This window comes from Cygnus atratus, chromosome 9 (assembly GCF_013377495.2).
Source record: "Cygnus atratus isolate AKBS03 ecotype Queensland, Australia chromosome 9, CAtr_DNAZoo_HiC_assembly, whole genome shotgun sequence".
Taxonomy (NCBI): domain Eukaryota; kingdom Metazoa; phylum Chordata; class Aves; order Anseriformes; family Anatidae; genus Cygnus; species Cygnus atratus.
In genome coordinates, this window is record NC_066370.1 from 21,851,636 (window position 1) to 21,921,316 (window position 69,681).

The 69,681-nt window shown below is 43.8% G+C and overlaps 4 protein-coding genes and 1 non-coding gene across 7 annotated transcripts; 2 read left to right on the forward strand and 3 right to left on the reverse strand.

Annotated features, from left to right (window-relative positions):
* Positions 1-3,295: 3,295 nt before the first annotated feature.
* Positions 3,296-15,433, forward strand: LRRC31 (leucine rich repeat containing 31). 3 transcript variants are annotated; one of them, XM_035557192.2, is made up of 10 exons: positions 3,296-3,654; positions 5,040-5,297; positions 6,536-6,685; positions 7,084-7,251; positions 9,734-9,901; positions 10,778-10,945; positions 11,705-11,872; positions 12,408-12,575; positions 13,544-13,711; positions 14,913-15,433. In XM_035557192.2, exons 1-10 carry the CDS (start codon positions 3,642-3,644, stop codon positions 15,230-15,232), a joined length of 1,749 nt encoding a protein of 582 aa, XP_035413085.1. In that variant the 5' UTR covers positions 3,296-3,641; the 3' UTR covers positions 15,233-15,433. The 3 variants fall into 3 exon arrangements, with proteins under 3 accessions (XP_035413085.1, XP_035413086.1, XP_035413090.1); XM_035557197.2 differs by lacking the exon at positions 3,296-3,654 and adding an exon at positions 5,473-5,555 and having other exon boundaries at positions 5,167-5,297; XM_035557193.2 differs by lacking the exon at positions 13,544-13,711 and having other exon boundaries at positions 3,344-3,654.
* Positions 15,434-15,851: 418 nt separating this feature from the next.
* LRRC34 (leucine rich repeat containing 34) lies at positions 15,852-35,339 on the forward strand. The gene is made up of 11 exons (XM_035557190.2): positions 15,852-15,886; positions 25,666-25,788; positions 26,676-26,800; positions 27,002-27,066; positions 27,823-27,906; positions 29,428-29,556; positions 31,210-31,305; positions 32,929-33,083; positions 33,179-33,334; positions 34,741-34,867; positions 35,136-35,339. Exons 1-11 carry the CDS (start codon positions 15,852-15,854, stop codon positions 35,337-35,339), a joined length of 1,299 nt encoding a protein of 432 aa, XP_035413083.2.
* Positions 19,557-23,610, reverse strand: LRRIQ4 (leucine rich repeats and IQ motif containing 4). The gene is made up of 5 exons (XM_050712476.1): positions 22,489-23,610; positions 21,471-21,644; positions 21,001-21,139; positions 20,119-20,315; positions 19,557-19,616 (listed from the first exon to the last, which is right to left on the reverse strand). Exons 1-5 carry the CDS (start codon positions 23,608-23,610, stop codon positions 19,557-19,559), a joined length of 1,692 nt encoding a protein of 563 aa, XP_050568433.1.
* Positions 35,340-36,256: 917 nt separating the features above from the next.
* MYNN (myoneurin) lies at positions 36,257-51,443 on the reverse strand. The gene is made up of 8 exons (XM_035557191.2): positions 51,230-51,443; positions 50,521-50,817; positions 47,994-48,796; positions 45,988-46,147; positions 45,103-45,281; positions 44,810-44,893; positions 44,297-44,383; positions 36,257-42,523 (listed from the first exon to the last, which is right to left on the reverse strand). The coding sequence occupies exons 2-8, from the start codon at positions 50,784-50,786 to the stop codon at positions 42,255-42,257; spliced, it is 1,848 nt and encodes a 615-aa protein (XP_035413084.1). The 5' UTR covers positions 50,787-50,817; positions 51,230-51,443; the 3' UTR covers positions 36,257-42,254.
* A 261-nt stretch (positions 51,444-51,704) lies between these two features.
* TRNAV-AAC (transfer RNA valine (anticodon AAC)) lies at positions 51,705-51,777 on the reverse strand. The gene has a single exon. It is a non-coding gene; the product is annotated as a tRNA-Val (tRNA).
* Positions 51,778-69,681: the final 17,904 nt, after the last annotated feature.

Genomic DNA, 69,681 nt, shown 5'->3' on the forward strand with positions numbered 1-69,681 from the left:
CTTCACTGAGTTTAGGGGACTGTTTTAAGGTCATTCAGAGGAATATGCATTTCTGAACCCAAAGTTTTCTCTGGTTTAGCATATTCTCAGTGCCTTTTCAAACATCTCCTGTGATCAGCCTATGGCTGTACATAAATACTGAATGAGGCGATTGGCTTTAGTTTTCATAACCCAGTGACATCTATTTTAAACAGCTGCCTCAGGACCTGCTGTAGGCTGATATTCTGTTGGAAGGTCAAATATTTATTTTGTGCGAAACGATGAGAATACTCAGATACTTTGGACTAGATTTAATCCTCAGGCACGCACACTGATCTCAGTGGGGGGAAGTCTGGAATGGGTTTGCTCCAGGGAACTGTCAGCATTGCACAATGTTTGTGATGGTGTGAGACACAGAATCATCCGGGTGTAGACAGTCCGCATCCAGTTAGTGGGTGACACGGATATTGTGGGGCTGGCAACATACTGTCAGCGCCAGCTGAAAGCTTCGCAGCTATGGGGACAAGTTATAAGGGGTCAGAGCTGAGGAAAGGTGGAGGATGAAGAAAGGGAAGAGACAGAGCAGGAGAGGGAGCTGTGGGGAGTACGGTGTGGTCTGCCAGGCTGGGAAAGGTGAACCAGGTACTGGAGCAGGCCCAGCACCAGCAAACCTGGCACTGGCCGAGTCAGCAATGCCAGTAAGCATTTTTCCATCCAATTTCTTGGCCCATGCGATGCCTACTTCACCTAGGCAGCCTACAGCAAATTGAGCCAAGCAGAAGCACACCACGGAAGCTGCTGCAGGCAGTGACATTCGTGCAGAAGATGGGAACAGAGCAGCAGAGGTGCGTGCTAGGGGAAGGGAGGAAGAAATAGCATCGTAGTGACTCAGTCCCCTCCTACAGAGAGTGCTGGCTGTGCTGGGCGTGAGTAAAACTGGGAAAGGGAGCTGCCTTAGGGGGAAGTAAACAAGGCTGGCTGTGTTACTGCGTGCTACAGGACTCAACATTAAAAATCCCTAACAGACAAATACCCAAAGACATTACATTCTATGTAAATATTGAGCCAAATGGCTCCCTGGTATAACCGCAGTGATCGCACTACAGCAAGCATTCTGCGTTATTGTAACCAGGTGCTTGGGGTTTTCATTTTCTTTAATGGATAAAAAGGGCCATTGAAAACAGAGTTGCTACCTTGCTTGAGTTTCATTGAAAGACCCACTACTAAAGGGAGAGGAAATCCCCAAAATGATACTCGGTGATTAAGTACATAGAATATAGGATTTCAGTGTTTGCAAATCCTTTTTTTCAAATGAACTTGTGGCACTAATCCTCTAATGGCATTATTTCTTTGGAATATATGCCGGATTAAGGAGTCACAATGAGGCAAAGTACAAAAATCCACATTAATCTCTCACCAGTGGATGCTGTGTGGGATGCAACTTTAACTGTTTTGTTCCAAAATCGGTTCTGTTCCTATCTTTGCCCCAGGTCCACCCAGAGGGAGGTACAGATATAAACAAATGTGACACTGAGCACTTGGCAGATGGTCACAAACCATATCGCTGGATACAAAGGGGGAGGCGTTTATTATTTTTAAACTGCAAAAGCTGAGCCTGCCCATGACGGACTGCGGGAAGTAGATGCACGGCTCCGTGGGGCAGGAGCAGGACAACTCTTCAGCAGCACACCATGGAGGAGACAACAACTGATGTGGCACAGCCTGGTCTGCCAGCTAGCAGGGGCCTGGCTGGGACTGCCATCGTGTGTGTTGCATGTTCTGGGCACAACCTGGCCTGTTGCAAAGTAATGCTCGTGTTTTCAGCCCTTGCTCTAGTCATCCTGCCGTGCTTTGGGGTAACCCTGCTGTCCCCTCATCCTGCACGTCTCTTGTAAAGAAAGGTAAAGATTTGCTTTCTAGGAAGCAGAAACTAGGTCGCTGCGAAACTGCGTGTCCCTTCTCAGCGGATTGCAGGGATGCTGTCATGGTGCCACGAGGTATTTTTACTATCGTTCAACAGCCTGAAGTGGTGAAAGAACTTCTGAATGGGCAACGCATCGCCTAACGCACTGCTGTCAGAGCACTGAAGGTAGCCCAGCCTAACCGCTGTAACGGCTTAGGATTTAACACACTTAAGGATCTCCCCGGTCCCAGGGAGCAGAGCTTATCAGATATTCCCGTGCCACCTCCCTGTCGAGCCGCGGTGGGCATCGAGCGCCGCAGGCCAGCACATGGGCACGGACAGGGGTTGCCTTGCCTCCGCCTCATCCCTGTCCATTCCTTTCTCAAGCACAGCGTGGAAAGGGGACAGCCAACACTACAGCCGACTTGGAGATCCTTCCTGGTTGGGAATGGAAGCGTGCCCCCCGTTCCTGCGGGAAAAGACTGCCCGTCGCAGTGTTTTGTGCATCTTTTTCTACCGTAATCGTTTCCCCATGTAGTACTTCTCACGGGCAGGAGGATTTTCCTGCTGTGCACTTTAAGTTTCTCTTCTTTAAGTCTTATCCTGTTGGCTCCTGGCAGCGCCCGTGCCTCGTTCAGCCGGGTCTGAATCATTCCTAGGTTGACACACTGAGTCAAGCTGTCCTCAGGCCGGTGTCTGCCTGGCTGCTTTCCCAGAAGCGCTGGGTTTATTGACCAGCGTTATCACTCCCCACCAAAGCACTCCACTTTGCATATGTCTCCTGTGTGTACATAGCAGAGGAAGGCCCAAAGCATTTAAGGAAGTATAAGTGGTGTTGGAACAGGTGCAGACCCGGGAGAGCAGGAAATGGAGAGTCTGCCCCGTAAGGGGAGACGAGAAGTATTTGGGTGGCTTAGGCTATGTAAGTGAAGACACTGTAGGTTAGAAAAAATCACCAAAGCCAAACAGACTCAGGATAAGTGACCACGAGCATATTTAAGCTAGAAAATATAACGCTTATTGTTACGGAACTCAGATTCTATGGCAGACAGACAAAAATGGGATAGGGCAGTTTATACATATGACGTGTTACGTGATTACCCCATAAAGCCATGTCATGCTGCTGCCTACAAGCAGACTGCACGGGACGGCACAGCAGGACCTCTCCCCTCCTGTCTCGTTGCCCTACGGTGCCAGGAGCGAGCTGCGCGGGTGCCTTTCTCCTACAGAGCTGTGCAACGCCCGGTGGCACGGCGCGCAGGGCTTTGCTCAGCCTCCAGCAGCCCTTCTGGCCGGTATGGACAAAAGGGGTGGGAAAACAAAGAGCTTTTCTTCAGGTGCACTGCAACCTGATCTGTGAGGTGGCTCGGCCCCTTCCAGCAGCAGCTGTCAGGGCCAGGCAGTGGTTAGGGTGCAGCATCGAGGGCTGTGCTGCCGCTTCCTGACTTCTCCCCCATCGGTGGCCCGAGCTGGGGCATGGTCCGGGCGTTCAGGTGGCTTCTCGGCTGTCCCCCCAGCAAGGAGAGGCCGTCTGATTTCTTCAGGAGACCGTGCGGGGGAACAGAGGCAGCAGGAAGGAGCCCGCAGACCTGTCGTGCAGAACTGCTGCTGCCGGGCTGGTGAAGACAGAAACTCTTGAAAGAAAAGTATGTGGAAAGTCCTGTTAGGGGAAGGAGCGAGGTTTTGTTTGCATGTCATGGCTCTCTTCTGCAAGCCCTGAGAGTGCTGCAAGAGGTGAAACAAATCCTCAAGTGTACCAATGGAAAAAACAGGTATGTTTTTGTGTCTGTTTAGAATAATACTGTTCTACAGCATGAAAAGCAGCAGGCACGAAAACCAGCACTGTTTTGCAGCCCAGGAAATGTGCCTGTACATCTATGTACGTGGCTTTGTACAATGTCTGTGCTTTATTTGAGAAATACAGCTGCGATAGGCTGTTAAGAGCTAGCTTAAAACAATGCATCAGGTTTTTGTATGTGTAAGTGCTCTGCCCTTGAACACTTGTATCAAAGCAGATAACTTCCAGCATGAGAAAAAACACGTACGTGTATGCTGCTGCTGCCAGTGACGTTGCATTTAACAGTTATTAAAGTGATTGAGTTCGTGTGCTCTGGGGATGACAGCGGATGGTGCGAGGGGTTCAGTGTGCAGGTCTGTACGGGGGGCTGTGTGCACAGGAATCTGCTCGCGAGCCCTGACCCAGGTCCTTCCCCTGCAGTCCCTGGCACACAGCAGGACTCAGTACGTCCCCCTTCCACCCAGGCTTCACACAGCAAAATCAATGATTGCCTGCTTGGTTTGTGTGAGTCACTGCCCGGTTAAAAGCATGTGTGTGCAGGTAAGTGCTAGAATTAGGCCTGGAGAAAGAGTGTCATATTAATGTTTAGAGAAAAACAAAGCAGCTCAGAGTCAGCAGGTGATGATAGAGCTTGTGTAGCATAAATAGAAATAAGGAAATAATATATATAAACTATTATAAAGTTAAACTTTAATTTACCAGTCAATTAGTCACTGAAATTGAGGACATCACAACACTGAACTTTTTCAAACAAATTGTCTGGGGGGGCTTGATTTTTTCCAGCATTGGCACGCTCCCAGTGTTCAGAGCTGCAATATCTGGTTGTTTTCTGCGCTATCACTGCAGCTTTGCTCTAAGGTTAATGGGGTTTCATTTGCTTTTTCCACCCTGAGCTGGGAGAGCGTGACATTTTTTGGGCAAAGAAGTCCTTGTGCTCCCTGCCGCACACCTCCTCCTCTCACCTTCCTGACCGCTGGACTGGCATTTGGCATGGGTTACTTCGGTGCCAAACTTACTTAGCATCGCCTCAGAACAGGGATGTCTTTCATTTGGCTGTAGGGGAAGCAGCAGGTTTATCCCTTCAGCACCCAGTGGCCAGTGGGGTGGCCTCAGGAGCAGTGCGCATTAACAGGGCAGCAGGGAGTGATAGCACTGAGTCTGCTGTGCAGATGCCGAGCCTCAGCAGGTCCTTTGGAAGGAGGGGAAATGAGTTCAGAGACTGGTCCGCTAAACAGTGATACTGATATTGGTATGGAGGGAATGGCAGGAAATTCTCAGTGCACCCCCTTTTGAAAGAGGGTAGGCAAGAGTGAACGTTACTAAAGCTAATTCCTTCTCTGTCTGCTGATCCCCCAAAAGGAGACACCCAGGGCTGCCAGACCAAGAATGAAGAGGACATCCCGAAGAGTTCCCCATTTGACTTTGTTATAAAACAGTTCCAAGGGAAGAGATCCTCTTCTGGGAAAAGAAAAGAGCAGCCTTCAGCCATCAAAAAATTCTTCAGTGGCTTTGACTTTGGGAAATCTGAAGGCAAGGACGGAGGGGAAACTGAAGAAACAGAAAAAAACAACTGCAGTGCTGATGATCAGAGTGAGAAGCGAGATCTCTCTTTAGACGGTAATGTTGGTACAGTAAAGAAATCCGTGTGCATGTGTGTACGTTTTAATTTCGCAGAGAATCATTTGCTTTTCTTGCTACCCCAATTGTTGTATTTGCTGCCTATAATTTATTCTTTAGCCAGAATTTGCTTCTGATTGAAACATTATGAAGGATGTGCCGTCTAATTTAATAGGTGCCATGCAAGGAGTGGGACCCATGTTGCTGAGGAGGGATAAAGCTTTGGGGTGACCTCCCTCTTGATTTCCAATGTGAGAGGTCAGTGCTGGAGTCAGCTCATTAGCTGCAGAGCTTATTTGGTTTCAAAGCCAAGCTTTGAGCAGTAGCTTGGCTTATTGTATTTAGGATTGGTCTCTGTCCACCCTGCTGCTAAAGCAATCTGAAGACAACAAGAGCAGATGTCTCCTACCCTTGGCACTTGTGGGGGGGAGGGGAAGGCAATGGAGGTTTGTTATGAGTCTCATTTTGTGCACACTTTGCATCCACACCAGAGAAAATGAGGGTGTTTTTAAAAAGATGCTGGAAGGTGAGGTTTAAAATCCCATCCTTTGTCCTGAGAGTTGTGGGTAGCTTGGGAAAAACAAGGAGAGCACAGCTATTGTAAGTGGGGTCACTATTTTGTGTAGTTTGGGGCTGTTTGTTTGTTTGTTGCTTTTCCAGCTATGGACATTAGATGAAATTACCGATTTATTAAAGGATTTAGTATAGAATGCAAATGCAATTTTCCTTTCTGTACAAACTGTGCGGGGGAAGAATGTAAGGAAAGCAGGAACTGCCGTAAGCAGACAATGTATGAAAATGAACACAAGCTGTTCCAAGGCAGGAGAAGATCACTACGCAACTGCAGGGCGACTTGGTTCTCACTGTCCAAGTGCAGACTGTACTCCAGCAACATGGCACGCAGAGGTGGTTGTATGACGTGCATCCAGAATAGCTGCAGCCCTGAGTTTTGCAAGAATTTCATGTGCTTGAACTAGTGGTCCAAACACCCACTGGCATAAGGTGGCACGGAGATGTGCAAGGAAGATTTTTCCTCATTGTGCATCAGGAGCTTTGTATTGATCTGACCTACAGTGATCCTATCGCTCAGGTTGTTGGTCCATATTGATCAAAAATAGACCCCAGTTTACTGGCGGGTTTAGTTCATTTTGTAAAGTCTTCACCTGGCAGCCACAGACAGGTTTTACATGTTGGGTTAGTTGCAGGGTTAACCAGGACCCTATTTCTTTGTTACTCAGATGAACCTTCACATCCCGTTTCGGAAGCGGAGTCACCATCTGGTGAGCAGAGATTTAACCAGCTCATGCAGAAACTGGGAAAGAAACCCAACAGCAAGAATCTGGATCTAAACAATTGTGCATTAAGTGCAGCAGATGTAACAGAGCTGGGTAAATATGCATTTTACCCAACTAGACACTTCATATATTTCTTTAATTCTTATTTGCCTGTTCAGTTATTCACTCTCCTCTTTTCCTTTCCCTTTCTTTTATATCAGGCCTGGCTTTATTTAACATTCCATCTGGTGGTCCCAGCTCCCTGAGAAATGTTAATTAATGAATTATATTAATTATGTAATATATATAAATATTAAAACCACGCAAGTCCGTGAAGCAGGAGAATGTCCTTATGCTCAAACTACTGATAAGAAAATACAGAATGTCATGATTTTATAGTGATGTACTGGTTTTAGAAAGCATCTCTGTATTAAGATGTATTCACACAGAGGATTTGCAGATAACATGCAAACAGAATGCATTTTTAATTTTCTTTTCTCTTTCTTCTTCAGCTTCTTTACTGCCATTTCTCCCAGAGCTGGAGGAGATCAGTCTGTCCTGGAATGGTTGCGTTGGGGGGGCTCTGAAAGCCCTCACTGTGCAGCTCCATCATGTGAGCCTGTTACGAGTCCTTCGACTTAACAACTGCAGGCTGACAGCTGAGGATGTCACCTCCTTAGGTACAGGATGGCATTTGCATTTCCTTCCAGACAGCTTGGGTGTAATGTAATCCACCTTGTCTCTTGCCATATCCTACCTCAGCTGCTTCCACACTGGACAAAATAAACTCCCGCTGTGGAAGGTTAGAAAGAAGTTGGGTTTATGTGTAACCTCACACATTTGAGTGGCTCTGCCGAGTTCATTGCTCAGATTGTGAAGCCGTCTCATTAAGAAGGGAACAGAATCCAGTCCCATTGGGAGAAAAGCATGTTTTCCATCTGGATTAGTATTTTTTTTGGCTACTTTTGATATCTAATGGTAGACAGAAGGACTGAAACAAACTGTCAGTCATAATAGGGTCAGCTTAGGACTTCATGCTGCAGGACAGATGCAGTGCTCATCACAAAATATTTGATGGTCTTTTGGAGAAGACTTCAAACCAGAAGTGCTGCCTTGGAGCTTTATGACTTGTTTTTGTGAGTCTGGGAGAAACTTATTCTTCTCTTACTTCTTTGCTTGGAGTGCCTGCAGCCCTGCTTTTGCAAAGCATGAGATTTAAAGGTTTTAACAGTGGTGTTACGCACTCAGGTCCTGATGCTGAGTCACTTACCTCTGGGCCTGGAGTTTACTACTGGGGTGGGTCTGTGATACTTATCTGAAAGAAGGGCAAACTCAACCAACTAAGTTATTCTAGAAACCTACTGTTTATTTTGCAAGTTCTGAAAACTGGTCGGAGTTTAAAGGCTGGTTTTTTCTGTCATTCAAATCCAGGCTTTTTTCAGGAAATATTCAGAAATAAAACAACATACATGGTAATAGCACAAAAGTGGGTCATGATATCTGTTGGGGAGGAAAAATCCATCTTTGCAAAAGCTGGTGAAAATAATTGGTCTGTTTCTGATGAGGGCAAAAGCTGTGTTTCATTTTCGATTGGATTTTTTCAAACATTTCTTTCTTTTTCAGCTCCCTTTCTCATACTTTCTTTTCTCTTTGAGTTTAATTGCTTATATTTTCAACTAATTTATTCTGTCTGGTTCTTCCGTGCTGTTTCCTTCCCCCTTGGCTTGGTCTCTGCTGAGACAGACACAAAACTGATCATAGGATTTGAATTTCCAGTCAAAATTTGATTCCCTTGAGATGTGGAATGACAACAGTCTGTTTGCATTGATCTGCCTGCGATTTTAAAAATAACATGCGTGTTTAGGCCAATGCTGCCTGTTTGACCTTGTCCATCCATCTGTGGAAATGCAGCCATCTGTGGAATCTGTGTATTCTGCTTGGAAATAAATGCCTCAAATATAACCATAATATCAACCTCTCCTATCTGATTGCTCTGAGCCGTGACTGTAAGAGGTGGTAGGAAGCCATTCCTGAAGTTGTAGTCCGTTATTTATCTTCTGGGTGGAAAATGTGTCTGGAATGCTAGTTCCCACATCAAACAGAAACAGGCTGTGCTACAGCCATTTCTCAGCTGTAGAGCATTGCTTGGTATTCAAGATTGAGGCAATCATTTAAAAAAAAATGAAAGAAAAAAAGATAAAAATTAAAGTGTATTTTTCTCTCAGACCTGGATGTTCACTTAAAACAACAGAAATTATTTTTGTATCAAAAATCTTTTGTGAGGAATTAGTTATGAAAACACACAGACAAGAAAAGGTCTTATTATTAAAATTAATTTCTCGGTTTTTAGGTTGATGACGAGACTTTAGATCAATTATTTATATATGACACTTTGAAATTGTATTTGCATATGGTTTGATTAATTGAAATGGGGTTAGGAGAATGTACATCTGCCTCTCCCGTCTGCAAAGCAATTTAGGAAGTTGGGTTTTGCAGTGGGATATTAGCGTTGCAAAGAAGCACTTACACAGTTCCAGTTGGCTGGTGTCAACTCTGGGAAAGGGTAATTTTTCTGAATAGATTCAAAATTGGTGCTGTCTGCCTTGAAATCCTGGGAAAGTTAGTTTGGGTCAATACAATGCTTATCTTGATTCCTTATGAAGTGAGTTGGAAATTCCTGCCAGAACCAAACCTTTCGAGTTTCAGAAATAGCTATGAGAGGACTTCTTTCATCCCATCCAAAATGACCTGTGGACGCAGTACAGAGGATGCTGGAAGTTTGCCAAATAAAATAAGGAAAAACTACACAGGACAGTAAATTCAGACTTGTCGCTTCCCTGTAGACTAGACTTTCTGGGTTGTGGCACAGGTCTGCAATGATAGGCAAGCAGTCTGATGAGTATTTGGGAACCTGGATAAATATCAGGTCTGCGTGTGCTGTGACAGTAACTTGTGGTCTATTTTGCTCCTTAGACAAGGTGAGAATTTATACAACATTGTTGCAGTAGCACGGCATACACCGATTTTCCTATCAAACCATATAAAATATAATAAATTGAGAATTAAATGGCTATCTTTCCCCTTTTATGTATTCAAAAACTGTATTTTTGTCTTTCACTGAAATTGATTTTTACAATAAATCATCTTGGACTTCTGTTATAGGAGAGGCATTTGAAATTGTCCCTCAGCTTGAAGAACTGGATTTATCATGGAACAGTAATATAGGTGGAAAACTATCACTCCTAACAAAAAAACTCCCAAAAGGATGCAAGATAAAACTTCTGAAAATTACAGATTGTAACCTGACAGCAAAGGATGGAGAATCCCTTGGTAAGTGTATCCACATAGCTAGACTGAATGACTGGCTTCACAGAAACGTAACTCATTTGAGTTAGATGATGGCTGTATTCAGGTCAATATTAGTCGAGAGCTATTTATTTCATGCTTTGCATTATAACAGTATTTACCACAAAGTATCGATATTTAATGCACTTCTTTCCAAAGAGGAATGTTTTTCTTCCTAATCACGTGAGGGAGGATTGAGCGGAAGAATAGCTGGATCTAAACCACAGGCTGGCTGGCCCAGTGGTCCGTGATTGCTGCATCCTTTGAGACCCCGAGCAAGTCTTGTACACCAACACTTCCAACACTGATTACTTGAAGTTAAACAGCTGAATATGTAGTTAGCCGTGGGATGGAAAAGAAGGACTGAGGGGTAGGAGTTTAGGCTGAGCTGGCATTCAGTTGCCATTCCTTCTCTCTTTCTTTTTACCGAAGCTTAATCCTTTGTGGTCTTTTGATCCAATTCTGTGTTTTAAAAGATTTCCTCCCTAAAAAGAATTCCCTGTGCTCTGTTCTGATCTCCAGTGCAAGAGATGGCTCATATGCAACATATAGTTCTATACCTTTTCATTATAAATTTTTCTTTCTCTTTGTATTCCTGCCTTTTATTCCCCTGTATTTTTTCTTACTGTCTTGTATTTTTTTCACAGTTTTTTTAATAAAGTTTTTTCAGTGATTTTCTTGATTCCTATCCAATTCCTGTTTTGCTGTATTTTTTGGTAGAACAGAAACTGAATAAGTCTAAACCACACATATAGGCAAACACAGCCTGCCTCTTCCTGTTTGTCAGGGTGTTATTTTTTTCTAGGGTTCATCTGTATATTCCAGAAAATTACCGGTTCTGTTTTTGTTTTTGTTTTCCAGCTGAAATGCTAAATGTGATCCCAAACCTTGAAGTATTGGATCTCTCTATCAACAAACACATTGGCTGCAGCATGAAGGTCATTGCTCAGGATCTGAAAAATGTGCCAGGCCTCAAAGAGTTAAACTTGCACATGTGTGGATTAAAGCAAGACAGCCTCCAGGGCTTAGGTTAGACTTTACATTCAGAAAGACTTTCATTCTGAATAAACTGTACATCTGAAACCCATTTAAGAAAGGCAATGAGGTGGGGTTTTGCCGAAGGTTTGGCAGTATTAATGGGCAATGGTTATTTGCTGCTTGAGGATTGATAAAAGACTGCAGAGACTTTCAGCAGGAGTAGCATTTATCTTCCCTGAGCTCAAGCTTGCAAAAGTCAGTGGGGAGGGTCACCTTCCATGCCATTTATCTGAGACACATCTTAGGGTGGATTAATGGCCCTCTGGACATGCGTCCTCTCTCTCCAGACAGAACGTAGGCAAGGGCACAGACAGGCTAGCTAACTTTTAAAGAACTAATCCTGCTCTCAGAGGGGAATCCAAATTTACCATTTTCATTTAATGAGTGTCCAGTGAAGCCATATGAAATGGGCTTATTATCTGTGGCTCTCCCTAGTGGAGGTCTTGTCCGTAAGACAAAACAGCTGGCACCAATTAGCACTTCCAGTCATCATTTCAGCAAAATGTTTACTGAATGGATCTGGGGGATGAATTAGCCTCACCTTCACCTGCTCTTTTAGAGAAGAAATGAGTTGCATGGATGCTTTGCAGTATTACTGTATGTCTGCTGTGTTTATACATTGAAGCTTAGTGTAAGAGCTTTGACTTCAATAGCTTGTGCAAACTTTGACATTAAAGTAAATAAATGCTAAAGCTGTGATCTGTGCTATTGCAGCAGCCAGTGACCAGCATGCTGCCTTTTCCATTTCAGATGCTGCCTTACAGCACCTTGCAGAGCTAAGAAAATTAGACATATCATGTAACAAAGAGATTGGTGGTAGCTTCAAAGACGCAGCAGCTCATTTGGCCAACTTGAAAAATCTTGAAGTCCTTGATCTCCACCAGTGCTGTGTAACAGAAGAAGACGTGACTGTTTTGTGTAAGGACATTTTAAGGAAATTCTTTACAAGTGTATGGTTCTGACTTCTGAAAATACCTCAAAGACATAAGAGATTCTGCCTAACCTAGTCTAACAGATCTCGGTACAGTTTTTGTTAGGCAGTTCTGGAAGTGCTTTATTTTTAAGTTATTGTACACTCGCTAAAACAAATACAGAATAATCATATTAATATAGTTTCAGTTAGCAGTGACGACTTTTGGAAATAACCCCCATCTCATTTAATGTTAAATTCTCTACTTTTCCGTCTAGGATTTCAACCAGCGAAATTTCAACAGGAAGCTGTGTCCTGACAACCTTCCATACACTGTGTAATACCTAATTTCTTACACATTCCTACTGAAAATGTCAAGGCTGTTCGTGGAGTAAAACATTACTCATCATACCTTTGAGTGTCAAAACTTGGCTTTGACTTTTGGATTGATTTATAAAGAAAAGTAATGATGTCAGTCAAATTTATAACTACGTATTTGTCCTAGATCAGTGGCTGTCTAACAAATATTTCATGTTTTCAAAGCCCAGGTGATACCTTTACTCTCCAGTCTTCAAGAGCTGAATTTATCCTCGAATAAAAATGTAGGAGTCTCATCTGCTCCTCTTCTTGGCAGACTCAGATTTTTACCTAAACTGAAATCTGTGGCCATCAGCAATTGTGATTTAGGTGAAGAGTCCTTTTCATCACTAGGTAAGAATGTTTTTTTAAAGTGTGTCTATCCTCAGTGTCTTGTTGTGGGACAAAGATCTTAATTCTGTTGGCTGAACTCCAGAGATAATGGTTATGTTATACTACGTGTCCTGAGTAGAAAATAATTGTCTCTGCTCTGGTTGCCTTGTGATGAAACCAGTGCTTCGTGGGATCTGGTTGCAAGGGAAGATCACTGTATGTCTTCCCCCGTTACACCTGCCTGGATGAAGTCCTTTGAGTCTTTTGTCTGATAGTGAGCTTTCATATACTGCCTAACATGGGAAGAGGAGGAGGCAGAACAAGATTTTATATTATGCTGGAATTACAGTTTGGTTGTAAGACTGCATTTATTACACTTATAACAGAGGGATCTGTTAGTTACTGTGCATTGTGCAGTTCTGGTATATTTTGTGCTGTTTATTGGTGACATTGAAACCCATAGTAAAACTCGACTTCCTTCAGCAGAAGCAGCATCAAGCTAAACTGTTGTGAGGTCCCTGCAGGAAGAGCACGATATTTATATCATTACAATTATGTAAGGATGACATCACGGAAATCAGTGCTGTCAAAAGATACTGTGCATTTCACCTTCCAAGGTGAATTACAGTAAAAAATTGCTGGTTTTAAATTGATTTAAAATGTTGTAAAAATGAGCAGTTCTGCTAAATAGACTTCAGTGGGACAAGGTTGAGCCAATAATGTAAAGAGAAAGGCAAGAAAACTCTTCAGAGTCCTTAAGGATTCTATAGACAGGACCTTGTTATATTGTTTAATGAGAATAGGAGGTATGTTTTGGGGATCTGGGGGGAGATGTTGGTCTGACTTTTATTAAGACAAAATAAATCATTCTAAGCAGAAGTAGGCAGCCTTTTAGGAGCTTATTTGCAGGTGAATTGCCGGTGAGATGTCTATTGAGGCCACGTTGTTTTCTCTTAGTAAGCAGAAGTTGCTGGTCTTAATCTTTTCAGCTGAGGCTGCCCTTCACCTTCCTGAACTGGAGATATTAGACCTTTCTTGGAATAAGTGCGTTGGTGGCAACCTAAAGCTGCTTTTGGGAGCACTAAAGCTTGCAACAGAGATTCAAGTGTTAAGACTGAGCAGCTGTAACTTGGTGGCGGAAGATTTGGCACTTCTAAGTACGTATGACATGGTATTTACTAGCAGTCAAGGAGCCAGTGCATGTAGACCACAATTCAGAAGGGACTTGTTCCATGTGCTGAGCACGTTTTTGCATAAATCAAATGAAAAGATGGAAAATACAGCAGTATTTTTCCCGGAAAGGGTTTTCATTTTGCTGAAAGCTGTGTGCCCTGTTACATGTACAGTGCAAAAACTGAAAATGATAAAAATGCAAAGAATCACCCTCGCAGTTTTATGTATTAATACAAAACTGCAGCACTTGGAAAAAATGTAGGGTTTGAGTCTGTTTTTTATATCAGATGTTTAAAGCTGCCTCTGAGGAGTTTTATTTTGCTCAGTTGCTCTTTTTGGGTTGGTAATTTATGAGAAATGTACATGCTGACAGCTAGTAAAGCAGGCACTACCAGCTCTCAGTCCATTAGGTATGTTTCTAGAGTCAAACTGTTGTGGGAGAATTAAAATAGAAATATTTAACCTACTTCTCAGCAGCTGCTAAGAAACTCTGGAAAAGGGGAACCAATGAAGGAATAAATTTCAGGGTCCTTTTAAAGAAACCTATATATTTTAAAGCCATCCCTGTGATTCTGTGGGCCTGACTCATGAGTTCTGAGTGTCTGAAATCGGCAATAGCTGCGCAATAGCCATTGAGGCCCTGTAATCTGAAGGCTGGTGGAATAAAGCCTGAACATTTTTGACTTTACAAACATCACCCTTGACGGGTGGCTCTTTTACCAATTATACATTAATGATCCCAGCTCCCTTCAGGGTATATTAGTTCCATTACCCTCCCATAGTGAGACGTGGATGTTGTAATCATGAAGCCTTACAAAGTTTTGCTTTTCTCTTTCTAAATCTCTCTGTACAGCCTGCCTACCTATTTTAATTAGCACTTCATATAGCCTCCAACTGACTCAAAGGTGTTCAGGTTGCCATACAATTTTAACCTGACACTTTTGTTCCTTTTGAATGGTCTGTGTTTTAAATATTGTACACACCTTCAGCTGTGATAAAACAGTCTTTCTGACAACAACAGCAAGCGATTGGTACGTTGTATGTTGCCAAGGAGTTGATTCTTGCTGTTTGACTGCAGAAAGTCTCTAAATAATATGGTATTAAAATACTCCTCTTCTTACTTATAAGCTTTTAAAGCAATTGCTAGGATGTATTGATTGTGTTTGTGTGTGTCACTTCTTGCAGCGTTGCTGACGCAGGATGGCCATCTAGCCAGACTACGGAAGCTGGATCTGAGTTATAATAACAGCATCTCTGACGAAGGGTGGATGGTTTTCTGTCACGGCTTAGCAGCATTCAAAGAACTCTCAGAGCTGGATGTCAGCCTTCGCCCCTCGTCCTGCCGTGACTGTGGGACGTGGTTCAGTGAGCTGCTAGCAGCACTGACAAAGCTGCCTGCATTGGCAGAGCTGGGGATGCAAAGATGGGTCCTTTCAGAATCACAGCGGCAACAACTGGAAAGCTTTAATCAAGACAACAAGAGAAACATTCGTTTTGACTGCTGATGGAGGTTGGAGGTTTCTGGAAAGCCTTTCACAAGCAGCATATGAACCAAGCATTGTGTGTCTTTGACTTAGAAAACTGCCCAGTTTTGAGTAATGTCTTCTCATGAGAGCTCTTGAAATAGTTCCAAAATTATATAAAACGGTTATTTACCCTTCTGCATACATAGATCCTTCCATTTATTAACATATTCTTTCAGATTCTCTGAGCCATGCTTACGCTGCTATGGTGACACTACTATATATGCCTAATCTTCTTGTGAATACTACAATGACTGATGGCAAAAGAGCAATGACGATTTCAGATAGACACACTGCAGGCTTGCCAGTGGAAGGAAGTGGCTGGGGTATGCACTGATGCAGACGGATGGGCAGTGTGATTATGGCCTCATGCCGATAAGGAAAATGCCTCTAATGTAAAGATACTTGAAACCTCTATGTTTTAAAATTTGGTTTCTTCTTCCCCAAAACTTCTGCCCCTTTATGATAGCTTTAAAGCTACATACTTGCGAGATTTGGAAAGCACCCCAACAACCCAGGATTATATATCAGTCCATGAAGAAGAATACAGAACGAGCTGTTCTGCCTCTGCTCTGGCCCTCAATACCATCTGATAGTGTAGATGAGTTCTGCATACAAAATCAGCATGAAATCAAGGTAAGAAACGGTTGATTGGTGTCTTTGCAAGCCTTGGGCAAAGAAAATGCTGCAGAAGGTTAGATCAGATATGTTCTGCTACTTTTGTAAGGATTTGGAATACAGAGTAATTCATAAGCATTCTGGGTTAGGCTATGAAAAAATTTCAGGATACTTCAGACGCTCCTTCACATCCTGAGGTGTTCCGTCTTTAACTGGGTTGAGCTCCCTGCACTGAACCTTTTATGAAATGCAACACAAAATCAGACCTCGAGATTGAGGATTCTGATCCCACATTTATCAAAGCCAGTAGGAGTTCTTGGAGTGCCTTCATGCTCTCTGCATTCAGGATTAATCCATTAGCCTTTAAAACACATTGTGACATAAAACGTGTTCTTTCTCGTACCCTAAACATGGAGGAAACCAAGCCAGGGAAGCAAAGGCTATTATTAAAAGCCCAGGGCAGCTTCTAGCTAGGAGCAGAGCATCCTCCTTTACACCCAAACCTGCTAGAAAAATCACCAGCTTGGATCCATACAACTTGCTCCTCTTTTTACGTTTGATAATTTCTTATTTGGTGTTTATTGGATTTGCTTACACAGAACCAAATTCTGGCATACTGACTTGTGTCATGGAGCCTGTTAACTCACACATGAGCTCAAAGTCTGCAGTGGGATTATTCATTGGTAAGGTATTTTAGGAAGTAAAGATATTGGATCTGCCCACTGAGTGAGGAGTCTTAGAGAAATCCTGAGGCAGCCTGAGGGATAAAGTACTGCTCAATTAGCCCTGAGTATGTCTACATGCTGCAGCAGCCTCCTGGAGGAGAGGCACAACAGGACCGTTCACTGGCACTTTCCTAACTTGCAAGGACCCCTCAGCAATTCCTCTCATGCAGATGCAGGTCAATATTCAGCTTTCAGCCTGGGTGACCCTTCCAACACCAACTTCTGACTGGTCAGGGCTATAAGCAGCAGCTAACCATGTTGTGCTGATACCCCTTCATTGTTTAATCCTTGATTTCACACGAGGGTCTCCCTGGACTTCCTGGTTCCAGTTTCAGTTCCACTGAGAAGAGCACTTGGCTCCCCTAGCTCTGAGGACTGTGAGATGGACTGGAGTGCTGTGGTCAGAGGTAGTAGAGAATTGCTGCAAAGTAGGATCAGCTGCAGATATGTTCAACCTCACAATGAAGCAAAGAGCCCCTATTTCATACAGGGCTAATGAGGGAGTCTTTCAGTCACTCAAGCCAGGAGAATTATTTTCATGTGGAAATACTATCACCTCTGTTTAACACCAGCATACCCAAACTCTTAATCACTTGTCTTCCTGTGACTTTCCCTCTCAAATCTGCCTTTGGTCCAACTGGGAAAATGATCCTCTGTCTGTTCTTTGGGAATCTCTGTGAATCACTCCTCTCTCACTTGAACCTCTCCATCTAATTCCGACTGAGGTGGGCCTCACTGTTGGGCTTGCTTGCTGTGTTATACTTGGGTTCCTCATTCTCAGCTCCAGGGCACAGTACAGACTCACTGTTAGTAACCTCTCCACTTGCTTTTTTGGATCCCCTTCTCAGTCCTTCACTCTTTCATGATTCTGTCATGCCTATTCTACCACAAAAAAGCTTTTATTAAATCACTTCTATTACCCTGTCTATCTGCCAGTCTTCCTGGAAATCTCTCTTCCAGTGTTTTCCTCCTCAGCAGTCTCTGAATCACGCTTTTCTCTGTGCCTCTTCACCTTCACTTAAGGTGAAAAAATTTCATAAGACACCTCCAGACAGTCAAAACAGTATCGGTTACCTAGTAAGATGGAAAACCAAAACTGAGCAATCCCACTTTTCTGCACTTAAAATCCCCAGTTCTCTCCTGCCAGCAAGCATATTACTGAGATTTCAGTATCAACAGGTTCAAGAGCCAAACGGCAGTGAGATCCACGCCCTGGATGCAGATGTAGCCACGGCACTCAGAAGAGCGTGACCTGGAGCAGAGCTCTAGGAAGAGCTGAGTCTCAGTGACCCTGCCTTCACTACCTCCTTCGGGGTGCCACCAACTTCTCTTTCTCTGAGGCAACGCAGGCACAGGGAGGGAGAGCAGGACTAAAGTTCTGACCTGCCAATGAAACTAAGTAGGGGTTCTGCTCCCACCCGCTCCTGCAGTTTGGATCCGCACCGTGGCTGGTCCTAGCTCAGCTCTGCGCTGAATGGGTGTTGCAGATGGAACTCTGTAGGGGTGTGAAGAGTGACTGAGCAAAGAATAAAAACTAGACAAGAACAGTGGATGTCTAACAGGTCACTGGTAGTCCTAGGAAGTGCTATGGAGAGGTATGTTTGCATATAAATTCGGCATGCTAGAATCATTGCAGAATACTGCATTCTGCAAGCTCACTGTTTTCACATAAACCCGTTGTACACAGGCATTTTGCAAACTGTCACCAAGCTATCTCAGAGATGAGCTATAAAGCTAAGGATTTGACAGCTTGCAGTCATTCAAGGTACTATAACTACAGACTGTCAAAACGTTAGGGAACATTATTGCAAAAGCGTAGAAATGCTTTTAAAACAGCTCTTTATCCTCTTGCAAGGTAGAATGGTACTGCAGACTGTGGTGGAAGTGTGTATGTTCTGGCTGCCTGGAATCCTGCTCCATATTTCCAACCAAGGTTTTGATAACTTTGCAAAAGTCATTAAATAGCTGCTAGTATGCAGGGCTACAAGTATTGTTTCATTGTAGGTATGGATGTATCTCACTGACTGGAAAACAGATTTCTCAGTATTGGATGTAAAATCCTTTGGAATTCAGAACGAACACTTCATTGCACCAAATTCCTGCAGATTAGATTAATTTCCAGTTAATCATCTGCCCCTATGCTTTGAGATAATGTATTCAGAATGAGAAATCTCAGAATATTTCAGCAGATTTGATATCTCCAGATTCAGCTGGAGCAAATGATGACAAAAGAACTAAAACAAGCCTCAAAAAAAAAAAGTTTTCATTGTAACACTCACTGATTGAAATGCTTTAATACTACTGCTTGTCTCCTACTCACTTATCTCTGCTCACGTTTGCTCTTCTTGTAAATGAGAAGAGTTCTGTTCCAGTTACTGCACAAAGGTCATTTTTTGGTGTTTGCTTTTTTTCCAGGTTTCTCTTTTCCCTTTTCTTTTCCTTTCTTTTCCCTTTTTTTGTTTGCTAGACTCTTCAATGTCAACAGAGGTCCAATCCCCTTCTTGGTCATCAACCCACGCCACAGATTCTGGATCTAAAAAAGAGAGAACAGTCTGGTTACATTGCGGAAAAGGGTAAAAGCAAACCATTGTGTGGAGCAGTATTACTGGTGGTTATTCTTGATGCAAAAAGTCAGACATACCGTGGTCTCCAAAGCAACTCTTATTCTGCATTCAACCACATTGTTTGCAGCTTGACTGACAGCCACCTGACTTCTTTTATTGTGTTACTTTTTCAAGAGGAATTCCTTACCAGGGAGGACACTAACACTGCAGTCCTCCAGACCCTCTGAGCAGTAAATGACTATGTCTACACATTTTTAAATGCCATCACTTAGTTCAGAAGAGAAGTTTGGGAGAAACACATTAATTCATGAAGAAATAGCAGACACTACAGAAGGAGAGGAAGAATTTTAGTTTCAGAAGAATCAAAGGCTGAATGTTTGCCCTTCCTTCCTTCTTGCCTCATACTTTTTTCTGAGTTAATTTATTCCATGGCCCATTGGGTGATACAAACTGATCTTCCTTCGGGGGAAAAAACAAACAAATGAACAAACAAAATGGCCCACAAAAAAATGTGTTTTGTTCAATGTGTCTGCACACTGTAACTTCAACTCTCTACAGTCAAAACACAGTCAACAGGAGTGGCAGTTAGATTTGTCTCTAAACAGTGTCTTGACTTAGAGGACCTGACTTGTTTTTAGGGGCAGTTACCATTCCCCTGTCGCTGCCCAAGCTCCATTGCAAGTTGCAAGGGCCGTACTGCTGACTGTGACCTGGCGGGGCAGTGATAACCTTCTGCTACGTTTCTGAAAGCTGCCCAGTGCTCTATTTCCTGGTGGTTCCCTGTGTTTTACCTTAACATGATCAGTTTTAGAAGTATGGCTCCACAGTAACTGATGCAAACGATGTTTTAAGGTGTTTTTGATGTTGTGCAGAGTGCTCTGTAGGTTGTTCTACAAAGTATCTGATTACTAAAACCACTGCTGTGTGTGTACATTTGCGGTTGCTTTCTTAACACAGGTACCTTCACGACCATGACTTTTTTACGCTTTTGTTCCCGTAAGTACTCCAAGATAGCAGATGTCCCCTGACAGCACACTTCGATCGGAGGGTCTGTCATAGGGTTCCCATCCACAAGGACCACCTCCAGCTTCTGCAGGCTGGCCAAATCCTCGGGCAGCTGGGACAGCTGATTGTTCTGAAGGAGCAGTTTCTGCAAACCTGAATACACAAAAGCAGAGAGCTGCAACACAAAGAACAGGAATGATGTGGAATGCAGGAATTCCTGCATTCTCCCGGTAAACAGCATATGGATGAGGCTCAAACAATTCAGTCTGTGTATGGTAAGAGTTTGTGTATTGAAAATTCAAAGTGCCTCACCAAGAGTGGAAGGATGGGATTGGGGCTCTCCTAGCAATGCACTAACTTGGCTAGGTGAAGACTTTCGCCTGGCAGGCTGGTGGCCAAATCCAGCTTTCGGAAGTCCTGCTAAGTGGTGCACTGGCAGCACTAGTGAACTCAGCCACACATGGAGATGCACTGGGGAACTGGGGAAGATGGGAAGACTGGGGAGCAACCCCAGAAAGCAGGTTCCTCACCACTGCCCTGGGGTCACTGGTGCTGACCCATCAGGTCTTCTCCCATCAGGGGTCTGCTTGGAGCTTGGAGACACCCCATCCCTGGGCTCCTGGGGTTGGGGTGGGTCACTAGGAAGGACCTCCTGCCCACTTGGCTTGGGCACAGCACTTCCCTCACCCTCCCACCTCTTAGCCTCTGTCCGGTTTGGCCCTTACAATTACTGGATGAGCTCTGCGCAATGCACTGCATTCCTTCTCTCCTTCCTAACCCCAGAATGCTTACTGGTATTTGTGTCCTTAGGGCCACAAACACAAAGATTATTTTTCACCTTGTATCTGGCATACAGACTCTGGGAGCTCCTTAAGGAGATTGTTGTGACAGTCAAGTATTTTCAAGTGGGTCAATGAGCCGACCTCTGGGGGCAGGTATTCCAGACAGTTATTCTCCATATACAGTTCTTTCAGGTTCTGGAAAATATGTGCATATAACCTTTCAGAACTGAAGGATTTTTCCTTAGCTTGCTTTATAATTAATATGCAGAAAATATCAATAAGTGCAGAAGTGAGGTTTAAAAGCTGAGACACCGTTGGGATAAGTACCAGATAGAGAGAGAGAGTGCGCATGAGTTTTAAACACTGAGTATTGATATTCTTCCTATTTTAACAGCCCTGGCCTGATGCTGTACCATGTACATAAAGAGATTAGGAGAACCTTCAGTCCTGCATTTGGGAGCAGCTGAAGTCCACAAAAGTGCCAGGCCACAGCAGCAAAAGATCTTCCCCCTTCTGTTGCTCCTACCTGCAATTTGATGATGTCTCTTGGCAGACTTGTGAATTTAATTCCTTTATTTTGTCCCAGGTATAACCTCTCTAATGATTCCAGGAGAAAGATTTCCATTGGAAAGATACTGAACTGGTTTTCAGACAGGCCAAGGCATTTTAAATTCGTCAGTTGTTGCATTTCCACTGGAATCTAGACAGTTGTCAAAAAAAAGATACAGTATGTCATTTAAGCCGTAATCTTAGGGATTTTATTCTTAGGGGAAAATCTCTAGGAAAAAGCTGCAGGGCTGCACTACTGTTGATCGTTTCCTCTGCTGTAGAGATTTCTTATGGGGGTGATTTTCTTCTTAGCAGAAACATTTGTCTGCTTCTTCACTTCCTTTGTATGCTCAGTGCAGGGGAGAGTCATTTAAATGGATCAACTCTCACAAAAGTGATTCTTTTGCATGAATTACTACCTCTGTAAATGTAACCCTTAAGAAAAAAATTGCACTGATAGAAATCTCCTTGGAAAAAAAGGAGTTGCATTTACTTTAAAAAGGGAGGTGTATTCTCAGACCTAAAACTGAGTATGTCATGCTTATAACAGCACAACTTAGAGTGCGTATCTGTTCATTATCAAACGAACAGCAAATGTTAACGATGTTAAAGGCATTAACAATATCACATCCATCTTAAAGTTGCTCTCTGCTCTGGTTCAGTTTGTGATGCTTTGGTTCTACACAAGTGCATCTCTTCATTTTCCCATATACATGGAAAAAAGATGCAAAAAACCTGAAGCAGTCCCTTCCCTCCAGTCACTATTTCATCTTTACTATTCCACACAAAGGTCAGTGCTTCTACATTCTTTCTTCTCTTTCCCTGTCTGAATACCCAGATGTTAGTAATAACGAGTTACCTATGCTCAGGTGTGCGCCAGGTGGAACACATCTCACTTTAGTAGAGAAAGGTGGGACTCAGCTGAAACGAAGAACTTAGACTTTGCAAAATGGGGGGTCTCAATAAAATAAAAACAGAAACAAAGAAACAAATACCTCCTGTATTTGATTGTCATCCAGAGCCAATACTTCCAGGCTTTTCATAGTGCATATTCCTTTAGGAATTTCCTCAAAGCAATTTTCACTCAGATCTAGTACCCTGACACTGGTTAATCTGGTGAAGGAGATGGGTACTGCATGCAGTCCAGTGTTCCTCAGATAAACACAGGAAAGTGATGTCCAGCAGCGCATCTGGTATGGGAACTTCTCTAGGCTGTTACCAGACAATTTGAGATCTATCATTTCTGTAAGGTTCTTCAAACCTGGGGGAAGCTTGCGCAGGAGATTGTAAGACAGATCCAGCACAGCCAGCTTCTGGCAGTATTGCAGTGTAGGAGGAATGGAGGATAACTTATTAAAAGCTAAAAATAGCTTAACTAAGTTTGTCAACAAACCTACCTCTTGTGGGATGAGACTGATTAGATTTTCTTCCAGATCTATTATTTCTAAATTAGCAATTTGACAAACCTCAATGGGGAAAATTTCAAATCTATTTTTTTTGAGGTAAATTTCCTTGAGTTTTGTCAGGTTCGCTATTTCTTTAGGCAGACACTGTAGATTGTTATCAGAAAGGCCAAGCAGTTCAACATGATGGAGGTACTTGCAGATCTGCACTGGGATTTCCTGCAAGTTTGTTTTGTAGAGCCTGAGCTGACGAAGGGACTGCAAGTTGCTGATAACCAGCAGTGAACTGTAAGACAGGGGATTGTTACTTAAATCTAAGCTCAGAAGATGTTTCAGCTCCCCCAGTTCTTCACATATGTCCTGTATGTGATTCTGATCCAAGTAGAGAACCTTCATGTTCCTCAGGCGATTTATGGCTCTTGGGATGCTCACAATTAGGTTCTTTTCTATGTGCAGCTCCTCCAGACACTCTAGACTGAAGACCTCTGGTGAAATGGTTTGCAGTTGCTTATTGGCCAAATCAATAAAAAATATCCTGTCTGTGATGTACGTGGGAAAAAGAGTTTCATTCTCCAGAGCTTCATTCTCTGGAGATTCATTCTCTGTTATTTCTTGTGCAGTCTGAACAAGGTCATCCTCAGAGCAGACAGGTTCATCTTTAGGGTAATGAATGTCCCTTGTGCTGGCGTCCACGCTCTCCTGAGACTCAACCATCTGTGCTCCTTATTTTTAATTTCAGAAGAGAAAAAAAAATAAAAATCAACAGTACTCAAACACCTTCTTGCACTAAATAAAGACTGGAAGAATTTAGCATTTAGGGACAGGTTCTAATCATGGCTGTACCACTCCAAAACAATCTGCTTACATTCCTTGACATCAAGGGGATGTGTGTACAGCAGGACTGTGACTTGGAACCCCGCATCCCGACGTGCCCCAACAGAGGGATCAGAGGGTGACCTTTGTGAAGTCAGTGGGGCTGGAGGAAGCGTCTTCCTTGGTTCTTAATTTAAAAGTGCTGAGTTCTGTCTTCAGCTATGCTGACTGTAAAGCTGACAAGAGCCTTCCTATAAAAAGGTGCTACCTTCTTTTATAACACTCGTTTGTTTCTGAGCTGGAGAGACACCAGTAAGCCTGATATCTGATAACCTTTAAATTGCAGTATTTGGACTGTGAAAGAGTAAGAGGTGGAAAGGAGCGACCACCTGGCTGACTGTGTCTACAGGAGTGGGTGGAGGGCACCTTTTGGCTGACATTTAAGATAAACTGAGGGAGGAAGGAGAGGCTGAAATCAGGAGGCAACCATCAGTCACCTCCTACCTGAGGCCCTTCACATTCCCCAGGTGCTTTCCCCAGGTCACCAGAACAAGGAGGAAGAAATGAAACAACGAGGTGGGAGAGACCAATGCTAAGCTCTGCAGTCTCATTCAAGCACTATATAAGGGCATTTTCTTTTTTATTAGTGCTGAATTCAGCGTTCTGGAGTGGGTCCTGCATCTTGTGGGGTGAGGAGAAAGCGTGATCCCAGCTCAGCCCTGGGTTTTACTGGGGTCAGTGGAAGGATCTTCTCAGTGGAAAGGACAGGCTAGGGCACCTCCCAAGTAACTGCTAATCCCCATAGCTACGCTAACTTGTGCCAGGGCTCCTTGGAGGACACAGGCATGCCACTGACTAACACATTCTGGGGCTAAGCAAGCCCGGTGTGATGGGCAGTGTGTGATGGTGGCGCTGCCCCTGCCTGGCCTTCAGGCCTCTCCCCGCCGGGGTGGGACTGCTGCCAGAGCCCTGAGGGGACACCGGTGGCTGCGGCCTCCTCCTGCGCCTCTCACCCACGGGCAGGCTGAGGCTGCTCCCCGAAAAGCGGGCCAGGACGCTCCCTTGGATATCGGCTCTGTGGTAACGGGCCCAGCTCATGGCGCGGGTGTGCACGGGGAGGGTGCTGAGGAGCCGGGAGCAATGGCGGGGCCAGGCAGGGCAGGGCAGGCTGCCAGGGGAGCAGCAGCCGTGGGGATGTGCTTGCTGGGTGTCACCAGCTGTCTGGCAGCCTCACACCCTCTTACGGGCTTTAGGGGGACTTGTAATGGCCATAGATGCTTGTATTGTACTATCACCAGTGATTCAGGGGCTTGTATCTTTTTGTGTGGATGCTGGAACCTAGCATTTGTGAAGAGCAGGGTGCTGTGGTGCTCGGTGTGAGCCTGCTGTTCAGGCGGGACACCTGAGTCAAAAGGTGCCTCCTGTAGCTGCCACGTGCACCCCAGGCCCCTTTCAAAGCTGCTGCTTTTGTATCCAGATCCCAAGACACTGGGGGCAGGAGGGCAGTTTGCTGCGGGCCTTGCAGCTTTGCTGCTCTCAGTGAGGCTGAGACTCCTCCCAAAGCTTCCCACCTTCATTCCTTGTTTGGGCTGATTTTCTCAAGTAACTGTGCCACACGCTGGATTAGATTTCATCACAGACTGCAGAAAACAGTCCTTTTTACAAGGACGAGGGGTCTATCTATATGAATATTACCTTTAAAGGCTCAGATCCTCTGTGGTGGCAGATCAGGAATATATACACAAGCCCACATTTTTTTCCTTTCTTTTTTTTTTCTTTTTTCTTTTTTTCCCTCCCTCTGTATGTTATTCTTGTGTTACATTTGAATAATTGTAACCCTTTTCAGCCCAAGCCCATTTTTATTGTTTTATATCTCCCAGCACAACAGAACTTGCGTCCATGGAGATGTTGCTAGGCTGCTGTAACGATGCAATAACAGTTTGTTTTATTTTCAAGCACTGTCATGTCAGTTCTTCCAGACCTTCACCAGCATTATTTGCAGGCTTGTCAAAACCTGAGCCAACCTGAAAACCCTTTCATTGCTCACGTGCTTCGAGAAGCTGATAAAAGTGATAACATGTAAGGAAATAACAAACAGCATTTTTCAGATTCTTCTGAACTCCTTAAACAAGAAGCGGGACAAGGAATTGAACAGTGAGAAAGTGTATGCAGTTTCAGGCTTAAACACAGATCACACTTAACATTTACTGTAGAAGTTTTGGTTTGACTCATCTTGAAATCATATTTCAGAAGTTTGTAGCTGTATATCCCTTCTGGACAGCTTTACAACAGTTAAATCAAAAGTGAAAAAGTACAGAATAGTGACTTTACATCCCTTAGAGAAGCCAAACCCAGTGCCTATAGTTATTCTAACTCCCTTCCTTTTGTCTTGCTCCTGTTTAAAAAGCCTCAGCTGCATCCAGTTAGCTTCCAGCTGGTAATGCTTTCCTGAAGTGTCTCTGAGCCCTGACAAGGTATAAACCACCCAAACTGTCTCTCTTTATGTGGCAAGATAGAGCTTCTTCTTATGGATGCTCTTGGGAGCAGGATTAATTATCATTTAGAGAGAGAGAACCCAAGAGAAGACAGTGTAAGGTAGTGATTTGTGTTAGCTTTTTATTTTGGGGGTGGATAGGGTAGATAAGAGAAAGGTAGCAAGGAGATGATAAGGTAACCACCAGGACAGTTTCTCTATTTTCATCTGTCCTTCCCTCATCTTGCTGTTTCGTGCTCTCTGTGTATGTGTGGTCTTGCAGCTATGTAGTGTCTTGAGAGTATCAAAATGGATAGAGCTTAGGTACAGGGTGAATCATATTGTCTGTTATGGCATTACCACAGCTACAGCAGCTAACTGCATGCAAGAGCACTAGTGAGGTCGCACATAGATACACTTCTTATCTGGAGAGAGAATTCATTTTTCTATATCCTTTTCCCTCTCCTGATGTGCTTATATTTTTGTGTTACAGGAAATGGACAAAAGAGATCACATTAAAAATAGCTGGAAATAATCATTTAGTGCCTGTGCAGAGAGTTACAGATGAAGATCTTCAAGTTCTTGCCTTTGTCTTACGCAGTTCTGTATTTGTCACAGGTGAGTTTTTTTTTTTTTTCTTTCTGTGTTTGGTGTGCTAATATTGTGGTGGTTCAACATCAATAGGCAGCTAAACATCATATAAAAAAATAAACATAAAACAAGCAGTCTTGCCTTCAGCCTTAGTTCATCTTTGTTTCTTTTTGTTCATAGATCAATTAATTGTAGGTATACATTTGTCTCATTCTTTATCTTTTTCAGGTTTGGATCTTAGGTATAATGTATTGACTGATGTTGGAGCAAAGCACATGGCAACATTCCTTCAGGTGCCAAAATGATGTTTATGTTTCAGCAATATGATTTATTTGGCTATGTTAATATTTCTGTGGTGTATTTGAGACAAGAATGTGTTTGTTTGGCAGAATTCCACTAATTTTGACTTTCGTATCCAAATCCATCCCACTAGAATCTCAGATTGCATTCTCTGGGGGAGATTTTTAATTTCTGAGGGCAAAAGAGTTTGATATTTATCTACGGTGTCATGAAGAAGGAATGGTGGAATAAACCAGAGGGCTTTTAGGCTTACATTCAGTTAAACTAAGGATGTAATGGTAGTGCCAGGTGTCTTTGTTTCAGATACTTTATCCTTTCTATTAGCCTTTCTGTGGTTCTAAACATAGGAACCTTTAATGTTTCCTTTCTGTCATTGTTAGCACTTGAAATACAGACTGGAAGTGGTGAGTTTGCACTCTGTGCCTGTATTTCTAGAGCTCGGGGAGTGCCTCCAAGTTCACAAAGTATCTGGAGGTCTACATCTGAGCTTAGCCACCTGCCTTGTTGGGTCATATGGGTTCCTAGGTGGCTATTGTAAGCCCCATGAGGATTTACACGCTGCATGTTTTTCTGTCTCTCTCTCATCTGATGTACTTTGGCATTCTCAAACCACTTCTCCAGATCAGGTTCTGTCTGTAAAGCAGTGCAGGATGGAGGTTGTAGGTACGTGTATGACACATCTCTTTTGAAAAGTTCAGGCATGCTCTAGAAAAGAAGTCTCATTGCTTTCTGCTGTATTTGCTCCTAAGGAAAACTCGACTCTGCGGTACCTTAACCTGATGTTTAATGATATTGGCACAAGCGGAGCAGAGCTGATAGCAAAAGCCCTCCATGTGAGTATTAGTCTGGGAGATTTAGATGTTGGCATCCAGTTTGATATTTTTTTGCTTTTGATGAACCGTACTAGTTGTCCTGCCAACATCAAAGTTGGCTGAAAGGGCCCTCTGTCTTCAGCCCATTCAGCGTTTTGCTGTAACACAGGGATTGCTTGTTTTCCCAAGGCAGCCTTCTGAAATCAGATTTCACGCAAGAGAAAGTCGCGCTGTGCTGCCATTAATACTTAATTATCACAACTATTGCTCTGGATTTTTCTGTGTGAAAAATGCTATGCTATGCTGTAAGTTGTATAATGCCATCAATATTTTCCTTTGAGTTGTTTTTTTTTTTAATTTTGTATTAAATTTGCCTGTACCTTGATGTCAATGCTAGTCTCAAGTCAAGATGTCTGAGACATATTTTCAAAGCTTTGCCTCAAAGCAACAGCACAAAAACATGTTAGTTGTTTTTAACGTGGTTTCCTAAGGAAATGAGGCTCACATGTAATACTTGTTGTGTTTATGAAACAAGGCTCTCGTGGGCTCTTTCTTCCTCCTTCATAGTCTTTGAACTAATTTCAACTAAATCTCGGAGGCCTCCAAAACACTAAGGTTGCACGGTAGAGCTGTAAAACATCGGGCTTGCCAGCATTCCCCAAGGCTATTTGTGCAGCCCCGCAGCAGCATTTGCTGAGCTCATCCTGCAGGCAGGTGGCAGGACCTGACCTGGGCTCCCTGTGGGTGAGGGGGGAGGAAAAGGGAAGGAGATGCTGTAGGGAGGCACTGCACTGGGGGAAAGGGGACCAGGGACATGTGGAAGACATAAAAGCCATACGAAACCAGGCTTCGTTATATCTTCTGCTCACAGAACTACTTGTTTTGTAATCTCTTACCTAATCAATTATAATCTGTGGTAAAGAGTATGGTGGTACTGAGAAATTAAAAATAGAAAGCTGCTCTGCATTGCACTTAGGACTTCATCCGTTTAAAAGGTATTTTGTATCCATTGACATTCTACAGAGAGTGGGGGAGAGCCGCTGACTTCTCTCAACCTCTGATCAGAACTTTCTACCGGCAGTCCTGCAAAGACTGATGCATTGATTTGACTGTGTAAAAAAAGTCTTACTGAAATTGATTGTCTTTGCTGGGCTTTGATTTCAAAGCCTCTGAGAAATACAAGCAAACTTCTGCTTTCGTAAAGGCACTTTATATTCTTGTTTAAGTGAGTTTTGGTATAGCTTGCATTTCAGTTGCCAATGTATGCAGAAATATCTGCCTGGATTATTTCCATGAGCGTGCAACTTGAGAACTTACTTGGGAGAAACAAGTTTTCAAATAACTAAGTTTTGCTTCCAGACTCTTTATGTGCTTCCACTGTGGGGAGCTTGCACCAGCTGCTTAGTCAGTGTTATCACTTGGGTGCAATTCTAGAGGGATGTTTGGTCTGTGTGGCAACTAGCAGGATTCACAGGAAAAAGGACAGTTGTTTAGTCGTTCTTGTCGTTTGAAAAGGATTTTATTTTATTTTTTTTTGTCTAGAGGAATGAAACCCTTGTGTATTTGAGAATGACTGGAAACAAAATAGGAAACCAAGGTGGAATGTACTTTGCTTCGATGCTACAAATTAATTCCACCTTAGAGAAGTTAGATCTTGGAGACTGTGATCTGGTAAGTAAACCAGTAAAATTATCAGCAGTTACATAAGTCACTGTACGTGTCAGTGTTACAAAGATCCTGTGGTGCTTGCTTAGAGGAAGTGCCCTCTGTTGCCATTGAGTCTGCATTTTGTGATGGCTGGAGGTAACGCAATGTATAATAACGCAATGCGCGCTTGGAAAGGTGTGTTGCATAAAACTCTGAAGTCATAACCAATGATATATTCGAGTCGCTGTCCCTGGGAATTCAGGTGCTTGGCTTTCACATATTCGAGCATTGTTTCTGTTGTTCATTTTTGTTATGCTAAACCCTGTGTGATCCACACTGAAGAAGGGGGTTCTTCTAAAGTGTGCAGTGCTATAAAGCCTGAGATTCACTCTCCCCATAGCTCTGTTGCTCCTGTCAGAGCTCGACTAGTAAAGGACTTAGGTGTGGCAGTGCTGAATTGAGTAGGAAGGCCCCTAATTTGATCTCAGATAACTTGCTGCCTCCGAGGTAGGTGTTGAGACTCCCCTGAACTGCACTGGGCAAGTCAGGAAGGTAGGAATGGGTCAAGGCACTAAACAGAGCGTTTCCCACTCCAGCCAGTAAAAACGATGGATGGCTTAAACACCTTCGGGGTTACGGCAGACGGTAACAACTGGAGCTGTGAACCTCCTCCAGGTGATGTGTCCTTGTGAGGCAGCCTCAGCGGGGTTGCAAGGTGGCCGTGGTTCTTCTCCCTGCCTAGGAGAACTTGGTCCTGTGTCTCACCTGGCAGGAGAATGCTCTGACCAAGCCAGAAGTGAAATTGAGGTGGGCTGCTCTCAGCCTTCTGTTAAAGCTGCTTGTTTCCCAGGAGAAGTGTATGTTGGGCATACAGAGTAAGCTGCACTGGAACATAACAGTTGTGGCTGTCACCTGGAGGTCAGATGCAAAACTTTATTATATTTGTTCACTGGAATTGCAGAATTTGCTCCCACACTAGAAGGGGGAATACCTTCCAGAAACTGTGGAGGTTATGGATACATAAACATGGAAAGTGTTGCTGGAGTAAGATTTATTTGAACACTTAATATGTTTATGCTTGGTAGGAAGCTGACAGAGTTGTTTTAAAATGAAATAGCCTCAGGTGTAGACCAGCCTAATTGGAAAGGAACATAGATGCAAGGTAGTGACCAAACCAAGGAAATACAGAAATCCACATTGGTCTGTATTCTAGACTCTGACTGCTCTGTACCACGTTAATTCACTTTTAGTACGCATTTATCTAGTGGATAAATGTTAGCTAAGACTTTTACTGAAGACCTTGGGGAACACACACAAGCTATATTTTGCTTCATAAATTGGGAAGAATGAAGTACGGGATTAATTAAATAGACAAAGATCTGTCTGAGATGCATTATTCTTGCTTTTATTTTCTGACTTGCCAAATTTCCTGGTCATTTGTAGTTCTTAGTCTAATTCCATTCTGTTATTCCGCAGGGAGCTGGCCTGTAAGCACTTGCCTACAGCACTTAAATTTCTCCAAGGTACAGGGAGGCAGAAATTATAGCATTTCCAAGCAGAGCCCATTCAGTGTTTTTGATCTTCTGACAATCAATTCTAAGAAGTCATGGTAATGTAGTAGCTTGATCTATACATGGGACAGGTTTATCTAAATGGTTTGTTTGTTTCCATTTGCAGGGCACGCAGTGTCTGATAGCAATAGCAACAGCCCTGACTCAGAACAAATCAGTCAAAGCAATAAACCTAAATCGTCCTTTACTATACAGCCAAGAGGTACGTTGGTAGACTGCAGTGCCAGCTCAGTCAGAGAGAAGCATAAGTAAAGTCCACGCTGATATATTTATGGAACTAGACTACAGGACTCTGGGTTTTCTTACAAAGTGACCTAATAAGTTTTTTTTTAAAAAAAGCATGTAGATTTTTATTATTATTATTATTCTTTCTGCCACAAGTTTTGTGCCTTCACAAGCTGCCCTGGTTTAACTAGGAAGCTAATTTTTTTTCATCTTAAATGTCTTTCTTGGTACGTCCGCGTATGTTAAACAACGGGCTAATGGAGATGACTCGGTATTACTGAACCCAGTATTCCTTCCGCTGCCAGAGCATGGAGAATTTTATGCATCATTCAGCAAACCGAGGGATAAAAGCTGTTTAGCAGAAACCGAGGGGAAGAACAAAAGGCTGCTTTTTATCTGAGCAGTGTGATACATGGGCAATTGCCAGAGGCTGCAGCCTAAGGAAGAAGGGCATACTTTAACAATATGCCACATTCACTGCGCTGTGTGGTTTTGTTGTTTCACTATGTGAACTTGAAGCTTGAATTTAACAAGTGAATGAACCTCAATGTGAAACCTATGCTGCATTTGAGATCCAAAACAAAGACACAGACCTGCCAAAACAATCAGGCGCTGAAAAGAGAATCAGTAAGGCAGTGTTTGCTGGGGGCAGCACCACAGGCCACTGGATGGGTACTTGTGCACAGAGGTGTGGGCTTTCACCTGCAGGCATGCAACTGCTCTGCATCGCTGTAGGCTTTCACCTGCAGGCATGCAACTGCTGTGAATGGCTGCTGGTCCTGCTGAAGTCTTGGCCACAGAGCTGGTTCTGCCAGGCTGGCAGCAGTTTTCAGCTGCCTGTGGTGCATACCCCATTTTCCTGATGGCAAGATAATGTAATTAAACTGTCACGAAAGCCAGATCTTCCCATATCCCAAAAGTAATTTTAAAAGTTTAAACAGATTATAGTTGTTTATTTTCTACAAGACAGGGGTTTGATCTGCCTAAGTATAGTTTTACAAATAAATTTAAACTACTGGTATTGAAAGTAAAGGCCTAGTCTGCATCTATGAGAGAGTTTCTATTTGCCATTGTTCCCACCTTCAACCTGATCATCTTCTGAGGCCTCTGGATTGCTCCCTTATTTTTGACTCAAAGAATTCACTCGGTTGCTTTTGTAACCAAATGTGACAATATCAAAATGAATTTACTGTGCCTTACAGTGACAGGGCATATTTTTCCCCACAGCAATTCTGTCTCTTTTCATGAAATAAGAGTGTCATGACAAAATGTTTTTAATGTTAGTGAGGGCTTACTCAAACATAGTTTAAAGCAATGTCTGGGAGGGAAATTGATTAGATATAATGATTCAAGCACTGATGCTCCTGATATTTGTAGGGATGTATATAGTACTGGAAGTCTGCAAATACTTTTGTTATTTTTCACCTTTTTTGAGTTCTAATAATACATTGTTTCCTTTGCTATTTTTAATATGAAGTTGTAATATACAAAATAGCATGCTACTGATGAAAAAGTTTTGCTGTTGTGCATCTCTTTTACTGAAGCAAGACCATATCTTATTCTAAAATAGAGTTTAATAAAACTTAGCGTATACTTCTAGGAAGAGACCACAGTCCATGTAGCTTCGATGTTGAAAAATAACTCTTCTCTTGTGGAACTACATTTGTGCAAGCACGAAATTAAAAGCTTTGGTGTAGAGCGACTGTGCGAGGCGTTGTATGAAAACTGCAGTCTGAGATACCTTGATCTTAGCTGGTAAGAGTTACTACATGACATAGCCTTGACTAACATTAGACACTCATTTTCTTAGCATTCTTTTAAAATATATATATATGCATAATCTCTTTCAGTAATAGGATAACTCGTGATGATGTGAAATTTTTGGGAGAACTACTAAAACGGAACCAAACCCTGGAAATACTAGATCTTAACTCAAACCGAATAGAAGATGATGGAGCCGTCTACTTGAGTGAAGCTTTGGCTTTGTACAACAGGACTCTTCAGGCGTTAGTATTTACATAACTTCCCCCAGGGGCTGCAGGCATAACCACTCAGGGTAAAAGGAGCCCAGACTTTGCAGTGGCTGAATTGACACGAAAATTATGTATTTTTATGCTACCAATCAAAACAGAAAAGTCAGGAAGTTCCAAAACTTTTGGTCCAGCTGAGAAGGAAAAAAATGTGAGCAACAGATTGCGTGGGGTTCATTTGCCTAAGCATAGGTGTCTCTGCCATTTCAGGTGTCCTGAGGCCTGTGAGAGGTCCGTAGGGTGCTGCAGGGAAGCCACACAAGTTCTTTCGGAGACCTGCAGCTGGAGACTAGGCAGGGCATACTGAAGCGTCTTACATGGCACGAGAGGCTTGTGTTTGGGCAACCAAATGAAGCCGCCTGTAGCTTCACATGAATGATAGGAGTAAAATGCTAGGCCAAGAAATGCCATGCAGGCCAAAGTGCTGGTGCTTCATGTTTGCCTTCCCTGCCTGTACTTGTTTTGTTCGTCTTGGGTCCGTTGCTGCATGTAGCCTGATAGATGCTTGTTCTTCTTCTATCTTTGGTTTTTGGGTTGAAGCTTAGATGGGTTTTGTAGAGGGTCTCGGCATCTTGCATGCGATTCACAGCTTCTAGTCATTCTAAGGGGGATGAGGGAGGCTATGGGATCCGCTTTGTTCTTAAAGCACAGGTCCCTGTGGTGCGCAAGCGTAAACAAAGCAGGATCTGTAGGGCTCCAGAATTTTAAGATAATCAGATTCCATGCAGGGATAAGGCTCTATATTTGTTGATTCTGATCTTCAACAGATAAGAAAATCCTCTGTTGAAGTTAGCTTCCGGGTGAACCCAAAAGGGCTGTAATCTCTCCATCGGGGGTGTATTTTGTAGCCCGCATTAAACCGTGCCGGCAGGATGTAAAAGCTGATCAAAGGTGTTACCTGAAGCCATTAGTTTTAAGTAGCAGACTGAGGAGGTGGTGGCTGCTAGGTGCCTCTGAAAGCCTTCCAGGTTCACTAACATAAAAATAACTGCCAGCCTGCAAAGATCAAAGCTTAGCCTGGCTCCGTGCCAAGGCCTGGGCTTCAAAGCACACTAAAGATGAGATGTGGCCGCCACACAATAAGTCACTGACACTGGAGAACTGAATAGTGAACAACCTGGCTGTGTGAGTCACGGAAGTGCCTTAAGAAATAGCACAATCCATGGCCCAAGCTGCCTCTAGCAGCCTGAAGAAGGTTTTATAATAGGACTGGACTTAATACAAGTATCTCACTGCATTGTTAATAACAAGTATAGAAATTCATTATGCATATAACTATATAAAATCTATAGTAATATAACTTAGTAAAAAAATATTTTAAACTAAGATATGGGAATTGAGTGGTGTGGCACATCTGCATAACTATTTTCTCTGTTTATTAGGTTATCAATAGTAAGCAACAATGTAAGTGGCAAAGGCCTCGTAGCTCTTTCACAAGCAATGAAAGCAAACGTGGAACTTTCCTCTATTTATATCTGGGGGAACAAATTTGATGATGCCACCTGTATGGTAAGTGTTTGCTTCTGAACTCTTCTGAGAGTTTTCTTTTTTTTTTCTTAACTGGTTTTCCCAGTCACTGGGAAGAAGCACTTAGTGAACAAGATATTTGATTTAATTAAAAAAAAAAAAAAACAACGCATTATGGTGCTACTGTAGCAAGTCACCTGATATCAGCATACTGAAATGACCAAGTACTTGACTATTGCGTTATACCTTCTCAATCCTTCCTTTCAAAGTACAATACTATATGTCAGATTTTTGGTTTTATTAATTGCAGGCATTTTCAGAATTAATTCAGACTGGCCGTTTGAAACCTGCTTGCACAGACGTGGAACCGTATGAAGTGGATGGGCGCGTTTACCTTGCAGAGCTCTCCCACGGCCTTAAGAAGCATTACTACTGGACACCCAGTTGTGGGGAGGTAACGAACAAAGCTGCTAACGCCAGCCTGGCAGTTGGAGCTGTTTCAGAATATTTGTAAGGTAGAAGTAGCCTGAAGCCATAAATGCTTGAGGTTTTTCCACCTGGCTTCTAGTGAAATGGATGACATCATACTTACTGCGGGTTGTTTCTTTAGGGTCTCTAGTCTAGAAGGAGTCTGAAAACACTTGGAAATGATATTAGAGATGAGATATTGAACCAGTAGCCATGAAATTTGTTATTAAATAATGCCCGATCTATTAAAAGCCTATTAATATGAAAATGCGTTAATTCTGCTAGTCGTTGCTGTTGCATATGCATCTCCTTTAGGGACATGGCTTCGTGGGTGATATTGGTGGTAGTGGGATGGTTGGAGGTCTTTTCCAACCTTAATGGTTCTGTGATTCCACGATTCCTTTGCCTTATTGTAATTAGATGTAGTTCCATTGCCCTTCCTGGGCTGCAGTTCCTGCAGTCAGGCTTCTCTGTAGCAGGGAGAGCCTGCAGGTAGTGTTGTTTCCTCTCTGCAGGCTGGAGGCCAGCCAGGCAGACTGAACTGATAAAAGCTTCCACCTAGGACTGCCGCTGGGCAACAGCTCTGCTTGAGAGCAAATCAGATATGTGGTAGAACAGGATTCCTGTTTGAGTAAATGCATTTGTTGCCACTGCTCCGTTACACTCTCCTTTTACTGAAAAATGGTGTGCTTGTGTTCTTTATCCAAGAGTACTTTATTTTTTAACCAAGTTAAATGAATTTAAGCTCTCAGCCCCAAGAATGCATGAACTCTAAAGCTAGTAAACCTAGTTCAGATATATAAATGGTATTTTGATTAACTTGCTGTATGTAGTTCTTTCTTAAATGACAAATGAAAACCACCACTGAACTTGGTGTTACTTCTTCCTGTCTCTTAAACTGAAAACACTTCCATTATTATAACTGTGTGGCAATTCTGACATAAATAACACAACATATGCATATAAAGGTAGTTAAAACTTGTTTAATGCTTTGGATACAAGCTGCTTAAAAGTTTGGGAATCACTCAGATTGTTTCCTTTTCCATCCATTCTGCTTATACCTGTAGGAGCACAGATCTTGTCAAGTCTAAAACAACAAAATGACCCAAGTATGACAGAGGTTTGCTCAAGAGTTTTCACTAATGCAATCTTCTGCTTATCTAAATGTGCCATGTAACAAAATAATCCGTAAACGCATGTGCGCACAGGCAAAAGACCTGTAAAATGGAAGTCAAAAGAAAAAGATAGGAAAGTAATTTCAACACTGTACTTAAAAAGCAGTGACGTGTATTACCACAGTGGTAGTGTAGAAACAGAGAGGTGTATGGATACGCTTTATCAATCTGAAATGACCAAGGTGGTATTGGTAGCTACTGTGTTGTTGTTTGTTTTAATATTTAGAACATAAATTAGCTGGGCTTTGTTGGTCCAAAAATTGCTTAGTGTCATCGGAGGACTTAGACCTCCTTGTCAATCAACTTCTGTGTAGCAGAACAAACGTACCTGCTCAGTGCACTTACCTCTGTCTCTGCTCCCTCAACCTGCTTGCCTGCTAGAGCCAGTGTTTAGGACCTGAGCAAATTTTCTTCACCCTCCTGACCAGGAGTTCCCCCATGTTCTCTTCACAGAACAGCTTAACAGATGTAATACCCAAAAAGTGAGCGCAGAGCAGGAGAACGGAAATTTATTTACCTTTCTGGCCTGCATATGGACGTCTTAACCTGTGACCATCTTGGTTAGCACAAATTTGGTCTCTGGTCACCCTGTGAGAAGCCTAGCCTAGACAGCCACTTGTGTTTTAGCTGTTGTTGCACAGGAAGAAGAGAACAACAAAAACAGGTTGAAGGTACAAAGAATGTAACTGTGCGGGAGGGACCTGCATACTATCCGAATCGAAACTCTTTAAAAAAGTAGATGAGCTGTAATACTGGCTTGCATTAGCAAACATTGTTTTTCTGCATCTTGCTTCTTTGGAGCATTGCAGGTTGTACTGTGATATTCTAAAGTAACTATTCCTAGTGCTGACACTGATTGGAGAATTTCTTGCCAGAAAGACCATTACAAGATTCAGATTTAGGTATCACTTTTCCCTGTATCTGTCCTTCCCTTGTCCCGTACACGAAGTTCAGGCTAACTTCGTTGCCTGAAAGTTGTCTTAAATTTGTTAAATCTTGTTAAACTGCTGTGATAACAGGTAATCAAATCTATCAAGTCAATTTCAACTCTACCAACAGCAGTGTTTTATTTTTAGTAGATATCAGATAGCAATGCTGTTGTACACAAAAAATAAACAGCATAATGGCATCATGTTCAAAAATGCTAGCGTGTTTTTTAAAATGTTTTTCTCCATGTGAACCCTTATTTAACAGGAGCACTCTGCATTATTGATGAGATCAATAAGAATAGCTCATAAGAAAGGGCTACGGTGTCATTCTTACTGACTTTTGTATAAACAGATTCCTGCAAGCTATAACTACTTATACCAAAAAAAAAAAGGTATTGTTTAAAGAGGCCTGTGCCAAAGACACTGCTTTCCTTTCTCTGAAACCCCAACCCTGAATTTCTTAGAAGACACCTCCTTGTGCTCTTTTGAACGAGAGAATTCACGTAGGCTAGAAATTCTTGCCATGCTGTTTTAGTACTACAACAAGCATAATCCTGTTCTGTTAGCAAATTTTTGCAGCTGCCAGAACTCAGAGCACCTTTCAGAAAGGCAGCATTTTAGTCTCACTTTGAAAGGAAGGAAAATGACTAAGCCAGCAGGTTAGTGGTATAGGGCAGGTCGATTAAGTCCTACTTCATACTCTAGCCACTATACCACCTCCTGTAAAATTAAACAATTGAGTAAAAATAAATTAAGATACAAATTCTGATAAATAAATCCACCGACTATCTACTTGAGCAGATAAAGTATACCTTCAAAGCACTCAGGAAAAAAAAAAAAAATCCCCCATCCCTCAAAACAAGGGTGGGGGAGAAAAAAGTACTAATGTAAGAGTGACCACATGAGATTGCATTTAGAATGAAGTTCTTGTTTAATTGGGTTTGAACAGATCCAAAATATTTTCTATCAGAAAAATTGGGTGGTTTTGCTGCCAAGAAAATGCGCTAATCCTTGCTGTGTTGGTGTGCTGTGCCTAGGGCAACCTTACGTCTTTCTGACAGGGTGCTTTAGGGGTGGTTATGTTAGACTGCTTCCCTCCGCCTCTTGTTGTTTCCCCTTGCAGTTATAAATAGCACGCACGAGGTGAGGGAAAAATACAAAACAAGTTTATTAAAGTCTAACATAAAACACTTCAGGCTGAATATGTACAACTCCCTTCCCTTCCCAGGTGATTATAAAATTGAGAGTTGACCTATATACAAATAACAGAGGAAAAAAGGTATATACATGAAAGATACTTTAAAAATAATTTAACCAAAAATCAGTCATTAGTCTTTATCTTAATTCTGCAAGGCTTATTGATAGCCTCTCCAAGATCACAGCCCTGAAGTCCCTGACGTGGGACTTGTCCATACTCAAAAATTTTCTTGAAATACATGATTTTAGGGAAGTTGTCATGCTTTGTGCCCACATATAGACACAAATCCAGAAGTAAGTGCCATATAAGGAATTATTCTAACATAAATATTTCAAAACAGCCAATTCAGAAACTTATAGATGTAGATAATCTGTTTAGGCAAAACTTGCACCGACTTTAGTGCGAAACTGACTAAACAGTACTGAAACAATGGCATTGCTGAGATAAATCACGTCATTCTCTCTAAATTACTGTTAATGGAATTATTAATATATCCTCTTTCATTTTGCAAGTAGGTTTTAAGAATGAGAATTCTCCCTAAAAAACAATTCCATGCTTTCTTCTATTAATCCCTTAAAGAAGTTACCAATACTGTTATAAGCCTTGCGCCTCCAAAATGAACTTGGAATCCTTAAGCCTATGATTTAATGTGCAGCTGATTTCCATGCATCTATCAGCAAAAGGTACAGTGCAGACCTGCTTCTTCAGGCCCTACAGCACTCAGCATGAACATTCCTACAAATTTTATATATATATTTAATATCTATATATATTTAAAATCTATATTCTAGTAAATGAATACAGTTAATAGAGATCATACCTCAGCAGCTGAGATATCTTCACGAGAGATGAGGATAGGAATCGAGACTCTCAGATGAGGACTGAAGAGTGCAGGTCACTAAATTATTGCTCCAAGACAAAACTACAAGCCTGTGTGTTCTACTAAGAAAGGTTAAAATTGTTGTCTTGTAAAAAATAATGATTATCTTCTTGTCTATAAAGAAAACTAAATGACTAATAAAGAAAGTGTTACTGTTTTTAAATATCTAAACAAATCCTGTATAAATCTAACCACTGTTCTTTAAAAAAGTCTGAAAATCTAAGAATACGGTATTAAGCTATAATTTTAGAAATATAAAAACAGTCCAAACAAACATTATTATGGAATGCATTTTCTATGTAGGAATGTGTGTTTTTTTTCCTAGCACTATTTCTCTCTTGCTGTCTTTTATCCTGGATATATTAATCTTCACATGCTTTTCTTCAGAAAACAGCAGTGTATCATTAGTTTATCTTCCCAAGTTGGTTAAACATTAAATGTATCAGTTGTACATCTTTGTTCTTTTTTTCAGCACTCATGATTAAGCCTAGGTCTATCCCAAGACTTCTGATCTATTTTCAGAAAGAGAAAGTAAAGCCTTAGGACAAGCTACACGGCTCGCTTTTGTTAACACAGGGTCAAGATCTTTGCCATTTGTCAGTGCCAGCTAGCTAAGGAATCCTTCAGCTACTACATCAACAACAGAAACCTGAAAAAAGGGGGGGGGAGGGCAATGCCAAACAAGAAAATCTGAGAACTTCATCTCTTGTCCTTTGTCAGCAGTATGAAGGAGAGCAGCTGTTCATAAATGTTGTGCTATGAATAAGCAAAGAAAATAAAGGTGAGGAAGATAGAGCAGTAATTAGCTTTGGGGGACAGTGGGAGATGCCTGCGTTAAGAATGTTCCTGTGGAACTCCACGCCGTCCTTGGTAGATTTTTATCAAATTAGTCATGATTAAAACCTAAAATATGATCAAGAAGCAGTTTTAAACATGCAGCCTACAAAGATGATCAACACAAAGAAGTAAAAGGTCTATTACCTCATAAGCACAAACATAGAAATTAAAAGAAAACAATAGTCATGCTCAGGAGTCAAGGGACCATTTGCAGAATATTTAAATGAAGTCCTCCAAGAATTTTTTCACAAGGCTTTTTAATTAAGGTGCAGATTACTTATTACTCCATGTAGAACAGAATTAGTTAAGAGGTATCTCCTATGCCCTTCGATTTATCAGTGTCTGGACACAAGGCATCAGTGGGAATAAAATGCTAGCACCAAGTAAATAACCAACAAATAATATCTTTAAACGTCTTGTTGGTACAGCATTACGATTGTTTCTCACTATTTGATGATTACTTAGATAATGCTTACATTATGCTAATGGCACAAACTGGCAAAACGGAGCATAAAAGTACTCCTACTGTCAAGTAGTCTTTAACTAACGACCCTACCAGGACACTAGGGATGTTGCTTTTTTTTAAATTTAAATGGCTAGTAGTAAAACATACCTTTACAAGGGTCTTGCTAGATACCAATTGTGTGCAGTTACACTGGACAAGCAACGTGAGAGGTAAAGCAATACATAAATACTTCAATTAAAACAAATCAGTCACACTCTAATAAACCCATGCCTGAAAGAAAATTAATCTGCTCTGTTGTATTCTTCTTCATGCCCCCTCAGGTAGCATTCATTTAGTATTTTCACAGTGAAGGCCAGTGTTTGTTTCTTCTTTTGTACCTCCTTTCTAGCACAACGAGTACTACTGTCACAGAAATGATAATTATGAAGCTATGGTTCACGCCTCACAATTAAGTCAACGTGTCTTTTTGTCTCATCTACAACGTGCACGTTCCAGCTCTTTTTAGCAAACACTGCTGTTTCTGCCAAACCCAGGATGTTTCAGAGATGTGAAAAACAAATCTGGGACAAGATACAACAACGCTAGATTCATTAAAAAAAAAACAAAAAAAAAACACAGAGTGACTTGTTGGAAAGAATACGCAGCAGTATCTATGCCATTAGAGTCCCTCTGACTCGCCATGCTGAAGAACCTCCCCTTACTTGCCTTGTCAGGGACATTACGCCAAGCTCGCTTTCCCTCTGGTCAGACTGAACCGAAGACAGGCTGCTTCTGGCCGGCGGCAGTAATTCTTTGACAGGACCCCGCCACAGTGCTGCCCCGCCTTCCATCACGTACACTGTATCACCTCCGAATGCAGACCTACAAGCTTGTTAGCAGTCAAATTCTGATTTTTCCCTCTAGAACTCTGGGTTGATATTCCTAAACTATCAAATATGGCTTAAAATGTTCTCAAATCACAGAATGGTTTGAGGCGAGAGGGGACCTCTGGAGGCCCTCGGGTCCTACCCCCACGCCCAAGCCAGGACACCCAGGAGCAGGTTGCCCAGGGCCTTGTCCGGGGCGGCTGTTAAAGGTCTCCCAGGAGGGAGCCTCCACAGCCTCTCTTGCAACCTGCTCCGGTGCTCGGATGACACTGTCACACGTCAGATCAGCGGGAACACAGAAAATGATCTCCAAAAATGCATTAACATACTTAACAGAGAATTCTTAAGGCAGGTGTTGCTGAAAAGGAATTGTCTCCTGGAAATCAGTGTTAATTACAAATAGAAATTTGATTGTAGATTAGCACAATTCAACCAAAGGAAAAAAGGAAAGACAGCACTGTACAATGGAAATGCCTTACAAGGATTTTTACACAGAGAAAAAAAAAAAGAACAAGTCCAATTCAAAAAGTGTGACTACTTGATTATGTTCATCTTTACCAAACGTATGCAAGTTCACTGCTGGATTACCTTGTGGCTCTGTTGTGCGCTGTCAGTATAACTGCTGCAAGAAAATAAACTGAGGTTCTGAATATCCAGTCACAGCGGATCTTAGCAATGTCTCTGACGAAGGAGACTGACTGCCCGTCACAGGAAGCAGCATCTGATGGTCTTCAGTCCCAATGGGAAGGGGAAGCGGTAAAGACATCTCAGAGGGTTTCACATCTATGGACTCTGATAAAGGACTTTTCTGACTCTGAATGGATTCTTGTTCATTGAAAGAATTATCGAGTGTATTAGAATCAGGGGGAGTTTCGGATCCTGGGAAAAGAAAAAAAAAAAAAAGAAAAAAAGTTTTTCCAAATATTAATTTTATTTTCCCAGCAATTAATGTAAGGGAACATTTTGCAAATGATGCAAGATTTTTCTTGCTGCTAGCAAGAACCAAGCAAGACTTGTTCTCACAAAACACGGACTAACTGCTACTAGAAATCTTGCTACAGATAGCACAAGTCAACAAGAAGGAAAGACAGCACAAGTGTCTTTGCACGGAAGAATTAAAACGAACAAATCCTACGTGAAAAATTAAAGTGCTTGAATGATTATTTAGATCTTACCAAGACATTCAAATTCCCTACAGCTTATCTTGTTGAGGACATTGTATGAACCATCCTCATGTGTGTCTCATACCGTCCCTCTTAACTTTCACTACAGGCACCATCTCTGTTGGAAACCATCTGAAGAAATGTTCAAAAGCTCCTACACAAATTCTGCACATTGCCTTTCAACTGACTGCCCAAACAAGCACGTGGCGTGTCAAGGACTGCCCAGGCAGCTGTGCTGTCAGTACCTTCAGTGTGCTGTGAAGCCAAAACAAGCTGTAAACACAGTGTGAAAACTGAGAATCACATCCTCTGCTTCCTGTGACGTGACAAACAGACAGATGATGAATTCTAACTCGATCTCTACTTGGCATGGTACAGAAGATAACAAACCCTTAACATAGTGAACGAAGGAGCTTTGGAGAAAATACAGTTATGAAGGTTTCCTTGAGATTTCCCCCCCCAGAAAACCTAAGAACCACAGCCACATACTGCCCAGCCCTCTCCTCGCTCACTGCTGCTCTCACCGCACACTTGCTTCCACCCCCTTCTGGCTGCATTAGCACCTTCCTAAACGGGGCTTCAGGAGACTTTGACCTTCAAAGCTGCCTCTGCGTGTGACTCTTGTCTTCTCAGCCTCTCCCTAGCCAGACCAGACATGCACAGACACCGATTATTCCCTTTTCCATACGACAGAGACAAGGGAATTAGCGCAAATACACTTAAGGATGGACAGATAATGAGGTACGTGGAGCCAGTGTTGAAAGAGACCGGTTCCATTCTCTGAACACCTCCTGAGTTTTGTACCATAACCAAGTAATATGTCACATTTCTTCCTAATCAAAATCTGGTATGCAGAGCAGGATTTGAATGTATTTGAAAAGTCTTTTTAGGGCAGTATTTGCAGCAGAGAACATTTTGCCTGGCTGTCTGGTACCGTGTTACTTGCTAATCCAGCTCAGACCTGGATTAACATTGACTATGCTGTTGCATTCGAAATATTGGATCCTTCTAGAAGTAAAGTAATTCTTGTAACCAGTATGCCTTCTTCATTCGAATTATTACCCTAATAGGGACATACTCCAAAAACAGATTCAGAAGAAAGAAAAAGTTACCTATGACTCACAGACCATGCCTTAGTGTGGAAAGCTCTCACAATTTCCTAGGACAAGGAAGTAAATATTCACGTACAAAAATTCTCGTCAGCAGCAATCCACTTCTCTGTTGGTCAAGATGTGCTTGCTACGGCAATGCAAACTGCTTGAAAATTTGTCTTGAATCTACTTTAAAGCATATCCTTTGGGCTTTACAAGGTTTGGGTACCTCTAAAGCAGATGCTTTAAGCACTAAGGAGGACTACCATCCAAAAATCTTCTAAATTTAGAAAATTTTCTAAAATAAAAGTTTTCTAAATTCAGGCCAGTTTGAGCAAAAAAAACCCAAAAGTTATTTGACATAGGGGAAGACAAAACAGTTTGCACAAGGAACTCACCTGTGTGAACTTTCGTTTTGTGCTTCTTAAGATTTTTTATATCTGTGTAAGAATTTCCACACATTTCACAGATAAATGGTCTTTCACCTGAAAAAAAAATGGGTTTGGCAGTTAGAATAATCTTGATATTGAAAGAAGACAGTTATAGATGCAGGATAATGGATTTTAAAGTTATATTTTAAAATACAGTTTGTAACTGTAAGGTATTTTGTCTGTCTGTATTTAGAATAAAATTGGTTCCAGAACAGTAGATTAAAACAAAGCAAAAAGCTTCTGTGTTTGAAGTAGAACCCTGATCATACATCAACACCTACACTGTTACACACTGAAATTAGTCTGAAAAAAGCAATTAAAAAAATCATAGATATTTTCTTTACATTATTTTCACAAAGATACATAAATTAAGAAACTCTGCTACTTTCGAGTACAGCACAATGTGGTATATTTTAAAGGCAAAAAGGTAAAAGTACAATATTATTTATTGTTCAGGAAGCAGCCTGTCTGGAAACTGACCTGTATGGGACCGAAAATGTTTATTGAGCTCTCCAGAGGAAATAAAACTCTTTCCACAAATGCCACAGATATATGGCTTCTCTCCTAAAGGAGACACAAGGAGTTTATTTCAATATATAAACCATAATACACATAAAGAACAAGTTAAAATAAAACAGAGGTGATGTCCAAGGGGAGAAAATGCTCCTTGAAGTGGAGTCAAAGGGAAAAAACATGAAAAAGAAGCTGGATGAAAACACCAGAGGACACTCCCAGATCATCCCAGGGCAGAGATTTCCTCCGTCTCCCCTTACCTGTATGTTTTCGGGAATGGGTGATGAGAGAACTCGAGACAGCAAAGGCTTTTCCACAGGTGTCACACACGTAGGGCTTCTCCCCTGTGTGGCGACGCACGTGGTAGGTGAGCGTGCTCGCCTGGGCGAACCGCTGACCACAGCGGTCGCACACGTAGGGCTTCTCGCCACTGTGCTTCCTGCGAAAGAACAGACAGCGGTGATCTGCTGGCAGGAAGGGAAGCAGCACCCACGGTTAGGTGACTTTCCTCAACTCTCCTCTGCCTTCTCCAAAGCTCCTTGTGTTAGCGTTCTGTGAGCTACAAAACTCATCAACTGGGAGCTGATTCTGAGCTAGCAGTTTCTCAATGAGTAAAAGTCACTGGCTGTTGGCTTGGGGAATTTGTGCATCAGTGGTTTCATGGCAGCTGAATCAAACTATGGGCCCCGCGCGTGTAACATTCACTGTGAGAACTCAGCAAGTGTTGCATTACAGCGCACTGAAAGATAAAACGATGCTTCCGAACAAGGGAACACGATTTGAGCTCCTGCCAAAAAACGCAACAGCCCCGTGCCGGTTGCCTGTGCGCAGGGAGACCAGTTCTGTTTCACTTCCTGTCAAGGACTGCTTTTGTCTCCAGGTACTTCAAAGAGTTTAAAACAAATAACCGTCATTGCCATAAGGATACCAGTACGTATGCTGTAACATTCATAAACTGCTCCCTCCCTAATGAGGGAGGGCGCAGATGTACGCCTTCTATTCTTGCGGTGCGAGACGGGACCCAAGACAAAAGGAGCAAGAAATGAGCAAATGGTGTGAATGTGTAAGTCTTGCTCACAGCACAGAGAATGATTCTGTTTAAATAAACGTGGATGAAACATCTGCAGGATCTCACTTCTCCCTACCTGGCGTGAATCTTCAGGTTGCTCGAAGTGGCGAACTGCAGGTTGCACACGTCGCACTTGTACGGCTTCTCTTCGCCGTGGTGCATCCGGCTGTGGAACACTAACTGGCACTTCTGGGCAAAGCCTTTGTCGCACAGCTCACATTTGTATGGCTTCTCCCCTGGTAAAAAAACAAACCTCTTGTACTCTCTGGATTTACGTAAGCAAGCTTTCCAATCCATTACCTGGCCAAGGCTCAAGTGTCTGTTCTAGTAGGTCTGACGAATAACATCTCGTGGCATCCGGTGTTCAGCCCGCTGAGGTGGAACGTGCCAGCAGCACAGCACACAACAGGCCATTTTTAACATATTGCAATTTGAAAATAAAAGGGAACGGTTCATATTTTTAATAATGCCATTTCCCCCACGTTATTTTCAGAAAGCTATGACTACTTTTCCACATTATTCAAGATTCGGAGTGTTTGAGATGAACAGCCAGTAAATCACCTGCTCCTTCCTGCCTCTCAAACAACAAGAGGTGTCCAGTGCCCTCTCTGGCGCTCCCTGACTCCTCACTAGTGTCTGCTGCAGAACGCTACAGGTACCTCTCCGACTGCCCGTGGTTTCTCCGCGGTCAGTACGGTCTCATCAGTGGACTGTGCAACGCCACGGTCTCAGATGACAGCAGTGAGAGAGCCTCTGCGTATTGCTGGGACGGCGCACAGCCAAACTAGGGGCTTGACAATTCCTAAGCACAACGTGTGCTTAAAAACTTCAGAAATAAAAGCACTCGGCAGCTAACCTGCCAGCTAGGAGCAGCAAACTGGCCCTGAATTCTGCTCACAAGCTTCACCTTGCGTATGAATCTTTAGTGAGTCAGTGGCTGATGGTATTTGAAATCCTCTCCCTTGGTCACTGAACGGGAATGGTGTTCTCCTGCAGCTGTACCTCAGAACCTCCTACTGGAGGCTTTGCATCCTACTCCTCTTCTGCATCTTCACAGCTTCCTGGAAAGAGCTCCACTGCTGACCTCTGCTCACAGTTTTCCAAAGGGAAAAAGAGCAAAAGTAACCGTTTAAAAAAAAAAATCTTTTTCACTGTTACTTCAGAATTCTGAATGTCAGCCACAAAAGGAAGAAAACCGTGCGACCCATGTCCCTCCGCTGCTCACTGGGTTTAGCAGAGCAGCAAAGGTGAGGGCAGAACAGCTACAATGGATCAGATCGAAGACAGAACTAATCCAGTATCAAGTCTTCCTTGTCTAGGGAAGGAAGTAAGAAAAGACAAAGACTGACTTGTGCTTCTCCCCAGTGTCTTCCCAGGCTCTAATAACTTGCTGTTCGTAATCTTTCCAGGTTGGATGTGTCGTCTTAACGTTAAAGTGTTCATAAATGGTTTTTCTTTGATGCTTTCTCCAGTAGCTCTTGCTACAACACAAACTTCTAGTAAAGTTATTGAATGAAGAGAACATCACACAGTTCAGCTACACGTTTTACTAAGTAAAATCCCAAACGCTGCAATTGAGCCACCTCCACTATCTTTTTTTGAAGATTCCCCCCGTGCAAGAAGCTACCTACTTGAAACAAGAATGTAATTTCTTTTTCCGCCATTGTTATCAAGCCTATATTAGGACTTCACGTTAAAAAAAAAATATATATATAGCAACAGAAATTCTGGTATGGAGTTCCGTGAGCCTTTCACACTCTACTGGCGGTGGTTTCTGGCACTGCACTCCATTTAACGTCTCCGCAGAGTTAAAGGGTAGCCAGCCCTTCTGAATCTTTCCAGAGATCAAGGTGCTCCGACAAGTAAAGTCCCCACTAGCTATTTAACACTGAAACTACGATTTTGTACCGAAAAAACGTAGAAACACTTCATGCCACCAGGATACAGACGCTATCCCCACAGTACCAAGAGCAGACAAAATTTCCAGAGGAACAGCTCAGAACACAAAGATCTTTCTAGTCCCGTATTCGCGTGCTGCTCTCGCAGATCTCCACAGCCCACGACGACAAACCAACAGCTTACCTGTGTGAGTTCTTACATGGGTTTTCAGCTGGTTGCACTGCGTGAACGCCTTCCCACACAGCTGGCACACGTAGGGTTTCACTCCTTTGTGTATCCTCATGTGCCGGCGGAGGCTGCTGGCTTCCGAGAAGACTTTTCCACACGTGTTGCACACCGGTTTAGCTTTGGAGTACTTCTGGTCAAGTTCCTCTCCTGAACTTTCCAGCTGGTAAGTGTTCTTTTCGTTGGCTATATTGGACATACAGTGCTCCTTCAGCGCACAGTTCTGCTGAGACTTCCCCCGTTTTTGTTTTGCTGCAATAGTCTGAACTAAAATATCTTGCGCTGCCAGCGTTTCGCTTTCCACCACAGCTGCCAACTGGAGCTCGGAGTTATCGCTGCCTTGGGCAGCCTGCTCTGTTATCTGCGTGGCCAGCTTATTTGCATCTAAAAACATTTCAATCGATGCGTTCTCAGTCACATCATTCTGGTACTGTATTGATTTACTCTGTACGCTTTTGGGGGAGCTGAAATTCTTCTTTCGCTTTTTGGTTTGAGCGGATTTCTTTTCTAAAGCTGATTTCTTTGCCTGTGGTTGAACCAACTCTGCAGGAGGAGCGTCTGCTTTCTCCCGATTGTTGTAATCTCGGAGAGTCAGAAGGCAAGTCTGCTGATTCATTTCAATGTTTCCAGTGATGCTAGATGTCTCTGTAGAAGAGGGATTAGCAATAAAAGCAAAGTCTTCCATCTTTATTTTGCATTTAGTCACCACTTCTTCTACTTTGAGATAGTCGGCAGCCTGGTGAATTTCTTTGACATTCCAGCTGCAAGGAAAGAAGACTTAGGTGACAATATTCTGGACAAAGCGGTAATTTGTTCTGTACCAACTGTATTAAATACAGACAGCGGAACTACAGAGAAGTTACACTGTTAGAGGAAATAATTTAGAGAAAATACACAGCAAGACCTAATCTTGTGCCCATAAGACACTGATAGGACAATTGTTCTCCAACTGACAGCCTGTGCCCAGGGGAGCCTGTAGCTCCACAGAACTGAAAATTTTATTTTCGTTTACGTGCCTCTTGTAGAATTTTAAGTCTGATCGTAAGGTGGTGAGACCGGACTTTGGTTTGTCTGTCCAAAACGCTCAGAAGTCATAACACAAAGGGATAAAACACTGGAGAATACAATGCTACAATTATTACCCTTTCTGCCAAAAATCCTAAGTAATTCACAAGCAGCACATTCACCCCAGCAATTCTGCGAAGCAGCTACTAACCTTGTTTTATAAAATGACTTGCACACAGTCTTTACTCTGTACGAGCTACACACAGACTATGCCACCACCAAAGCAGTCCTCGTTTAAGCTACTACCCACTATTTTTCAGATCCTGCAGCATAGGCCTTGACGATTTAGAAAAAAAAAAAATCATCCAAAAATGGTGGCAACAAGTACCAGTAACAATCTGTGGGTTTCTGGCAGTTTAACTACAGATTAATGCTAAACAACAGCATTCTGCCTGTCTATTTCACAGCAAGCATAACTAAATCATCAGACAACAGGCAGCTAGCCAAAATTATTCTCTGTCCATGTGTACAACAGGCTCAGTAGCTTGTATGACACTAGCACTGAGCTCTAGGTAAATCCTCCGGGGTTCACACATGGCCCCGCTGTCACAGAAGACAATGGGGGCTGCAGCAGGGATACACCACAGGCTGACAGGTACACGCCAGCAGAGCTCCAGGCATCTACACAAACAGCTCTCCCTGGGTAAGAACAGCATGTGCACAGCCCACTTCTTTCAGAGATCCCAGCCGCTCGGAACGAACCCAGAAACTTGCAAAGCCTAACGCGCTAACTCTAAGGCACTGCTGCGGGAGTTTTTCTATTAGTGTTAAAGCTCGTAGCTAAGTTACAGACAGAAACAACACCGAAACAACACCCCGCATCCAGGCTTCTACAATTCTCAAGCCTGAGTTTTCAGAGATCAGCAGCAACAAAGTTTTTTCGGATGGATTTCACACCGGAGGTCGCAACAGGAGTTACACTTCTGGGCTACCTGCTTCTGAGTAGTCACAGCTGAGTGAGCCACACCTCCTTCTTTTCCCTGAGAGAGCAGCACTACAAAGAACCCTCACTGCACACAAACTAACACAACGCGCACAAAAACACCCCCACGAGGGGGAAAATACTTATAGTTTCTGTGTGTTGACTGGAAAAAGGGCTCCTATAATCCAACTTCAGGAAGAATCGAGTTATCCCTCCCTCTCCCAGTAACCACACAAGATTTTTAATCCTTCCTGATCCTGACAGAAAGACTCAAGAGACTGAAACTATCAGCAAAACATCTGACAACATATTTGTGCTTTGGCACTCACATGCCGGGTGCTATCCTGGAGCATGCAAACAGATGATCTTCAGCTGTTTGTATGCATCACATCCACTACTATGTTCCTCCCATACGTGTTACAAAGAACGAAAAATCCAGTACTGCCTCAATACAGTTTATTTCCTTATTTTCTTCCCCACGTTAGTAGCGCGCGTTACCTGTCAAGGTTTAAGTTTCCCGTGTAAATAAACTCCAGGAGTTTTTGGAATCCATCAGCCTTCACTTGAGTCTGATCCAAAACGACGTTGTTGTCAGAGGCGTCCCTGTAGAACGCCCCAAAGTACTCGCTGAAGGAAGCCAGCACATTTCTGTGCGCCTTGAACTGGAACTCGCCGATGACGACGGTGCAGTCACAAAGGAAGCCGGCTTCTCGCTGCTTGTTCAGCCTCTCCAGCAGGTGCTCGCAGTGATGGGAGTACTGCATCCTGACAGCGGGCTGCGGCCTCTGTTCCCTCCTGGGAAAGCGAAGGAACCCAGTTACACGCCGGATTTTACTTGTTTTTTCCGCCTCCCTCAAGACAAAGTTAATAATGACAAATACCCCGGCGCTGAACCGCCCCCCCCCCCCAGCCGGCTGGGCACCGGGACCTCCCTCACGGGGCTCAGCGGCCCGGTTCCCTCCTCAGGGAGCGGGGGAGCTCCCGGCCGCCGGGGCAGGACCCGGGGCGCGCCGGGGGACAACGGGGGGCGGCGGCAGAGCCGCCTCGGGACACGGGGAGCGGCCGGGCCGCAGCCTCCCGGGGCCGGGACCCTCCGCGGCCCTTCCCCGGTCCCCACCGGGCCCCTCAGGGCCGGGTCGGGCCCGCCCCAGCCGCCCTCGGACGCCCCTCCCCGGTCCCGGCCCTGAGGCGGCGGCGCCTCGCGCACCTGCGGCGGGACGAGCGGGAGGAAGCGGCGGCTTCTCCGCCTCAGGCCGCCATGTTGTGCCGCCGCCGCTTCCCGCACGCCACTTCCGGTGCTCCCGGGACCGCCGGGGCTCGGGGAGGGGCGGGGGGGACCCGCGGGGGGAGCGGGGACTCGGCGGGCACCGCCCGGAGGGGAACGGGACGGGGCGGGCCGCGGAACGACCGCCGGGACGGCCGGGGAGGCGCGGACTACAGCTCCCGTGAGGCAGCGCGGCGTGGCAGCGCTGGGGTCTAGGGTGGTAGGGAGCTGTGCATGCTGGGGGATGTAGTCCCGCTGGGGACTGAAGGCTCTAAAGTCCCGCCGCGTTGGTGCTTCCAGTTCAAAGTAATTCGGGGCGCCGGTTCAGCAGCGCCGGCGGACCTCGGTTACCTTCCAGCGCGACATCAAAGAAAGAAAAGAAAAAAAAAAAATAGGGAAAATGCGAGCCACCCGCCGGTGTTTCCGCCCGGTTTCGAACCGGGGACCTTTCGCGTGTTAGGCGAACGTGATAACCACTACACTACGGAAACGCCGCTTGTGTGCACGCTCTGCAGCGGTCCCCTCATGGCATCCACCCACTGCAGGCTGGGGACCTCCCTCCCGGAATCCCAAAATCATCTAGGTTGGAAAGAGCTCCAAGATCACTTGTTCCAACCACCCCCCTACCACCAATGTCACCCACTGAACCATGTCCCCAAGCACCACGTCCAACCTTGCCTTGAACACCCCCAGGGATGGTAACGCCACCACCTCCCTGAGCAACCCGTCCCAACGCCTGGCTGCTCCTTCTGAGAGGAAATATCTCCTCATTTCCAACCTCAACCTCTCCTGGTGCAACGTGAGGCCGTTCCCTCAAGGCCCAGCACTTTCCTTCCTCCCTCCGGCCTCCCTCTGCACCCCCAGAGCTCCCCGCTCACCCCCAAGCCCCTCAGCCGAGGGCAGGCCCTGCAGCACAGCTCCTCCATGCTGCTGCCGGCTGCCCCTTCTGCCACAGGCAGCCATGGCATGGCTGGGAGGCTGTGGAAATAAATAAGTTGTTTGTGTTCCGAACGACAGTGCCGTGGTTTTGTGGTGCCTTTCTTCATAACGCTTTTCATGTGAGAAAAGGCCCTGTGTAGTCTGGTATGGTTTCAGGCAAAAGCAGGTAACTGCTTGGAGCACACAGGCTGACAGAGCATCCTTTCGTTCTCTCCTTCAGGCAGCGAATCGGGGAGACAGACTGCCACCACCTCACTGCAGGAGAGCTGGATCTGCCACCTATTGGGTTTTTGTTTGAATCGCGTCGAAAATCTTCGTTGCTGACTGAGAAAGAGTGCTGCCACCAAAAATCACAGCACTCATGTGACAGAGAAACTTTGAGATCTTGATTTTCAAAATAATCCAATTCGTTTTCAATATATTTAAACCTGTATACATAAGTAAATAAAATGCCACACCTTGGGTTAATATTTCACACTAAAGTGTCATTTGAAACCGCTTTTCCTTACAGAGCCAAATCTACCTCCTGGGGTGGTTATAGGTGCAGATTCCAGCCCCTGAGCCCAGCCCCAGCCCCAGTCCCCAAATTCTAAACCCCAAACCCGAGCCCCCAGGTCTCCGCCCCTAGACCCCAGCTCCCACCCCCTGTTTCCCAGCCCCTGACTCCACCTCCTGAACCCCTGGACCCCAGCCACTAGGTGCCGGCCCCGAGCCTCAAACCCTAGACCCCAAACCCCAGCCCCCAGCCCTTAGGTCTCTGCCCCTACACCCCATCTCCCGACCCCAGCCCCAGCACTAAACCCCAAACCCTAAACACCCCAACCACCAGGTCTCTGCCCCCTAGACCCCAGCTCCCGGTTCCTAACCCCCGACCCCAGGTCCCGGTCCCAAACCCCAAGCCCGGACCCCATGAGGGGAGAGGAGGGGCGGGGGGGGGGGGGTGAGACCCCATCCCAGCGCGCGCCGCGGAGCACGTGGTGCAGCCGGCGGGCGGCTAACCCGAGCCTTCCAAACTCCCGCCGCTCTCCCCGCCCCGCCCCCTGGCCCCCTCTCGCCCAATGGCGGCGGAGGAGGGTGCCGCCTCGTCCAATGGGGGCGCGGCGGCCCGCGGTATAAAAGCCGCACGCGGGGGGCTGCGGGCGGGCCGCGTGGCGGGTGGGAGGCCCCCGCGGATCTAACCCTAATGGCGGCCGCTGCGCTCCCTGCGCCCGCCCGCTGTTTTCGTCGCTGGCTTTCAGCGGGCGAGGGGAGCCGCCAGGGAAGGGAACGGGGGAGGGAGGAGGTGGGAGGCTGTGAGGGGGCGGTGGGACCGGCGAGGGGGTGTGGAGGGGCAGGGAGGATGGGAGGGAGCGGGGCGGGTGGTCTGCGGTGGCACCGAAATGGAAAAATAAAGGAAATAAAGAAACAAAAAAGCAAACCCCCCCCAAAAAAAACAAACCAAAAAACGTCAGCGAGGGCTCGACTCCCGCCCGTCCGCTCTGGGGTTCCCGGCTGCCGGGGGCCCCCCGCCGAGCCCCCCGCTGCCCCGCCACCCTCAGGCCGCGGTCGGCCGGCCTCGCCTGCCCCTGCCGCCGCGAAGAGCTCGCCTCTGTCAGCCCGGGCGGCGGCACGGGGGGCACAGGACCGGGGGGTCCCCAACCCCCAGCTGCCGGGATCGCCCCAGCAGAACAAAAAGGGAACGGTGGCGGCTTTCCTGCAACCCCTCCGCCGTGGGGTGCACAGCCGGCCACGCTCCAACACCACTGGGGGCTCTGAGGCGACCCCCGGGCGGGCAGGGGTCGGGCAGGGCCCTGAGGGGACGGGGGACAGAGGGAGGGGCACCGCGGGGTCCCCTCTTGCTGTCCCTGACTAGGAAACGGGCAGCGGGAGGCTTGGTGTACGGCTGATCTCGTCACGGAGGGCCCGGCAATGATGTGGACTTGATGTGGACTTGAGGGACTTGATGGGGCCTTGAGGAACGTGCGAGCATCCAAGGATGGGCAGCTGGCGATAAATATTTGGCGAAGGTGTGGAGAAGCGAATGACGACGGATCCGCAGGAGAAAGCGTCCAGGCTTGTCTGGAGTCGCCTCCCCTCCAGGCCAAGGATGCTGCCCAGCAGCGCGTGAAGCTGCCACGCACCGAGCTGCACCGTCGTGGTGCGAAGAGCTGGTCTTGCTGTGTTCTTCCTGACCGACAGGCTCTGCGCGGAGCTCCAAGGCCGAAATCACCGCCTGAGGAAGGTTTTCTCCAGCCAGGACCAACCTCTTACAGAAAACTTGCCAGAAATACAAACCCACGTGCACGTCACGCGTGATGGGAACTAAGCATGCGCCGCTCGCCACAGATCGCACCTCAGCGGGGCAGAGACATGGCCCTAGAAACTTGGGTCGAACGCGGCTCGATGCTGATGTTTTATCACCTGTCCGACGCTTTCCTGTGCGTTTGACCAGTGCCATCTTGTGGTCTTTTCTTCTTTCTTTGCACAGAGGATATGATGAACTTGGGTACTTAATTTTTGTAAAACTGTTTGAAAGAAACCTATTGCCCGAATGAGTGGAAATGCGAGAGTCCCATATCATCTTGAAGATGCGTAGCTCCTTCCTGTTAGCAGGAACTGAACCTCTCTCAACAAACCTGACCTGGCTGCCCTCTGGTTTGGTAACATGCCTTCTAGTTTCAAAGTAACACGTTTTCAGTGTTTTTATAGCTTGTTTCTGAGCAACAGATTTCGCTTGGAATGAAATACTTCATCAGACTTGTAATTGCAAAGCCAAGATACTTCACGTGCTTAATGCTTGTTTTTTCAAAAGAAGTTTTCCTTGCCATACAAGTACCAGGACAAAACATTGTTTCATGGAATGTGTCTCTTGTGGCATTCACCAAGTTTTTTTGTTTGTTTGTTTGTTTGTTTGTTTTCCTATGTTGCTTCTGAAAGTGGTGATAAGCTTAAACTACAACTTTGTGTATGCATGAAAAAATGTAGGTATGTTCAGCTTATTCATGTACCAGAGAATAAACATTTAGAAATGGAGAACTTGGTCTACTTTTATTTCTGTCTGTTTATTGTAGCAGGGAAGACTTTGCACAAACATAGCTGAATCTGCTGTTTCTGAAGGGTATTCTGCAGCCTCCTTCCTGTGCCTAATGATCACCGAAACAGCCCAGAAAGGGGAGACAGCAGCTTTTTAAGAATTGTAACAGAAATTCTCAGCATTTTTTTTTCCCAGAGTAGTTTAAAGCCATTTGCAAGTGATACCTATCATTGCATATCAAAGGAATTGCAGCTGATGGCTCTCCTCTAAGGGGAAGGGGAGAAGCAGCTCCGGTGAGAGTCAGCAGCCTGGGAAGCAGGTCTGCATCAGTCGCTTGGTGTTAGGCGGATTTTCTTCCCTGCAGAGCATGAGTGCTCTTGTTAATATACCCGCCTGTTGTTGGGTTTTGTTTGTTTGTTTTTGTTTTAAGTATATTTGCTAGTTTGAAGCTTGTGTGCACTGAGGAGTTTATCACCACTAGCTGCGTGGCACAAAGTAATACAGAGAGGTGACGACATTTGGGAGGAGTACGTGTGCTCAAGGAAATTATCAACGCACCTTTCTGAGGTTCATTCTCTAGGCTGCCATTCAGATGACTTGGGAACTAGGGTTGCGTGTCCTGGCTGGTTTATTATCAAGTGTCAGCTGCCTGGAAATTAATGCAAAGAAGTTAGGAGGTCCTCTAAAGATTGTTTAGGTGCTGAACTTTGAAGGATGCCTTGCTCACATCTGCTTAAGACAGATGTTTTCACTGTTTGAGATCAGTCGCGTGACACCTGGTTTGGGTGCATGGAAAGTGCTTTGGCCAAAGGTGATACAGCAACTTCTGTCATGCTAGCGTTAAGAAATGGCTTCACCATGCTCTAGTAAAAAGTCTGTTCCCACTGCATGGCCATATTCCTGGTGTGGCATGCTTTTTCTTAATATCCTAGAGTTTTTTGTTTAAATTTGGCTTTTTATCCCTTTGAGACTGAGGGATTTTTTTTTCCTTTCCGTTGAGAATGTTAAAAAAAAGTCAAAGAGCACCATGTGGGTTAAATCCCTTAGGAGGCTTGCTCTGTGGGATCCGGGGGTTAGCAGCAGGTGTGACATTGCAGCACTTGTGCAAAGAGCCCTCTTCTGAGGGTGTTTCAGGAGCGGATGGATTTGGGGACGTTGGGCGGGTGAGCTTACCTCCCCTATGGGAGTGCGTTATTCTGCCTGCGGCACTCGGTGGCATGTGGGGTCCTGAGCTGTGTTCCAAGCCTGGGTCTCCCTTGGGCTCTGCCTGCAGCAAACCCCCAGCAGCGGTGCCCTCCTGGCATCACAGCAACACTTTTCCACTCCGAAGAGCTCACTGTGTATGAAAGCAGCAGTGTTTCATCTCACGCTGGTTTCACTAAGCTGTTTCCAATTTGTGTTTTAGCTTTCTTGCGTTAATTTAGAGCCGTTCATGATTGGGATGTACGTGATTTGCCAGTACACAACAAACCAAAATAAGAAAGGTCCAAAACTGTTCAAGAGGTTCATATGCGAAGATACGTGAACTTCAGTAAATTGGTATAGATTCACATCCCGATATGTCTTTGTGTGCAAACTCCAAATACACTTTACTGCATTCTTCAAATAAACAACAGAAAAGCTGGGTTTCTTTTCAATTATTGAAAACTCTGCTAAGTATTTCCAAAAGCTGTGGACAAGGATGCCAGGACGTGCAGGCATTGTAGGAGCAGTGCAAGTGGAGTTAACGTCGAACTGCAGCACTCAGTCTAACAAAACAGTTCAAGCTGACCTTGCCTATGAGACAACAAAAAGTGTCTTAAGAAGAAATAATAATTATCAAAGAGTAAAGAATGGTTTAATTCAAAGGCTGTTTAACCTCTGACAGGTCTGGCAAACATTAATAGAACCTACCTAATGCTGTTGGGAGCTCGCCTCAACAAGGGGCACGTTCAAAAGGTGCTGGGTGTCGTATCTAAGGGTATTTATCAGCAGAAAGAATGGCAAAAAGAATGCATCTCAGCCATGTTTAAGAAACCTAATGGCAACGTGAAGTCATGCAATCTAATCTTTGCATGTGTTAAAAATACGGACTAAAGGCTGTTTAAGCACATAATGAATTTCTGTGCTTTCCTTTACACTGCTCACATTCAGCTTGACATAGCAGAGCTGCAAGTTGTTTTATCCAAAAGCTGCCTGGAGAAAACAATCCCATGCAACGCTGTACCTATGACAGAGGCACTTCAGAGAACTCTGTGGGTGTTATCTGGGTTTGGCCCTGTGCAGGGTGGCTTTGACCTGCTTGATGGGTCAGACCAGGTCTGTCTGCAAGCAGGAGCTCAGTGGTACCTGGCCCTTGCACGTACTGGGAAGGTGGGGGCGACTTTTGCCTTCTGCAGTTGTCGTTCTCAGCTCACAGAGGCACGACAGTAGCTTGGGTCTAACGGTACCTTAAAATTAAGGTTTATTCAGTAATCTTTTACTTTGTGTGATTCGACTCTAGCCACAGAACTTGGGGGAATTTTAGAAATTGATCTGTTCAAAAAGAACAGTTGTTGAAGTCTGGATTTATGCATAGTTCCCAGGTATACCAGACGTAAAGTGAGAGTGATTTAGGAGTAAGAGACTCCTTTTCTGCCTCTCCTTGTTCAGTTGAATCTTGTAGTTCAAAGTTTTCAATGGAGTAAGCTGCTCTGCTACGGCTTGATCATCTGTTTTCTACATTTTGTCTGTGCTCTGAAGGCAGTCAGTTGGATAGGCTCCTGCTGCTGATGCTTTTTCCAACAGTAGATGGCAATAGCTATTCATTTGTAAAACATGAGAGCAGAACTCAATGCGTTGCAGAATTTATGTGTAAGCTGGATCATGCTTGGCTACGGATTTTAAGGGAAACTATTTGTAAAAACTTTATTTTTTCAAGTACAGGTAAACTGCCATTAAATAACAACCCTTGCAATTTAAATTATTTTTTTTATAGAATCCACTTCAAAGCAAAAATTTTGAAAGATGTTATTTAAGCTTCGTAGCAATGCACTGTAACGAATTGTCATCCCTATGTAAGAAGGCATTAAAAATGCATTTTTAATGTACATTTTAGCAAAGCTCAGGTCATTAAGGCATGCTGTTTAAAAATTGTTATAATTTTTTTAATTTAAAATTGTTTTATAACAATTTTTATAACATTTTTATAACATTTATAACATTTTATTTTACATTATTTTAATTATTTTATTTTATTATATTTATTTATACATTATTTTAATTTTTATAACATTTATAACAATTTTTATAACAATTGTTTTTATAACAATTTTTTATTACTTTTCAAGATTGCTCAAATCAGTACTAATTTTCATTCTATGTTTGGCCTAGAAACTAATTAAAACATATCTTTTCTCAAATTAAATATATTTTTTTTTCCTGTTCATAAACTTTAGGATTCACCTTGACAAATTAGTTTGAAACCTTAACCTCCATTGAAAATATAGTCAGAGATTAACATTTGCAGTTCTTCAATTGCATTTTTTCCTCTACAAAAGCATTGCACAATTTGACACTGGAGGTGCAAATGTTAGCCTTTCTAGTTCGTCAGTTTGTTGCCCTCCCCATTTCTCACTCATTTAAACAGATTTGCAGTTTGCTTTTGTGAGAGGTATACTTTGTTTTCCAAACACAAATGTGGGAGGTGTGGGAGGGAGGAAGGTCTATAACAAAGTTGTAACCAAGTCACAAGACTTTGGGGAATTTCACAGCTGCAAACCAAAGTTCTGGTGCGTTATCATCGCGTTCTGTTTTGCCATGATAACAAGTTTAAAGGCAGCACTTCTCTGTATTTTGTTGGAAAGATAATCAGACTTGTACATTAATGATGGAATATTGGCAGCTGTGATAATTTGGGAGCAAACATTTGAGAGCAGCATTTAGTATTCCAATAAAGCTTTTTTTATTATTATTATTTTTGTTTTTCTTGCATTGGTGTTATGTGAATCGTGCATTTGGATGCTTCACTGTGCTCTGAGGGGGACAAAATAGGGCAGAAAGGGCAAAAACCACCTGAAATGAGGGGGGTTTGGTCTCAATCTGCTGCAGACTCCAGATGTGCCCTGCTGAGCACTTTTGCTTGGTGGATCCTCCACCTACGAAGAGGTGGTGGTGACACCAGCCTCCTCCTCCGAGGTCTGCGGGTGAGAAGTGCTGCCCAGTGCTGCCCCCGCTGCTGTCCCCTGCCAGGCCAGGATATTCCCGTGTAAAGCCTGTGCTGCAGACTTCCAGGACCAGGAATATTTACCCAGCCCGCACACTTAAACCTTTTCTCTCCATTTCAGCCTCTGAGCCTCCTAAAGCGAGGAATTCCATCACTTCTTTCATCACTCTAATATTCCTTTAAACAACTGTATCATGGGATCTATTGTACTTAGCTACACCACGTCTACCGTACAGTCCATGTTTTTCATCACAGGAAGCAGCTTGAACTGCTTATAACACATGGAGTATACATTTGTCTTGTTGCAGAACAGCTTTATATCGTTCAGCTGGCTTTACAGCCTCTTATGTGTCTAAAGATAAGTATGTTTGAGTATAATCCTGAAGTTTTTATCTTCTGCATCATCAGCCTGCACTTTAGTTACCACTTCGTATTATGCTTCTCCGAGCAGCTTTGAACAAGCCTGGCCTGACAATTAAGGGAGTGAACTGGCAAAACTCTGCTAATTTCTCTCCCTTTCCTTTCACTCTTATCTCGTTCCCCAAGGTACACGTCTTTATCTACCTGTTTCCAAGAAGGTGTTCAATTAATAACTCAGAGGAGTCAGAGCTGATAGGATCTTTTCATGTATTAATTTAACTCTTCCTTTTAAAGGGAGTGCCAGAAAATCACCATTTTCATGCTTTCTCTGTTTATTCTGGCAGATTTTTAATTTTAATTTTTATTTTCTTATAGTGTTGAAGTTGCATGCTCCAGTTCTTTGATTCTGCTCCCAGTAAATTATTGGTAATTACAGTAGGGCCTTACAGGTAGCTGGGGTTCTCACTGCTGTATTGAATAACACTTTCCTTCTGTATTAATGCGGATTATTTTTTTTTTGTATGGTGATTTTTATTTGCAGCAAAAAAATGAACTTGCAGACTCCCACCTAGGATCTAGAAATAGTAGTGTTTTGTTACTCAGCCTCTTTGTGTTTTTCTGGTGACAAGAATGATGCAATACATCAACGATGAGTACAACAAAATTAATTTTCAGTGGAGACAATCACAAGGCTCATGCAAAGACTGTGTGCAGCAGTCACTTAGCAGTTACGGAGAGCAATGTTTAAAAGCTCCCTGCTCTTTCATTAGACCCGAATGAGAATATATTTAGTTTCCATTTGTGCTGGTCTTGCCATGTTCCAACTTGGAATAAGTGTTAAGATGAATTGATACTATAACAAATACTCTTGACTTGTCTGCAATTTAAATCCAGCTGGTCGCTAGAAGTATTTACATCATTGGCAATGTGAGCTGAGAGATACAAGAAAAAAAAACTAGTTGCTCTTGGCTAGAGCTGGAGATGAGGACACCCATCTCCACAGAAGAGCGGGTCAGTTAGTGAACGTGAAATGAATGAATTTCACTGAGAAAACAGGTAACCAACAAGCCAAAACATCAAGTTCTACACTGAAAAAAAAAATCTTTAAAACCAGAGCCTTTTGTTTGTTTTATTGGAGGTGGAGTTAATTCTTTATTGTTTTTAATATTGAAATATACTGATAAAGGATTTTACAAATTTCTATTCCTATGACTTGTAAATCACTGTTCTAATTGCTTTCAGAGGGAGTAGAAACCATGAATATGAAACTGCCACAAATGGATGGCAAATACTGGCAAATGACAAGTGGAGTCTTGCTCTTGATTTTGCTTGTTGAAAGCACACAAAATTTTCAGTGAACAATTTTCCTGGAAAACCCACAGAATCCAAAGGTAATGGTATCTAGCGCAGAAATTGTTATGAAGTACAGAAAAACAAACAAACAAAAAACCCTACCCATTAATCAGCTTTTCAAAATTATCTCTTTTTCTGCCAAGTTGTTTTTTCATTCACCACAGGACTTTCCATACTGATTTTTTTTTTTCTCTTGGAAATGTCATTTTTCAGGTAGCAAAGTTGCATCTCCAGGACAAAAAGTTGGTTTACATCCAGTGAGGATCATAAAAAAATGTGGAGTAACAGTTAAATTACTGATTCTGTGCTTAATATCGACTACTGTTTCAGTTCTCAGCCTATTTCATGGAAATCTTAGGAGTGTGAAGTCCAAGTTAAATAACCTCTGGGATACGGCAGCTCTGGAATATTTCCAGTGCTTTGTTCCTATTTTCAAGTTTATCTCGGTGGTGTCACTGGAGCAGATGACATGAGAAGCTGCAGGTGACTTGCTGGCTTGCAAACCTGCTGTGTTGGAGGGCTTGGCTGCCGCGTGGTAACTTTAAACGTCCTTAAAGTAGGGTTTAGTCTTGTAATATCAGCCAGTTTGAAGCATTTTAACTGTGCCTCTCAACTGCAGGTTCTGGCCAAGGGTTTTAGATAGCTCAGGAATATAGTTTAAAGAGGAGTTATTGCAAAAGAGAACAATACATAAAAAGTGGAATTCTGCCCTCCTGAAGCCAAGTTCTGCAACATTATTTTTTAAGTATAGTGACGGCTTCAAGTATTTTCCTTAATAACTGTGCAAAGTAAAACATAAACAATTCAGGACAGTAGCCTTAGCTATTTTTCTGTACATCTATTCAGATTGACTGGATTCTGGACAGATTACTGCAGCACATAACATCAAAGTGAAGGCAAGATACTGGACATGGCAAAGGCTTGGAGTAATTGTGAGCGACCTGTTTGACTGAGAAGGGCACACATTATTTCTTGGAACCTGATAGTTGGGTTTGTGATTTACCACCTGTTACTGCTTTTTCATGGGAATCATCGTGTCCTAAGTGTGCCTTTTAAACCAGCCCTTTCTAGTAAATCAGAGGTAGGGAAGTCCATTGGTTGAAGGCTTGGGAACTGAATCCGAAGCCCAGAGGAGAGGTTGTTGAATGCCCATGGGTAGAAGCCAGGGACCTCGGGCTGCTGCGGATTCCCAAGCGCCGTGTGCTGCTCGACAAGGAAGAATACGTACTGACAGTGTTCCTGAAGGCAAGCTTCAAGGACAGAATTAAAACATTTCCGTAGGGTGTAGCCATCAATCACCAGAAGGATGTTCGTGTACACCAAGTACAACACAGCACAGCTTTCCAGCGACCTTAACGCACTAGCCAACACAGGAGCTGGTAGAGTAATTACAGATTACATTAAGTATCAAGTAAAAGCCAACAGCCAACTACGAGGCAAGCCTTTTATGCATTATTAAAATCATATCCTTCCCAGAAGATTCTAGCAAATAAAATTGTATTTGATAATGCAATCAGTAAAAAGTGGGTTTGAAAAAATCTTGCCTTTGTTGATAATTTCCCAAGAAATCCTAGGTTTTATATAATGCCTAATATACATAAATGTTGAAATAATCCCTTAGGTAAATTAACAGTTTCAGTTGCACAGGCCGATACTGTTGAATTTTTTTTTAATAATTATACTTTATTAAGAAATAATTGTTATATACCAGGCATGCATTGCACTTAGGTTAACAATTAAAGACTATGGTTGCCTGATATTTCTGCAAGTAGAATATAGAAAATTATAAGAAGCATGAAATTGAAAGAATTGTTCCTATGTATCAAGAAGCTAGTTCTTCTTCCCAAGGCCAGTTTCTTTTAAAACAAGGCACATGCTATTCCCATTTATCACAGACACAATTTTGAAAAAAAGGTTGACATTGAAGAATATTGTAGAACTGGGTTAGTGTGCTGCTTCTCTCAGCCTACCTGGTCCAGGAGCAGGCTGCAGAGCTGTCAGCAAATGGGGTGAGGCTGCACTGACCATCGAGATCGTGCCTCAAAGCGGGATGCTGTGCAGATCCTCTGAGTAGGTGGTAAAATGATTAAAAATAAATAAGGATAAATCAGTTTCGTGAGAATACATTTTACACACAGAACACCACAGCTGCAAAGATCTCACTCTTCAATCTTTAGCTGGCATAGTGGTGTAAGAGCCTTCCCCCACAGTGCCTAAATGAGGACCTGTGTGCTTAATTGTTCTTTAATTCCCCAAATCTGTAAGAGTTGCTGCAGCTTTGTGCATCCCATCAGAGCCGTTATCCAAAGCAGCAATTACTGTCTGGTCTGTCCCTCTTGGAGCACAAGGCAATGCTGCTTCCAGCGGGAGCCAACTGAGAGCTTGTCCTTAATTTAGGCAGTTTGTTGGCTGCTCCAGATCTGGATATGGTCTGAACCGTGGCTTTTGAATCAAAGTTGCCCTAATAAATTGTATTTTTTACTTTCTAAAAGCCAGATCGCTTATTTAAAAAACAAAGCATAGGTTCTATGTTTTTTTTTCTAAACAAACCAGAACCTCTCAGGCCGAAGACCTTTGCCAGGGTTTCATTGCTTGCTGTTGCAGGGAACCTGCCCGTGGCTCTGGGACGAGGCACAGGGAGCCCAGGGCAGCGCGTGGAGGTGTGCCTGCTGAGCCCGGGGCTGGATCTGGCCCACTGTTCTTGCCGTGTGAGTAGACATCCTCTTTCAGTACTTCAGAGCTTTGTAATTGATGTTTTCCACTCATTTTCTTTTTCTGCTGGTTCTGTATTTCAGTCGAGTGGCGTTTCCCCAGCTTTCAGATCTATGCTCGAACGCTGGAAATGCTCACTCTCATGCATAATGAAAGAGGAAAAGTTGCAGGGGAGGAATTTATTGGCTACGGTCTCCATTCCTGCTCTATATCTTGCTCCACAAGCTCCCACAGCAAGTGAGTGGTAGAGCCAAGAATAGAACAGCACTTCTCCGACACCCAGTCCCGTGCCTTAACCCCTGCCTCCCGTGAGAAATTTTGTTTCGGTTTTCTGTGCGGCTCAAAGATAAGATCATACTTTATTTTGGTGTACAAATTGATCTCCAGGGTGAATGAATAAGGTTGGGAAATAGCCAGAGAATAACACAATGTAAACAGTGAAACACAAGGAGGACATATATATATAATGCTGCGGCTTCTCAGACTGCTGTCTGAGAATTAAGGTAGAATTAATTAAAAATTATATGAAGGGACAGAGTTCTTGCGAGTTTGTCTTGGATGCACGAGCTCTTCTTCAAGGAGAAAGGGGGACTTCTTTTGCTCTTGTGTTCTCAGGGAGCAGGCAGAGGAGCTGCTCTCCTGCCGGGGGCACGGGGCTGTTCTCTCTGCTGGTACCTGCTTTGTCGGGGATATCGACGGCAGGTGCAGCGATGACTGTTTCGGGAACCAAAGGCATTTGGAAAGAGACAGGGTTAACATGGGTTGGCTGGTGTGTTCCAGCTGCAGAGCGCTGCTATTTCTGTGGGTTGAGTCTAATAAGGAGCAGCACAAAGTCCCCAGCTGCACCCAGCATTCACAACTGGCCATCGCAGCGGTGGGCGCTGGAAGTGCTGGCTCAGCACCCTTGGCTCCTCAAACGGCCACTCCTCGAAGTATGGACAAGAAACTAATACCCTCCCCAAAATATCTAGCTGCACTGGCTTAAAGCGAGCTCGGCTGATATTGATCAGCCTCAGGATCTTGGAAGTGATCTTTGCACCCTACCCTGGATCCCACCTCTTTAAAAAAGTCATATAGGTTTGAAGAGTAAATATTTGAGAGAGATTTATTTCTAAAATCTCTTCACACATCATGAACGGGTGTGTATGTGTATATGCACACACACATATGTATATGTATGTGAGAAAAAAATAGAAATCACTGTGACCGGATAGATTAAAGGTAATGGTAGTTTTCTGTGTCCTTTATTCATGCTTTTTGTATAAGCATTTACGATACAAACTGCAAATACGTTTGAAAATGACCCCCCATTATTTTTGGCACCTAACTGAGTGGAGGCAGAAGCGAATAGCTGGGGGAAGCTGAGGCATGTGCTTACAGCACCGCTGGGACACAGAGATCCTTCTTTCCTGATGTAAAGTAAGACATTTGCTTGCTCACTGGCTAGAAATGATCGGGACTTTTTTTGGCAGTGCTTTACACTCGGGAACTCTTTATTTCTCACCACTGAAGCATTTGGTGGGAACATGCCAGCTTCAGTGAAACTTTTGTAATAAAAAGTTTGTTTTCAGGCTAGAATTGAGAGGGAGTGTGTCCTAACCCTGAGTGCCCGTCTGAGAAGAAGAACTTAACCCCCAAATCTTCATGTTCCTGGAGAGCCCTAATTCTGGGTTGCAGTGTTACTAAAGTGCTCTTTACTTTTCCTGTGCTTCCGTTAAAACAAAACAAATAAACCAAAAGCAACGAACAGAACCCACTTCTAAGTGCGTCTTGCTGCATTTGGGAAAAATTCTGAAATTTTGAAATGATTTCTGGGATGGGAAAAATTATTTTTCTTCTTTGCACCTCAGCACTCTGTCATGAAATTTGCATGCATCTGAGGTTTTGCTCTTGATGAACGAGCTCTCATCCTTACAGCCTGCTGTGAAATAAGCTTAAGGAACTTTCCTGAGCAACGAAAACTAAAAGGCTAAACCACAGATACCTTAGGAAATGCGAGGAAGGAGAAAACCAGATCTTTGCTTTCCTGCCTTTTCTACAGGGTTTTATCATTCGTCCTTCAGCCAGATGCCCCGGTGGGGAGGCTGGCTGCTCTCGCTGAGCAGGACATGGGAGCAAAGCAGCTCTGTGCCCTCCGTGGGGCTCCGAGCTGGGGCTGCAGCAGCTCCAGGGCCTGGCAGCACCTCATCAGCACTTCCCCAGCTGCTTCGTCCAGATGGGTTGGGCTCTTACGAGCTCTTTGGTTGCTGTAGGAAAAGCTGAAGAAAAGGGCAGACCTGCAACAAGCGTGAGATGCCATTCTCTGCCCTCCTCCAGGCAGCAGGTACCACGAGGCTGCTCCTGCAGAGCTGCTAGGGAGCTCACGGTGCTGAGCTCACGGTGCTGAGCTTTTGGTTGGAGTCCATCAAAGGCAAAAGAAACCTTACAAATCACTACACCGTGTAAGCATCCCCCTCGGGGAAGATGCTGGAGAAGAAACGGTCGAACAGATGTGTGCTATTAAAATGTACTCAGATTAGTGTGATGAGTGCAAATGAAAGAAACAATATAGAGCAGCAAATGGGAATATTGTGGAAATTTTCCCAAAGACCTTTTGAAAAGATTACTCAGTAGTCATAGTATCAGGATGCTGTACTTGATGGCTCTAGAACAGCGGGACTTCAGAGTATGTTGGGTTTGAGTGTGGCGGAGGTGGATTCCTTTGGGGAATCCTCAGCCAGCAGAAAGGGCTGAGCAACGCTTTCAGTGCTTATCTCCTAAACAGGTGATGCAGACTATAACACTTTTCAAAGAGAACAAAGGCAAAGAAAGAACGTGGTTCAGCTCAGCCACTGTGGAAGTCTTGAAAGTCCTAGTGAAAGGTAGCAACAGAGCAGAATATTTGCTGGGAACTGGACAGCAAAGCAAGAGAAAAAATCATATGTTTTCTGAATTATTTGTGTGAATACCTCAAACTTGCCCCAACAAACTTTTTAATTTCAAGTTTAATGTTAATAGATTGAAAGAGCTTTTTTTTTTTCTCCCCCCCCCCCCCCCCCCCGACCAATTCTTACTCAGACTTTGAAGCTGATAATTTTAATTCAGCAGGGAACGGACGATGGTGTTTTTTGTTTTATTGCAATAAACATGCTACATCTAGGCACCATTTTCTCTTCCCTGTTCTCTTTTATTCTTTATATGATGCTATTTGCATGTTAGCTACAGCAGGCATCAAATAAAACGTTTAATTAAAAAATATTATTGGAGGTCCAGCATAAGATCGAAGATCACATGCTCTCAGAGATCCAGTACCTCGATACCGCAGGAACGGGTACCTTAGAAATAGTCAGATGGGGTAGATTAGATAGTAATTTATGCTACCTTGTTTGCTTTTCCTTAGTACTCATTCCAGATACTGTAACCTGTTAGAGGTTTTAAGAAGAAATAGTAATTTCTAAAGTGAAAAGTAAAAGGCTTCCAGTTTAAGCAAAACTGATCAAAAAATTATGGAGGTAGGAAAATGAGACCTCTAGAATAAATATGACCAAAAGCATAATAAACACTGACTGGGAGCATAATCCTGAATGCTAACATAAATCCGTTTGTTGTAGCAAACATTTAGTCTAATTTAATCTTTGAGTGTATTACTGCCAGAAAGAAAAGGTTTTACAGGCTCTAATGTGTTGGTTACTCTAAAAATTCAACTCCAATATTGATGCCGATAGCGTTTCCCGCTGAAAAGACCATTTTAATTATCATTGTCATCCATCTCAGTGAGGTCTATGTGCGTGTATTATTTACAGATCATTCTTCAAACTGCTAATAAGTTGGGTACGGACACGGGATCGAGAGATAAGATGAGGCGGCTTCTCACGCAGCCCGTGGAAGTCGATGGGGTTCAGTGGTGTGCTCTTACCTGCGAGCTTTGCTTTGCTTCTGAGTCACTTTGACTTCAGATTAGGTAATCTAAACGACTGGCAGGGAACAGTAATTTTTTTTGTATTCTTTCATGCTCAGAAATTATTCCAACAGTTCTTCCGGCTGATAAATCATAACCAAGTTGGTATCTAATGCGTTTTAACGCTCAGCCGGTATGCGCAGAATGTTATCAGTTGTAGTGTTACAGATAGGGGAGGTGGAAAAGTGGTTTTTAAATCGTGTCGAGCTACTGCAAAGAATTTCCATTTGCCTCTCAGCCATTGCCTTTTGCAATCCCAAGGCAACTGCATCTACGTGGTGGGGTCTGCCAGGAGGGACACTCTGCGAAACACCCTTTGGACCCAGTGGCTCTAAAGGACTTGTGAACTGGATGAAGTGCTGTGATTCCCCAGCAGAGCAACAGAGAAGACCTACAGCTTCTTCTTACCATCTTCCCTGGCATCTTTCCCTAAAAGACTTTAAATGTCTTTTTTTTTTCTTTTTTTTTTTCTTTTTTTTTTTCCCAGAAGTGGTTTTGGTAACAGTGCAGGAATGCAAATAAACAAGTAAAAGTCAGTCTAATCAGGCGTGCTGTTGTCAGAACTTCATTACTCTTTATTAGCCAAAAAATGGCAGTAAAGGAAGCCAACGACAGCAGTGCAGAGGTGCACCTTCACATCTCAAATTTTGTATCAAGAGATATATTTTTGAGTGCTAACAGAAAGCCTAAGATCCAAGATTTGGCACTTGGCTTCATTCTTGGGAGTGACCACTGCTTTCAGAAATGAACTCAGTTTAAATATCCCTATATCCAATGGAAATGGACATCTTATTTAAATTCAGAGGCAAAAAAAAAAAAAAAAAGGGGGTTAAGTGTAAGACCCCCAATTCAATTTGCATGCTGAGTAATCCGGACTGTAAGAGCAGCTCTGTCGTGTTAAGGTTAGGTCTTTCCTGTGGCTGTTCAAGTGGGCTCTGAAGACTTTTTACCGTGTTGCAGGATATTGAGGGGGGAAGGTCTGACCTCCATCCATTTTTTCAGACACCCTTCTGCAGGTTTCATCACACTCCCCGTGTCTCGCGCGCGGGACCTTGCTGAGGGCAGGATAGGTGCCCAATTGCCTACATACAATTTCATCAGGAAAGGTATATGATTTATTGCCCTGTAAAGGGTTTTGACATGAAGCCTGTGAAAAGCACTATATAAATGCCAATACAATATAAAACGTCACACAAATACTTTACTCATTAATTCCGACCCTGTGCTTTTGGACTGGAGAGAAATGGGAGTGAAATATGAATGTGTTCCTTATGTTTTAGAGGGAAAAATGGGTTTGTGGATTTTATAAAGGCTGATGTGTTAACCTGTCTTTGTGGTTCCTGCAAAGAGAGGCAGGAAGAAGCCCGCTCTTTGCTGACAGTACGGCTCCAAATGAAAGCAGCTAATGGACCAGCAAAGAGAAACTCCGGGATCTTGCTGACAATCCTGGGTCGGGGTCCTGCTCTCACTGACACAAACTGATTTTATTTTTGACTCAGAAATTTCATTTATTCCAGCGTTGCCAGCCAGAGGCCTTTCTGCTCTCGCCCCATTACGTTTCCCCCCTTACATTCAGTCGCGTTACCTTGTTCAAGCAGCCAGATAACCAAAGCTTCCCCAGCCTCCCTGGTACGGGGCAGGCCTGCTTCTGCACGGGGCTCCGGTGAAAGAAATCATGATTTGGGGGATGGCAGCACCCCGCTGGAGCTGCTGGGTGCTTGTTGCTCCATTTCCCCTGCGAGCGCTGCCTAGGGGGGACCGCAGCTCCCCAAGCCCACGTCCCAACACCCACGGCCCCTTCCTTCTGCAGAGCCACTGGGGAGGCCCCAAAACACCCCTCTCTGCTTCTGTAGGGATTTTCTGACCCTGTCCATGCCACTGTGCTTAGCGGGAGCCAG

Excerpts from the sequence above, each read along its gene's own strand:
- LRRC31 (XM_035557192.2), top strand. Across the intron at positions 9,902-10,777 it reads AAAGGATGGAGAATCCCTTG|CTGAAATGCTAAATGTGATC; the intron begins GTAAGTGTATCC and ends TTTGTTTTCCAG. Across the intron at positions 12,576-13,543 it reads AGAGTCCTTTTCATCACTAG|CTGAGGCTGCCCTTCACCTT; the intron begins GTAAGAATGTTT and ends TAATCTTTTCAG.
- LRRC34 (XM_035557190.2), top strand. The coding sequence starts at position 15,852 with ATGAGTTCTGCATACAAAATCAGCATGAAATCAAG. Across the intron at positions 29,557-31,209 it reads ATCTTGGAGACTGTGATCTG|GGCACGCAGTGTCTGATAGC; the intron begins GTAAGTAAACCA and ends TTCCATTTGCAG. Across the intron at positions 33,084-33,178 it reads AGATACCTTGATCTTAGCTG|TAATAGGATAACTCGTGATG; the intron begins GTAAGAGTTACT and ends AATCTCTTTCAG.
- LRRIQ4 (XM_050712476.1), bottom strand. The coding sequence starts at position 23,610 with ATGGTTGAGTCTCAGGAGAGCGTGGACGCCAGCACAAGGGACATTCAT. Across the intron at positions 21,645-22,488 it reads ATGACAATCAAATACAGGAG|ATTCCAGTGGAAATGCAACA; the intron begins GTATTTGTTTCT and ends ACAACTGTCTAG. Across the intron at positions 20,316-21,000 it reads GTCTGTATGCCAGATACAAG|GTTTGCAGAAACTGCTCCTT; the intron begins GTGAAAAATAAT and ends TTGTGTATTCAG.
- MYNN (XM_035557191.2), bottom strand. The coding sequence starts at position 50,786 with ATGCAGTACTCCCATCACTGCGAGCACCTGCTGGAGAGGCTGAACAAG. Across the intron at positions 45,282-45,987 it reads AACCTGAAGATTCACGCCAG|GAAGCACAGTGGCGAGAAGC; the intron begins GTAGGGAGAAGT and ends GTTCTTTCGCAG. Across the intron at positions 44,384-44,809 it reads ACATTTTCGGTCCCATACAG|GTGAAAGACCATTTATCTGT; the intron begins GTCAGTTTCCAG and ends TTTTTTTTTCAG.